Source organism: Agelaius tricolor, unplaced genomic scaffold, assembly GCF_023055355.1.
Source record: "Agelaius tricolor isolate 1412-34295 unplaced genomic scaffold, bAgeTri1.0.p SCAF_92, whole genome shotgun sequence".
NCBI classification, from domain to species: Eukaryota; Metazoa; Chordata; class Aves; order Passeriformes; family Icteridae; genus Agelaius; species Agelaius tricolor.
Window position 1 is genome coordinate 122,569 of NW_027269352.1, and position 72,089 is coordinate 194,657.

Below are 72,089 nucleotides of genomic sequence, written 5' to 3' on the forward strand. Positions count from 1 at the left end.
ACCCAATGCTCTGTGTGCGAAGAAGCCGCTTCTTCGCCTCCGGGAGACGGAGAGAACGGCATCTTCCCAAAAGCGAAGATGCAAGCCGCACCACACAGGAACAGTGTGGGCAGCATTCAGACTTAGAGAAAACAGTATTTTACCAATCTCCTGCCTTTTCCACTGATATTATATTCGAAAGGAACGAGTTTTGGACAACTATCTTTTCCTTCTTGCAAAACTCTTTGCAGACCTCCGTGCACGTTTAGAACATAATTTTGGATGTTTTCTATACTGGCAGAGTTTCTCTTTGCAAGATATGGTGGAAAAGCTTTTTGCTGAGTGTTGAGAGGCAAGACACGCAGAAGACGCAGATACGCAGCTCTCCGAAGCTAAGTGCCGGTCCCCGGCTTCTTTCGGCACAAACCGCTCTCAGGAGCTCCCTGCGCTCGGCACAATGCTCTGTGCGCAAAGAAGCCGCTTCTTCGCCTCCGGGAGACGGAGAGAACGGCATCTTCCCAAAGGCGAAGATGCAAGCCGCACCACACAGGAACAGTGTGGGCAGCATTCAGACTTAGAGAAAACAGTATTTTTACCAATCTCCTGCCTTTTCCACTGATATTATATTCGAAAGGAACGAGTTTTGGACAACTAGCTTTCCTTCTTGCAAAACTCTTTGCAGACCTCCGTGCAAGTTTAGATCATGATTTTTGATGTTTTCTATACTGGCAGAGTTTCTCTTTGCAAGATATGGTGGAAAAGCTTTTTGCTGAGTGTTGAGAGGCAAGACACGCAGAAGACGCAGATACGCAGCTCTCCGAAGCTAAGTGCCGGTCCCCGGCTTCTTTCGGCACAAACCGCTCTTAGGTGCTCACCGCGACCGACCCAATGCTCTGTGTGCGAAGAAGCCGCTTCTTCGCCTCCGGGAGACGGAGAGAACGGCATCTTCCCAAAAGCGAAGATGCAAGCCGCACCACACAGGAACAGTGTGGGCAGCATTCAGACTTAGAGAAAACAGTATTTTACCAATCTCCTGCCTTTTCCACAGATATTATATTCGAAAGGAACGAGTTTTGGACAACTATCTTTTCCTTCTTGCAAAATTCTTTGCAGACCTCCGTGCACGTTTAGAACATGATTTTGGATGTTTTCTATACTGGCAGAGTTTCTCTTTGCAAGATATGGTGGAAAAGCTTTTTGCTAAGTGTTGAGCGGCAAGACACGCAGAAGACGCAGATACGCAGCTCTCCGAAGCTAAGTGCCGGTCCCCGGCTTCTTTCGGCACAAACCGCTCTCAGGAGCTCCCTGCGCTCGGCACAATGCTCAGTGTGCGAAGAAGCCGCTTCTTCGCCTCCGGGAGACGGAGAGAACGGCATCTTCCCAAAGGCGAAGATGCAAGCCGCACCACACAGGAACAGTGTGGGCAGCATTCAGACTTAGAGAAAACAGTACTTTACCAATCTCCTGCCTTTTCCACTGATATTATATTCGAAAGGAACGAGTTTTGGACAACTAGCTTTCCTTCTTGCAAAACTCTTTGCAGACCTCCGTGCACGTTTAGAAAATGATTTTGGATGTTTTCTATACTGGCAGAGTTTCTCTTTGCAAGATATGGTGGAAAAGCTTTTTGCTGAGTGTTGAGCGGCAAGACACGCAGAAGACGCAGATACGCAGCTCTCCGAAGCTAAGTGCCGGTCCCCGGCTTCTTTCGGCACAAACCGCTCTTAGGTGCTCACCGCGACCGACCCAATGCTCTGTGTGCGAAGAAGCCGCTTCTTCGCCTCCGGGAGACGGAGAGAACGGCATCTTCCCAAAAGCGAAGATGCAAGCCGCACCACACAGGAACAGTGTGGGCAGCATTCAGACTTAGAGAAAACAGTATTTTACCAATCTCCTGCCTTTTCCACTGATATTATATTCGAAAGGAACGAGTTTTGGACAACTATCTTTTCCGAATTGCAAAACTCTTTGCTGACCTCCGTGCAAGTTTAGAACATGATTTTGGATGTTTTCTATACTGGCAGAGTTTCTCTTTGCAAGATATGGTGGAAAAGCTTTTTGCTGAGTGTTGAGCGGCAAGACACGCAGAAGACGCAGATAAGCAGCTCTCCGAAGCTAAGTGCCGGTCCCCGGCTTCTTTCGGCACAAACCGCTCTCAGGAGCTCCCTGCGCTCGGCACAATGCTCTGTGCGCAAAGAAGCCGCTTCTTCGCCTCCGGGGGACTCGGCTAGCAGCAGCTTCCGAAACGCGACAAACAAATATTAACACCACCGGCATTGTGTCCCGGGCGTCTTTCGGCACAAGCGCCGCACCGGAGCGTACCGCCACCGGCACAATGCTCTGGGCGCGAAGAACTCGATTCTTCGCCTCCCGGGATCTGAAAGAAGAAGCATACGCTTAAGACGCCCTTGCCTCAGTTGTGTACAGGTTTGGGCACTCCTCTCGATTAATTGTGCCATTCCTGACAGCACGTGTCGCTGTTGGTCAAGCTTTGAGTATGCTTAATAAGTTGCGATGCTGGGTGGTCAACCAACTCAAGGTAAGATCAGCGATTTTAAATCAGCTTCTCACTGGTGTAGATACCATTAGTCATTGCACACTGCAAAATAATGCTGCTCTAGCTTTCTTGTTAGCACATGGGCACGAGTGTGAGGATTTTGAAGGAATGTGTGTTTTGAACCTCTCTAACCCCTCTGCAGTCATTCACTGGAAACTCAAACAAGGACAAGATAACATGAAGAAATTGATTGGGAATGAGAGGGTTACGCATGAATGGTTTGAGAGATGGGAAACAACTCGATGGTTGGAAGATCTTGTCAAGGGAACTTTGTTGTTACTAGTAGTCATTATTATATTGCTTCTTGTTATTCCATGCATCATGAAACTGGTGAGCCTCTTGGAAGTAAATACAGTGAAAAGGGTTTAGCTGGTGCAAGATGAAGAAGGGGGAAATTGTAGCAATGTAGCTGAACCTCTTAGACTACAGGGTGCACCAGCCATCCAGCTGGAATATGTTCTTATCAGAATTTTCTCAGAGCCCTCTGGAATTCATCAAGGTTACTAAGACATAAGCCGTGCTAAAAGAAGAAAGAGAAGTTGAGAAACCAAATTCCAAGACTACAAGAACTCGATAACGGGGGGGCAGCAAAGCGCCTGGACTGTAACCAAACGTATCTTTTGAGAGGTACACACAGAATGTGTGGACATAACAAAGGCACCAAGATAAAAATGCGGGCCTGGCATGTGCAGAGATTTAGAATGTGTAAGTGCATCGTGTCAACAATCAACGGCTTCTGCTTAATCCTCTTGCTCCGTTGTCCTGGAGTCCTGAATTTCCCACAAGGAAAGCCCTTCTAAAAGGGCTCTGATTTTAATGATAGTTGCTGTCTAGACGATGAATAATGGGAATAGTTCTTTCAAATCCTTCCCTTGCTGACATCTGTAAGTTTCATCTTTTCCTGATTGTACTGGTGGCTATACATTAGTTATGACTAGAAAGGAATGAGTTTTAGGGATATGTGGCAAGGAAATTGGTAGCTCTGCTTCCATTTCCATTGTCTAAGAAGAATTCTGATTAGTTTTGGACTTTTCATAGACCTCTGACTAGATTGCATTTGTCTTTGATTGAGCCCGTAAATTTTAGGCTACTAGGCTTGACCAATGAATAGAAAAGGGAAAGTCACACAGCTTAGGTGGTTCTCTTGTCAACAACTTCTCAATAGTAGGGCGATTTCTGTCCTCAAGTTTGCTACTTCAGCTAGCAGATTATGCTCACTCCAAAAGAAGGGGAGAAGTTTGCTACCATAAATGGTCCGATAATTCTTCCTGCTTCTTTGTGACTCTTTTGTATGACTGGATTCTGTATTATTGGCGTTTGTTATAAAAAGTTGGATTAAATTGCATGCGTCCGCTCTTGGGGGAAACAGTATTTAGCCAATAACATCTAGGCTTTTATCGACCTGAGACTGTCTGAACGGACCGGACGCTTTAAACACAGTAATTCCTGCTAGTTCCAATTCCATTTTTAGACTCGACAAACCGAATGGTAAACCTGCACCAGTAGGGAGGGACATTGGACTTTCTCCTTTTTAGAGAGAAACTAATGAAAAAGTTTCAGCAGAATCACAGCAGGCTGTAAAATAAGAAAAGCATCATGAAAAGAGGCCAATCCTATCCTCTTAGATATGGCTAGTTGTGATTGGACATGAATGAAATATGTCAACTCTGTGTTCCTGGGTATCACATCAGTAACAGCTACTTCAGCTGCTGTAGTTGTCTCCTAAAGCTAAGAACAGAATCCAAAGAATTGTGATTCCATGGTCCCAATTCACCCTGTGATGGTGACAGGTGAAAAAGGAGTGGAAGGTGCACGGGTAAATTAACTTGAATGGCCTATCTAAATCAGCAGCCACTGATTTCCTGAAAACTTCAACAGGTTAGTTGACCTGTTGGGATTCTTTTAATCCATGGTCATGTTTTTCTTGGGATTCTTGTAACCTTTCCCCATTCGTTCAGCCTTTGCCCTCAAGCCTTTGCTGACATTTCAAGTATCTCAACAAGCTGGAAATGTGTTGTCTTTCTTTATCATGTCATAATTCCCTTCAAAGGGTTGTTTGCCTCAAGTCTTATTTTTGCTGGTTTTCTGCTAGTTCATTGTCAGAGGGCAGCAGGTGCTTTGTAAGAGCAAGTACACAATCCTATAGCTTGCTTTTCTTTTGATTTGGCCTGTCTAGAAAACTGAATGACTGAACATTTCCGACAGAATTTTCTCTCCCCATTATGTTTCACCGGAAGGGCAGATGCAAATCATCTACTTAAACTCTTGGCACGGAAGAAAATAGTGGTTTGCTGCTGCATATAGGTAGAAGCTTACAAAAGGAAGGCCTTGGGCTGAGGCCCGATACTTTGGCTAAGTAGAAAAGGACTATGGGAAGGTGAGGCCGCTGAATCAGAGGTAGATCAACAAGTTCTAGAATCGTCACGTGTTCACAGCGTGGCGTATGATGGTTGGTTGAATGAATTTTGTTATGGCTTAAAGCTATGGAACTGATAAAGGCCTGAGTGCTTCAAAAGCCTGGTTTTTGCAAAAAAGCAGCTCCCCTCTGCACTTGCCTGGGGACTCTGCATCACTAGGGACCCTCACTCCCAGTTTGCCAAGGAGATGATCAGTAGGAATGTTGCAGAGCTGCTGTGTCCATATGAATGGAATGGCAAAGAGTGAAGCGGTGGGTATTTTTGGGCTTTAATACAATGCTGCTGCATTGGGGCCAGTTTAGTCGGTTTTCCATCAGTGGCCTTTCTGTCTAGAAGTGCACTGCCCAGTCTTTCTAGCATGTGATGCCATTTCCTTCCTGTTGTTTTAATACCTTCCTTCAGTTGAAAGGATGATACAATCTTTACATTTTGAAGATCCCTGTTAGGAAACACTATGCCAGAGGAGTCATTGCTCCCTTTTCTTCTGCCTCCTTTGTAATTTTCAGAGACTCATTTCAAATTTCTGCTAATGTCGAGAAGAATACTGAGACTACTCAGCAGGGTTGAGGCTCTCAGCTGCTTTCCTCTTTCATACTGCTTCATACTGGATGTGACTTAATGGCCTGGTTTTGTCATCCGCATTTTGCTGTGATCTGTGAACACAAAAAGAAGTCTTTGTTTTTTGCAAGAACTACCCCTAGGAGGATTTGTGTTCCTTTTGATTTCTACGGTGTTAGCCCTGTTGCAGAAAAAAAGGAGATTGTACCCTCTTCTTGTGCTCTCATTCCCTCCTCTCTGCTTTGCATGTCCTAGTTAATCTACTGCCATGACTCATTTGGCATCATCTCATCGTGCAAATTCTGCACAGTTGCATGGACTTACAAATGCCAGTTGCCAAGGAGCTAATATAACCATTCAAAGATTAAGGAATTGTAGGGCTGGGCAAGTTCAGCTGCTGAAACTGTAAGTGGTTAAGTCATGCCATATTAAAGAGACAGAGCAAAGCAGTTCATCTAGGACTTTCAACTGGACACCTCTGAGAATAACAGCTTGACAGCAATGACACAGCCATCTTCCTAGCTGTATTCCAGAAAGAGAAAAGGGACACCTTCAATGGTTAAGATGTTTGGCATGAGAAAACAGCAAGAAATGTAGCACAAAATACTTGAGCCAGATCAAGTGCGTTTTTCTCGTGAGAATTTTGCAGTTGTTCTTTCTTGTCTGTGCCTTTTCTTTTCACAGAAGACAGGGAGGGCGTTCAATTATTATTGTTCTTTTGTTTTCTATTCTTGGCCTCCCTCTTTCCACCTGCCATTAACAATTTTGCCTTTCTTGACTGGCTTGTCTTTCTTTACTTCTAGAAGGTTGCATGAGGTCCTCCCACCTTGTCATAAACATTCGCATACAGTGGAAAGGAGTAGAAGGTACATCTAAATGCACAAAACAGACCCAGAAAAATAGAGTTTTTTTACAGTCTTCTGTGAGAACAAGATCTCTTTGAACTGAGTAATGCTTTAACTTTTAGTCCGCTCATTACTATTATTACAAGTGTTTGGCCTTTAGTACATAGCCTTTGAAATCATCCAGCCCAATATTTTTGGCTAATTTTGTTTTAGTTCTCTCGGGGACTTTGTTTCTTAAGGAATAGTCCAGAGCGAGAGCGTCCACGGTAGAGTTATGCTGCCATAATAAAAGCGTCGTAAATTCTGGTACAGTTTGTGCTGGTAATAGGTCTAGGAAAGAAAGGTTTTACATCTTTTTTGACTTTCAAATGTAACCATTATTTGAAACAGTTAAGAGTTGGGCTTTCCCCCCCTCCAAAATACTTCTCTCTGGAATGTTACTCAGGGATTACACATAAAAGCTCACCCCGTAAAATATGTTGCGGATAATCTGCAGTAAGCGCAGCTTAGCAGCTAGAGATGATTATGTGGGTTAAATGACATTCCTTCCTTCTGCGGTGATGGAAACTCTGTCTACGCAGACATACTCAACAAAAGTTACCATGGCTTAGCTCCTCTCCTCAACTTCATGTGCATTTTAAAACTTTCCAAGAAGGTGAATTCAAGCTCCTTCATTGCTCTGTGCTGGAGTCCCAAGAAAATATCAGTGTGCTTTTTGTCATTTACAGCTGTCATTGCTTAGCTCTTGAACATGAGACTCTCTCATGACTGATGAAAGTTGTCTAGTTAAGAGTGGGTCAAAGACACGCTCCTGCTCTAGAAGGAGATGAGAAGGTTTCTGCAGTCTTTGTCATCTCTACTGCTTGTGATTTCTATACAAAACCAGTGGGAAGTTTTCTGAAGGCAGTCCAGAAGCTGGCAATATGGACAGCTTACAACCAAACACTTGCTGCACTGCTACCACGGTGATACCAGGAAGGACTTAAAAAATTTAAACGGGCAAACAAAGCAGTTGGAAGGAAAAGAACATTAACCATTATTCCAGTCTTCTAATATATCCTCCTTTAAGTCATCATTTTCATGCAGTTTAACGGCTTGCCTTGGTATCCCTCAAAAGGAATCTGAGACAGAGTAAGCTTTTTAATGCAGTAGATGTGACACGTGCAGGCCAAGTTGCCTTTGTTGACATCAAATGCCAGTTATGCTTGAGCTACCCTTTGCTTAAGGTACTTCGCTTACACTAAGAATTTTACTCATCATTGAGCAAATTTTGCTGTCATGATTGAGTAAATTTTATTCATGATAGAGTGAATTTTACTGTCACTCAGAATTTTACTGTCATGATTGGCAGTGAAACTTTTCAAGGAAAGCTCTGGATAGCAATGTTTGTGTAAAAATAGTATTTTATCTCCTGTATTTGTGTGAAGCAGGTAAGCCTTTTGCTGTCACCAGTGTTGCTTACCCTTTCATGTCATATCCCTCTTCATATCCATATTCTGCTGAAGGCTTAGTAATCTACTTTAACATTGGCACGTGGAATAAGACTCCTTTTCCTTTTTGAAAGCTAATGTCATTTGACCTAGTGACAGTAAATAATTCATTAATTGTAAGTCCCCAGCTAGCATCTTTTACGCATATTCTAACCTTCTAAAGAAGTAACAAAAACACTCTCCAATACTTGACTTTCTTAAGCACACAAAATGCTTCCCTCCTTTGCAGTTGGCATCTGTAAAATGAACCACATCTCTGCAGTATTTTAACGTGCACCATATTTAGCCAAGTAATTCAAAAGAAATAAAAAGCAGCCCCTTCAATTTGGAAATATTTTTGAATTGTTTTTGAACATACAAAACATACCCTTACCGTACGCATTGCATGCAGATTTAATCGTCGTGAAAGCAAACCCTATGTTTCTGTTGGGATAGCACGGTTTTCCAGTTTCCACAATTGTTCTTGGCACAGTTTTCTACTTATGTGACTGTTAGGACACTCACAGGTACTTCTAAGGTACTGTAGTAAGCGGAGAAGGAGGAGAGGTTGTGCCTTATTTCTGGCTTCCTTTGGTTTTCTTTTTGGTTTTCTTCCTCTTGCTCTTTTTCATGTCACCTTTCTAGATACTGTGATTTAGATTTGCAGTTTACTAAGCTGTGTTTTCTGTCTGGAATTCTTTGAAATTCCGAGAGGAACCCCACCGGTAAATATGCATCTTTTTATGATTTGCTAGCTACATAGAAAATCTTCCTGCTGCTCTAAAATGCTTTTATTTGATACGCATTTTTATCACCATTCCAATGGAAAGAGAACAATTCCTCTATTCACTGCTTTTGTACGGGATTCAGTTCAATGTGCGCTAACGGTGCAAAAAAGTCCCGCTGGAAGAAAGGATCTGCATACCAATTGACCAAGACATGTGCTACAAGGGTCTTGGAAAGGTTCAAAGTTTCTCTACCTTTCTGGCAGTCTGTCTTCACAGCAGGACTTGATGAGGGATTTTGCTGGCGTTTCTTTGACAGAAAGCAATAACAAAGCAAGCAAAATGGAGCAGCAAAAGAAGATAGCAGCAAAAGGTACATTATCCCCTCTGTTATTATCATTGTCGAAAGAGATTTTTTCTCGCCATGTTACAATCAAATACCTTAGTAGAGCTAAAGACTAGAAAAACGCAGCTCTGTTCTGGATTCATTAAAAGCAAAGCCATCTGTGGACAGAAGTGCCCAGCGTGATGCTGGGAACTCCTAGCTGGTTTCAGTAAGCTGTCTGGAGAACGGCATTTTCGGTGGGCTTTACTAGCGTGTCTGTAAGGAGGGGGAGTTTATGTGCAGCTTTGAGCCCTGAGAGTGCCATAGGCAAAGAGACCCATCGTGTAGCTCTCTGAGCAGCCACAGCACACTGAGGCATGATGGATTACTCCCAGAGTTCACGTGGTAGAAAGGTTTTCTGCCCCCGTGAAGGACGACACATCCATTTTCTTGAATAGAGCCATTCTGTATGTTACAATGGTAACTTGAATTCATCAAGTTTGTGCTATTTGTACAATGGCAGTGAGCTTGGATTCTTAAGCTTCTCGTGTTTGACCTGTTTCCTGTTTCAGTAAATAGCAAAACTTCCAAGGACTGCAGCGACAAGAAGATGAAGCTGCTAGTGTATTTCAAATGTTTGCCTAATAAAATGGTGATTTTTGCACACATTCGCAATGGAAATTTACGGTACCGAAACACCAGCTCTGCTCAGGGCAATTCTGAAATTGACTTGAGCTCTTTTCCCTGTTTCTTAGCAGGTGAACTGAGATACTTCTAGCTTCCAAGGCAAGGCGTTTGACAGCAGCTTCAAAAAGGCCCAGGCTGTTGGATGAAAAGGTGAAAAAACTGAGGGAAATGGGGGGAAATTTCACTTCTGGTTTATGTCATAGATTCAGCCAGATGATCAACAAGCATTAGTTTGATGAGGTACCAGCGTAGTCTTTCACTCTTGCAGATCCCCAAAAGCTTAACCATCCAGCAGCTTCTTCCTTGCAACAAGTGCCACAGCCAAAAGCCAGGCCTGGCCGTCACCTTCTCCTCGCAGCCTACAAACTCTGCCAAACGTACCGGTGATTCTCACTTTCCTTCTCAGCTACATGGACAAGCACATCCTCTCCATGTCTCCGAGTCCTTAGTGAAACCAAACAGCGGTTCACCTTCAAACAGCTCAGTGTGCCAGGACAGAAAGATTTCACTGGCCTGTCCCCTTGCTTTTTCCTTGCAGCCTTTTATTTTCAGAGCACACACCGAGGCATTGCACTTTGCTTCTCAGCTGAGTGCATTGCCATATTGCTGGAGTCCCACACGTCCATCTCCTTCTCGCACTAACTGCTTCTGTTGAAACATGCTGATGTGATGTGCCTTCCTGCTCAGCTATTCACACAGTCACATTCTATGTCCTGCTTGCAGTCTGAATCTAAAAGGAGACGTTTCTGACTATGTCTCACACACACAGATGTACCAGGATGAAAAGGTTGCTTGGACCTTGCCACTTACGTTCAAAAACATCCATTCACTCCACAATCAAGAGACACCTTTCTTTGCTTTACATCCTGCAAACTTCACACACACACACACACACACACACACACAGACACGAGAGCTACGCACTTTCTTTCTTTCTTTCTTAGCTGCACACACTCACCTATTTCCCACCTTGACCTCTCTACCACTTCTTCTTCGGCCTTGCTGTGCATGGACATTTCCTGTTAAGATACCCATTGTGTTGCCTATCCCTCCCCCACATTGCCTTGCCTTTCCTACCCAATCTTGCATTTCCTTGTCATTGCTGACAATTCCTTTCTTTTCCCTTGCCTTCCTGACCCATGCATGTCCTTCCCTTGCCCTTCATAGCAACCCAGTGCCTTGTATTGACTTGCTCACCTATCCTTCTTTTCCTTCCCATTTGTCCAGCTCCAATCTTTCATTTCCTTCTCCTTCTCGGACTCTTATTGCCTTGTCTCCCTCTCTTTTGTGTTGCCTGGCAAAGCCACCACTTGTCTGGCCTTGTCCTTGAACCCCTTCCTTGCCTTGCATTACCTTGCTCACCAGTCCCCCACCTGGAATTCACCACCTCTCTTTTTGTGGAATCTCTTCAACATGCATTGCCCTGCCTGCTTCTCCTAGGATTCTCCAGGCTTCCACTGGCTATTTTTTCTCAAGGCCCAGCGTTTCAGGAGCTTGTGAGAAGAAGCCTGGAGGAGGCCACGTGCAAGCACACCTATCTGTCCTGACAGCTTTCTTCTGACATCTATGCTTCCATGTCTTGAATTTTGGACACAAAGTTCATCTTTCACCCTTGGGCTTCAGGGGCAGAATGACAGTTCTTTTGCATACAAAGGAAAGCAGGCAACCCAAGTGTCTTAGGTGCAGATTAGACATGACCCATGCAAGATCAAGGCTGGACAGAGCGGTCCGTCCGGGCCGCTTTTGTGTACCAGCAATCTTTGAATGGACCTGCCTCTTGCCTTACATTGGGCAACCAACCAGTTTCCTTGCCATGCCCTGCTCATTCTCCATTGCTTTGCATTCCCTTGCATACCCATGCCTCACATTTGACCTGCCTGCAGTTTTCCTACAGGGCTTGGCCTTGCCTAGCCCTTCCGGTTACCATTACCTCCTATGCCCAGCCTTGCCTCTAACTTCTGGCACTTGTCTCACCTACCACTCCATTTGCTTTCCCCTCACGGCTTCAGTCTTGCCAACCTGTCCCTTGACTTGCCTACAATTGCCTACACTTGCTTTGCATTGCCTTACCTGCATGGAAGGCAAGGCAAAGAGGGGTAGACAAGGCAAAGCAAAGCCAGGAAGTTATTGGAAGGGCTAGGCAAGGCAGACATAGGCAAGCAAGCAAAGCTAGGGTAGGGTAGGCTAGGAAAACTAGACATGGTACTGGAGGCAAGGCAAAGCCAAGTGACTTGGAGTGCCTTTCCTTGCTTGGGAAGTAAAAGATACGGTGGCAATGTTGGTAGGGCTGATGATAAGGTATCGTGGGAAGGTATAGTACAGCAAGACATTTCTGTCCTGGTCCTTTCTGTGTAGGAGCCATTGTTGGACAGAGTCAGTACCGGACGTGGTATGCAACTTTTGCTCGGTAAGTTCCTGAAGGAGAACAGCAATGCTTTCTCACGGGAAGGAAAGAACTTAGCCCCAGTGTTGGAGGTGCAGATAAGAAGCTGTGTCGTGCAGCTTAAGGGCGGCAGCAACTTTCTATGCTGGCATATTTGGTTTGGAAGCACTGACTCAATTTGTACAATCATGGAGTCGGTATCCATCTTTGGAAGGCAGTCTCCTTCCTGCAAGAATCCATTTGGCATGTGTTTTCCACTTTCTCAAGGCAGCCTTCTTGAAATTCTGCCAGCACACTTCTTTTGGACAAGGTAAAGAGCTGCGCTGGGTCTTGGTGTGCAGCCTAGCTAGTGCCCCGCACGGTTAATGCCCAATAACAGTGGTCTGACACCTTTGTAGAGGATCAGGCCCTGGATGCTTTGGATTTTGGAGGAGGGGATGCCATTTCTTTTGAGATGGGCTTCTAGTTCCTCCTCCCTTTGGCAAAGTTTGGGTGGCCACTTTGGGTGGTCTCAGTGAATTGAAAGGCTTTTCCCAATAGGCAGTTCTCTGGGTTCGAGTTGTTGAACTGTCAGTGGCAATGCAGAGGCCAGGCCAGGCCTCTGCAGGACAGGTTTTTGTCCCTTGTAGCTTTAGGGACTGTGTGAGCAGTCCCTGGTGCCATCCCATTTGGATCCTGACTCTGAGAGATTGAAGGCTTACGGTGGTACCTAGAGCTGAGAAGGAAAGTGGCGATAGCAGGGTGCACGTTTATAGTTTGATGGGTGCAATTGAAATTGTAGGCAGCAAAGAGCTTTCTCCACCAACAGTTTTGCGAGCTCGGCCAACATTTTCAAGTTTGTTACCAGGCTCTGTGAGAGAGAAAAAGTTTGTTAGGGCAGAAGATCTGGTGTCGGCCTTTGAGTGTGGGGCAAAGAAGAGTATCCACTTGGAAGGGGAAGATCAGTGACATCTTTTTGTCCTGACACAGTTGATTGGAGAGCAGGGACGTTTCTGACTTGGCTGGGTCCTGGGGGTAGTTGTGAGCTGGGCTCGGTGCGTGTCCTGGTTTTGTGAGTTGACAATGCTGTGGTGTGGTTATTTAGAAGAGCGCTGACAGTGCCCAGGAAAAAGACAAGCACTTTTCTAGCCCAGCCCCGTTCGTGTGGGAGCAGTGGAGGGACAAGAGCTCCGCTGTGGATCCTGGCTCTCGGGTACTGACAGAATGGGATCCTGCATGTAGCCCAGAAGGAAGAAGAATTGTCGTGAACGGCGGGAGAAATGCGACACACCATATGCGTGAATGGCAAATCCCGAAGTTTATTGAAAACTCACACATATTTATATTGGTGTTAATGAAGCTTATACATATTGCAAAAGCTGAGTTCATTATTGGTTAAAGCACACTTGGATCAACCACACCTACTTCTATCTTCTAATAATTATTTTGCTTCTATGTTTGCATTCTTCCAGCTTCTCTACCTAAGATATCTACATTTTCTGGCAAGCGATTTTCTCCCCCGTCTTCCCGTTTCAGAGAAGGTCACTGTGACCTTTGTCAGTGATTGGACACTGGTTGCTTAGTTCCCAGCTTGTATCCCCTATCCTTAGCCATCGGTATCACATCGAAATGTCCTTTCTCAGCTAACCAATTATCCAAAAAGCTCTCTAAAAAGCATCATTTCATTGTTGGCTGCACAGTTTAGAAGCTTCAAAATAAAAGGCAATTGCAGCATGGCCTCTTCATTTTAGAAAGTTTTCTGGGCCATCAGCTGCTCAACATGTAACTTGCACCCACTGAACTGCATTCAGCTTCCTGGAGATATGCACTTTCCCTCAAGATCTAGGTACCATCTTGCACTCGAACGCTTGAAGATCCCAAACCGCTTCAAAATGTCCAGCGGCTGCTCTCAAAGAAAAAGTCCTACAACAAAAAGGCAGTGCTGGCCATAACGGTCCCTTTGCAGTCTGTCAACCAAACGAAACATACTAGCGATTCTCACGTACTTTCTCAATGATATATATACGTGCATCAGCACATTCTCTCAAAGTGACAGAGACTATCGCTACAGCCAAGCGTTTTCAGCTGCACTTCTGACTGACAGATGTGCCAGGACAGAAGGCATTTGCCAACCTACCCTCTTTCCTGTGCAACCTGACATTGGCAGCGCAAATATTTTCACATTCTTTCATTGTGGCCATGTCCAAAGCAGCTAAAGATCGCACAGGTGGAAGTGTCAAGACAGAAGATGTTCTCAAAGTAACTCCTTTTTTTTCTAAAGAGCTTTTAAACTGCGCACAATGCTTTGTATCTTCTTTCCCACATAGACCTGCCCTCACTTTTTCACACTCACATCTTTGTTGCAAACATCCAGCAGCTGTTTGCGTAGAAAAAGGCTCTAGAAATAAAAGCGAGACTGGGGCTGCACCTTCTGCCTGCCCTGTGTAAGCCACATCAAGCTCACCAGTGCGCTCTGTCCTTCCCTTTTCCGCTGCAACTACCATTGTGTTCTCTGGATCTCGGAACCTAAAGGTAGGCACATTTGTTTCCACAGAAGGGCCATAGGTAGCGGCACAAATAGCTCTCACTGAACTTTAATCCTTACCACTGCCACCATGAGTTTGGTTGGTAGGCCAGTAGGAGTCATGCTCCTTTTACAGCTGGTATGCGGCAGCCACCAGCCCAGTGCTCTTCGACTCTTGTAACCAATCCTGCTTTTACTCTCCCGGAGGGGATTAGGCATCTGTTTCTCACACAGACCATTGTGGCAGCAGCCAACGGCTCTAGTGCACTGCTTCTGCCAAAAGACCCTGGGGCCAGGCACTTACCTTCTCAGCACTACGTAGCCCCGTATTCTGCGTCTCTTGTCGTCCAGATCATACCGCAAAGCGTTTCACAGAGAAAAAATGTGCCAGGACAACAAGCTTGGCTGAAGTGTACCCCTGAAACTGGTGGAAGTTTGTATTTGCACCACATTCAAGGGGCAGTCCTCTTTCCTATACAACCTGCAAACTGCTGTCTGTTCCCAGTGCCCTCTGCCCGCTCCTTCTTACCTTGAAGTACCATGCCAAAGAGGGCTCTGTGCCGAGGTCTCAGAAGAAGAGGGAAGCATATGTGTTTGTAAAGTGGACTGTCTGTTAGTCACTTCCCTCTTCAAAGCAGCGTGTTCCATGCCAAGCAGACAACAAAGCAACAAAAGATGAGTGTGACTCTGCATTCAAATCCTGCAATGTTCCCAGAAGTGAATTTCTCTCTTCTATAGGACTGACTTGTATGAAGTGGCGTGGTTGTTTCCTTCCATTAGAAGGGAAACTCATCTAGCCAGGCTTCATCACCCCCTGCATCTTTTGGGGTAGTTCTTGGAAGAAAATAGATAGCAACTTTTCCACTCCACATGATTCATGTTTCATTCTCTTCCTTCTGTACTTCAGGGAACAAGCTATCAATTCCCTACTCTTTCTATGAAAAGGCATGAAGCTATTAATTAAATTCCCATAGATATAATAAGGAATCAAAGTCTTTTATGCCTGAAGGGCAGGCCCTTATGGTATGAAAAGTATGGATTGTCAAGGGTGGAAGAAGATCTGTATGAAAAGGGAGAAAGCCCAGAAGCATGCAGGGATTTTCAGGTATGAAAGGGAAAACGACATTAAATTGTCAAGGGAAAGAAATTGAAAGAGGCAGGAGGGAGAAGGGAGGCGGAGGAGCCAAATGCTGCCTTTGAGGCAGCTGACACGAGGACCGTCGGCCTCATGAGCAAACAAAAAAAACCAAATGAAACTTCACAGCAATCTCATCCACAACTTAGTGGACAAATGTGCAAACCCATTTCTTCATTTATTATGTGTCTAATATATAGAGAGATGTTCTTCATTCTGACAGAATTTTCAGGGAGCAAGCTAGTGTAAGGCACCTGGAACCAATGGTGTATTGGAAATGGCCAACATGCAGAACACGCTCCATCCTGAACGCTACCACAGCAGAATCACAGCATCATAGAATGGCCGGGGTAGACAAAGACCTTAAAGGCCATCTAGTTCTCTGACATGGGCGGGGACACCTTTTACTTGCTCAGGTTGCTCAGAGCCCCATCCAGCCTGGCCTTGAACACCAGGTTGGGGTGTCCATAACTTCTCCAGGCTCTCTGTGCCAGTGCTTCACCACCCTCACAGGGAAGAATTTCTTCCGAGTATCTAATTTCAACCTGCCCTCTTTCATTTTGAAGCCATTGCCCATTGTCCTGTCTCCAGAGTTGCTAATGAAGAGTCCCTCTCCTGCTTCCCTTCAGATATTGGAAGGTGTTGTGAGGTCTCCATGCAACCTTCTCTTCACCAGGCTAAACAGCCCTCATTCTCTCAGCCTGTGTGTCATGGCTTGACACTGGGACAATGCCAGTGCCCCCATGAGTATACTCTCTCCCTGGTTTCTGCTGGGAGATGTGACCAGGAATAAGCAAAGCAGGCTCCCACTTAGGAAAAAAAAATAATTATTAACTAAACTACAAGGGAAAGGAAAAAAAAAAAAAAGAAACACACAAGGAAAATGAAAACTTCACAAATACATCTCCTCCTCCTCCTCCCCAAATTCCCAATACAATACATCCCCCAAATCATCGACTCTCGGTCCAGCACCACCCTTCAGAATACTCAATCCTCAGTTCATCAAGAGGAGAAGGAGTCCTTCTTGTGCCAATGGTGACCTCTTCCTTTCATGTCCACTGCTCTCACCACTGAACACAGACCAGAGCTGCTTCTAGGGTCGACTTTTAAGGATGCTTCGTCCCACTGCAAAAAGGCACAGTCTCAACTTTGGGACATCTGTCCCCCCCATATTTTTCACCCCCTGGGGCTGAGGGGTACCCACACCGAACCCTCTTGGTCCTGAGGCATTGCCTCCCCCTAGAATGCAGTCCCTGTATCACAAGGAAACATGGCTCTGTCCATGGCTACACACAAAGAGTCCAGCATAAGCTACTCCATCATCTCTTCCACCTGCGTTCTTCTCTATTTCTCTCGTGGCCCATTTCCTCGTATCTCCTCTATATCTCTCTTCTCATTCAACTCCAGGAGGATTAGCATTTTTCCATCATCCAAGAAAAGGGTTAAAAATCTGAGGCTCTGTCTGTCCAGAACTCCCATGGCTGCCCTGCCAGGCACCTTCTTGCACTCCCCTCTTCTCCTTCTCGCCCGGCCAAGAACAGGCACCAGCTCTCTCTCTATCTCTCCTGGGGCGGGGTGGGGATGGCTGCCCGATGCCTCTCAGTGCTCCTCCACCCTTCCATCCTGCAGGGGCCTTCACCTCCCTTCTGGCCAGGGACCCAGCCTACCTCACCGGGCTGGGTGGCTTCCCCTCCCCTGCCCAGCCCGCAGCCAGGCAGGGGAAATCTGAACCTTTCCCTGACCGGAACCCAAGAGAGCCTCCCAGGGGAGAGCCCTGCTTTTAACCCCGTGTTCTCAGAGGCGCATCCAATGTCCCAATGGCCACATTAGGTGCCAATATTAAAATCTGAACATCCATTGGCCTCACCACAGCATCCCAGAAAACACATTTCCTGTCAAACCACCACACTGTGGGATATGCTCTTGTCCTGAATACTGAACTGCAGTATTGTCTGATGATTTTTTGAATCCTTTGAAGGCATTTTGAATTCTTTTTCAGCCTTAAATTAGACTAAATAGCTTTGATTTGTGGGTATTGAGCAACAGAAATCACTGCCCTGGCTTGCCTTTTTTACAGCTCCTTTCCGTGGGAGACTCGCTGCAAACGTCACAGCTGGTGAGACAGTGGGCACACCATCATTCTGAAAGAGCTTTGCACAGTAAACATAGAGGAGGATTAAATATTGAAATGCAGATGACAGGAGCTGCCCAATGGACTCTGCTGGTGGAAATCAAATACTAGTCTAGTCTTTTGAATGCAAATAATTCCTCCCAATGAGGCCAGACAGGCTTGTTTGCCTTTGAATCTGAGCATGTGGACAGTAGTGGATGGTCTACAGGTTGAAAACAGTGTAGATACTTCTCCTTTTTTTCAATAGTGGCTCAGAAACTGAAAAGGCAGCTACAAAATGGTAAATACATCCCTACAGATTCAAAAATGGTTGTTCTTAAGTTGCATCTCCACCATAACAACAAATTGTTAGAACTAAAATACAGATGGGAATTTTATAGCTTCACAGAAATGAAGCAGGAATTGGCCAATGGGCCTTAGCAGTAGCTACAAGTTTTTCAGCATGAGGCATCTCAAAAGTATTTTAACCGTACAGAACTTTTCTGTACTTTTGGCCTTTTATCTCAAGGATGCATCAAAAAAAAAAAAAAGGAAAAAAACCCCAAGAAAAATAAAAAAGGACAAACCCTACCAAATATATATATATATATATATATATATTACATGACTAAGATAATAAGCACAATCAGTAACATATATAGAAACAGAACCCAATGTTTTTAACTTTCAACCATGTCTTCTCAACACACTCTCGAAAATGGAATTGTTTCCCTATCTGCCTTGAAACATTTTGGAGCAAAAAACACTCTAAGGTCCTGATAGGTGTTTTGGTCAAAAATCCCTTCTTCTGGTTTTCTGTCCAGAAGCAGAGTAATGGAGGGGAAAGCTGGTAGCTGGCCAAAGGAGGTAGGAAGAGTAATCATCATCCACAACACTGGGGCTAAAGAAATTTCCACAGAAAATTACCTGCCTTATTACTTGCTCATGTGGTGGGTTGAAAGCTCAGAATCTGTTTCCATGTTTCCCATCCCTTGAATGTTCTATTTCACAGAATTCGAGCCCCTCAAACATCAGTCCTGCCAGAACAGCCCGCCTCCTGCTGTCATAGGGGATCTGCTGATGCCCACTGACTCTTACCAGTCTAGTGCTCGTCACTGTTGCAGATCAAGAACTACTGAATAGTTCTGATTAATGCTCTTAGAGTGGTTGAAAACAAGGAAAGAATGACTAGACATTTGTATGATCAAATCCCCTGATGGAATAAAAACATGCCAGGACAACAAGCTTAATAAATGTATTCATTGTCATAAGAAGGGAGATGAAGGGTCCAAAAGATTACTTGCATACTTACTGTTCTAAATCCCTTGTTATCTGGTAAATTGCAAAGGATGCCCGGCTTTCACCAAAATGCAAATCAGATTAAAATGTGAAGCCTTACACTTTACTGGATATAAAACTTCATCATCCATTTTTAAATCTTAGAGATTGCGATGTTGTCCTGGTTTAGGGCAAATTTGGAGGAGAATTTCCAAATTAGGGCCCCCTCCCCGCAACTGGTTCGGGAAGGATTCCTCAGAGAGAAGTGGAACGAACCTGTTTATTTAATAGGCACAGCACCCCCCAGCACGCAAAAGGAACAATTCCGGATGACACCGCTCTGAAAAAGATGACAAATTCAGAAAGTCTCTCTTGGGGGGGTGCTCACTCTCTTCTCAGTCCCTCCAGAGCTGGGCCAGCTGCTGCAGGCCACAAGGTGCAAACTCTCGGTGTTTCCCAGGTCCCAGTCCGGAGCAGGTTCAAAATGGTCAGTAAAAGGAAAGGAGAAATGGTCCAGGAAGAAATTTGGACAGTTTAGCTAAACTAGCTAATGAGCAAAAGCAAGCAGAAGCAAAGCAAGCAAGAGTGAGAGAGAGCAAAGCGAAAAGCAAAAGCAGGAAAAGCAAAAGCTGCAGTCTCTGTGTCCCGCCAGGCTGATAAGAAAACCAAAACAAAACATTCCCTCTTCAGAGCCAGTCTTAAAGGTACAGAACATAATATCCAACATTCACAGAACACGTGAATGGGGATACATGCATCATAACGTCACCCTAGGACAGATGTATTTCCTATTAATACCTTAATATTAATAAGGTTTAGAGCTGGAATTCAGAGGGAAAAGAAAGCTATTTTGAATTCATTCTATTCAATCATCTTGTCTGGACTGTCTCTTCCTGCTTTTCACTTCTGAAACTCTGTATGAAAGGCATAGAGTTCTGGATTAATTCTTTTCAACAGTTTCCCCTGTTATTCTTCTTTAAAGGCAAACCTGAAAAATCCACACTTTCTTTCCCAACCACTTCTAAAATTCCATTGAGAAGCAAAAAAAAACCCCATCAAACAACTAAATCTCTGCTCCAATTTGTAGGAAAAAACCCCATGCCATTAACTGCTTTCCTAACACTTTCTTTCTCTTGTATTAATATGGCAACCTTTTCTTGCTTTTATAGATTAGAACCAAATTCTTAAAGCTATAAGGAAACACAGGTTTACTGTAGCTGATTCTGAGATACAGTAGTCCAGCAAGGAGTTCAGACCTCAAAAGAAGAGTCTGTACAACAAGATTCAGCACAACGTTGAGACATATTAGCTATTGTTCAAGAAAAGCCGCCAAAATGAAACTGCTTAGACTTCTATACTATCATGGGTGCCTGCTTCCAGAACGTGACCTAAGTTGCTGGAAACTAGCTGCAATATGACTGCAAACAATGCTGCGAATGTAGGACATTGTTATTCTTCTCTTCCATTGAAAACCACAAGTGGAGTTGCGTCATTTTCTTAAAAATTCTCTATTTCCTTCCAAACTGGTAAAATGATGATAAATAAAGTGTTCTGTTCATACAGTTTAAATCTAATAATGTTCAAAATGAAAAACAAAAAAAAATTCATTCAGATATGGTCTGCAATAATACAGCCGAGAGAAGATGAACCAGTCTGGCCTACAAAATAAAGTGAAGCAGAATTTGGGAATTTGGAACACCTTACGATGTAATATTTAAAGAAAAAAAAGAAATAAAATGTAACCTACCCAAACTCAATCAGTGATGCACCGACAGAGAAAAAAGAACTCATTACTACTAATATTTCTTTCATTCTCAGACAAGAAGTTAAATTATCCTCTTGAATGCACGGAAGATTGTTGCGAAAGACAGCAGCCTTCTTCTTTACAACATATTCTTCAGAACTCCAGGAGACAAATCATTAGAGCTATGAGGCTCTTTCTCTCTGTAAAACTTCCAGAGCATAGCCACTATTATATTCCTTTAGAGATCCTCACCGCCCTGGGCGACTGGTGGATAGTCTACAGCTCCAGTACATCAGCCAGACGCTCTGCCTTATTTAGCATGGCTACTGCAGCAAGGACATCATCTCTACTGGCTTTCTATCCAAAATATATGCAAGGCACAACAAAGAATATACCCAAAACACTGAGCACAGCCTATGGCCTTCAAAACAAAAATCTCACGATGGCAATACTGGATCTTCTGATCCAAACCATCGGGAAACATTTCTTTAGAGGCGAAAAAAGCTCCTGTTGATTGTACAAAAAATAGTGATGTAAACCAGAGTTGCATGACCCAGTATTTCTATTGAACTGGAACTATTTTGATCAATATTATGCATCCATTTCTTTTCAGGGCATTTGGTAAAAAATGTAAAGTATGGTTTAAAAGGAATTATTGGATGCGTACTAAGTACTAGGGATTAGTTAAGGTGTTGGTTTTGCATGGCTTGGTTTTTGGTGGGGAGGGAAGAAGCCAGCCACAGAAGTGAATCTTTTGTGAAAAGCTCCTAGAAGCTTCCTCCATGCCTGGCAAAGTGAATCCCTGCTTGGCACTAAGAACAGACATGCTGCTAAGCCAATTAGACAAGCAGTAATATATTTAAGAAGGAAATCAAAACTGCGGCCAGTTAACTTTTAAGTTTGCTAATTTTCTGGTTGGCACCTCTTCTGGTTTGAAAGCAAAACCAGCAAGAGATGCTGTCGCTGTTGCAGTGTGTGTTTTTGATTGTAATGCAGTTTGAGTAGTCAGTTTGATAATACTTCCTGTTTTGTGCTGTTGGAGCATATTTTATTATTAAGGGATTGTTCCTTTCCCCCCCCATGTTGTTAGTTTTTGCCCTAGTTGTCCATCTCCCCAAAGACCTGCCCTTTTCTTCCCTTTTCCTCCTCCCACTGAATGTCAATCCCTCCCCAAGCCTGCCCCTTTCTCTAGAAACTTCCCTATCAATTTTATACTCTTCAAAACCCCATTGGTTTGTTTAAGTTATTCTCCTCCCCTGTAGTCCCCTATTGGTTTAAACATTGTATTCCCCGCCTTGTGGCCCACCCCCAGTTGCTCCCAGTGTGTTCAAGATTGTATCCTCCTCTGGGACCTCTCCCCATTTCTAAGTTGATGTATGCATTTGGGTCAGTGTCTTTGTGTCCCTGACCCTCCAGGGAAGAAACTCCTTTGGAAAACATGCAGAAGACCTCTCCCTGTTCCTTGTCCCCGCCCTCGGCGCAGTCCTATCCCCAATGCAGTCCACCTGTGCCATAGAGCAGCTGTGCCCTACAGCTGCACCCTGGATTTGACAGCTTTCTGGGGGCAGCCCACTCTGGCTGTTGGTGTCAGGAGCTAGTCAGTCTGAAGAAATCCAGCATGGCAGCAAGACTCCAAGTCAGAAATACAATTTATTAGGAAAAGGGGAAAAACCAAATACATGCAATAATACAAAAGAAAAACCACGGACAGAATACAACCTGTCACCCTGCTAGTTAGGGTGGTGGCAGCAGTCCGGATGAAATGGCCTTGTTGAAGTGGTGATCCTGTAGAAACCATCTGGTAGCTCTTGTCCTCTGAAGACCCAGTGGGTGAGGGTGGCCGTTCCTCTAGGAAGCCAGTGGAAAGACTGCTTGTGGTGTCCCAAAACTCAGATTATATCCAGCTGGGGATGCTTAGCTCCTGCCCCCTGGGCAGAGCATCTTGCAATGGGCTCAAATTGTTCTGAGTCATGCGGTGGTTCCTTGATTAGCCTTTAAACAGAAATGGCTCCTGCAGGGAGTCATCTCTGAATCATGTGGCAAGACATGGATGGCCCCGTTAAGAGATAAGGAGATAAGGAAAAAAACGATGCCCCTCCCGGTTTCAGCAGCTCTTGAGGTTGGGAGCAGAAAACATTTTTATATTGTAGCCTAGGACAATACAGGATGAATGCTTTTGCATTTGCAGGAAGTTTGTGTGGATTTGAAAAGCATCCTTATAGCAGAGGCACAAAAGTATTCTCATACCCTTTTAAATCATCTTCAAACCAAGCAATTCTCACAATAAGGTAGCGCATGAATGACTTGCAAGTGAGTTGAAGAAACACGGCAAAGATAAGTAGTGTTCAACTGCAGAGAATCGTTTAGGAGAATAGCTGACTAGTGACAGCTCTGAGCAGAAGAGTCTGTGGCTTATCCTGTGGGACCAATAGTAAGACATTTCAATTGAAAAACCCCATTCATTTCCAAGGAGCAAACATCAGTAAAAATAAAAGGTCAAGTAAAGACACCCTAGTGCTCTTCTTATCAGAAGCATGTTCCTCCATATGAGAGTATTTAGGAAAGGACAGTCCATCCATAAAGAAAGGTGTGCCAGTTAGAAAACCTGTAGAACAATACAAGACAAACTCACACAATATACATCCTCAAATGCAAAATGAAGAAATAATCATTTCAAGCTTCCGTGGAATTAATTGCATTTTATTTGTTCTTTTCATTTCAGCTGCTCTCAAGTTATTTTTTAAGACTGAATTTTATGAATTCAGCAAAGCTCTCTTTCTGAATGTCTGCATACCCCTATAAAACACTGAGGTGACAAAGAGAACGGCAGTGGAAGGAAACCTGGTCCACCTCCCCCTCCTTGAAGCTTTAGGCCAGCGAGTGATTAGAATTTAGTCACTTCATTTGCTTTACCAAGAGAGAATGTTTTCCAGCCTTTATCTTTCCTTTTGGAGCTGATTCACTTTGTAGTCATAAATTCTTGACTCAGTTGGTGAGAAACGATGGCATTACAGCCGTGGATGTTAAAGTGCACTGATGGGAAATGAAGTTTTCATCTTCAGGTCCTTGCTTCAGTAAATATTCCAAATTCATCAGAAAGAAAGTTCCCAGACCAGTAATCCCCACTCAAATGACCTAATTCAAATAGTTTGTAGGCATAAGAGGCATCAAGCAGGTGCTGTCATCTGTTAGGGGAATACGCAGCCAGTACATGATTGTCTAGTTAGGCGGCAACAATTTTGGAAAGAATTTAGTTTTTTTGTATTGCAAGTGAATGGTCAATACATTTTATTAGTGGATACGGGTAAAAGAATGTCTTCTGCATCCTTTCAGAGGGGAAGCTTCCCTAGATCTAAAGCTGCTCAGCTCCACGATAGGATGCTTTGTCTGAAAAGGGAACTCAAGTCTTTGTCCTTTTGGATTGCTTCCATAGTTTTTCACTCACTCTTCAGGTAGCTGTTAATATGTTCTGTTATCCCTTGCAAACTTTTATGGGCATAGTCACTGAATTGGTATGTATTCCATGAAGTCCACAGGCCCTGTTGAGATGCAGCCACAGGTCTCAAGGGTGTTAGCAGATGTTATTCTGAGGCCACTCCTAATGATTTTTGATGGATCATAGTGACTGAGGAAAGTGCCCGAAGACTGGATGAAAGCAAATGTCACCCATCTTGGAAAAAGGCAACTAGGAGGACTTGGAAAAGTACAAGCCAGCCAGCCAGCGTCATTTTTATCCCCAGGAAGTTGATGGAGCAGCTATTGCTGGAAAGCATTGCCAGGCACATGAAGGAGGACAAAATAACATAGTCAGCATGGATTTACCAGGGGAACTTCATGCTGAACAACTTTTTAAACTCCTCTGATGAATCAACTTGCCCGGTAGATGAAGGGAATATTGTCTGCCTGGGCTTCAGGAAGGTTTTGGACATTTATCTACGTGGCAGCACACATACATCCCAGAAGTGTGCAAAGAGGAGGGAACCAGTGTCTTTTCAAGGATGCTCAGTGAAAAGACAAGAGGCAGTAGGCACACACTGAAATACAGGAGATTGCCTCTGCACATCACCAAATGATTTTTTACTGTGAGGGCGACTGAACCACGGCACAGACTGCCCAGAAAGATGGTGGAGCCTGGATCTTTGAAGACATTAAAAGTACACCCAGATATAATCCTGGGCAAGAGGCTCTAGGTATCCTGGTTTAAGCAGGGGGGTTGGACCTGGTGAGCCCCACTGACGCCTTCCACTCTCGTTCATTCTGTGCTAGTGAATTCTCTTAGAGATGCATTTCAAGCAGTGGCATGACAAAGATCTGTGCAGAGAGAGATCCAAATGGACATGGGATCTAAGTTCCTTAAGTAGTGCTCAAGAAGAATGCAAAACTCTGGGATAAGTGTCTCTTCCATAACTGAATCCCTTTCACGGGAAAATTCCCCAGCTATAGAAAGATCTTCTGATAGGCATGCTTAAGACTGACACTGGCTGAGCAAATTTCTCCCTATGTGTGTTTAAGACCAATTAGGATCTTCACCAAGAGTGTTGTCAACATAGTCACAGAATGTATATTGTTAAGAAGGGACAACTTACATCAGAATGGCAAATATTGGTCCACAAAATGTATTAATGTATGGGAACTATCTACTTGGGTTGAAAATAAAAAAGAAAGAGTTAGTCTTTATTTATCAATTCCATCGCAATATTGATGAGGTAAGAAAAAGACCTTAGTCCTTAACCTTCTTAACTCAAGCAAAGATTTTTAAAAATTCCTTGTAAAAAATGTATCCTAATTATCAGACTATGAAACAATTTTAGTTGGGAAAAAAGTTCCAAAATTGTGTAGATAGTGGTAAAGAAGCCAAGAAAATAGGTAAGAAACAAGAAGAGAGCAAAAGAGTCAGCTTCAGTCTGCAAGCTCGTTCTAGAAGTAATCTGGTAGAAAAAGGAACCCCCAGTTGAATTTCCAATGTATTCATGCACTTGATTCAGTAACTAGTCAATGTAAAAACCAATCCTTTTGTACAACTTCTCCCAGCAACAAAAACCCCAACAGCTTGACACCACCATCATGCCTGTCCCAGATGTATTTTAAAAGAATTTTCCTTTCTTGAAACTCTATTTGCATAAAAGTTGCAAGACATTGGAGGGATTCTCCACATTCTCATTTCTCCATGTGGCTTGAAAGTCTATTTGATAAAATATGCAACAAAGCATATGATTTATAAGGTAGGGTAAAATGGATGATTTGGGAATTGATCTCTTGTTGATATTAAACTTCATATCCACTCTCTGTGAAGTTTCTAAAAGAAATGATGGAGCTGAGGCATGAATCTGCCACAACAAGTGTTAAGCAAAGATACACACTCCCCTTCACATGCCCCCCTTCCACACACACCTAGGCCCACACAGAGGTCAGCATAGCAGATGATGAACACCTTCTTTGGCACTTCATGAAATCCTAACATGAGGAAGTGTTGAAATACAGAGATTTTGTCCCGTGTAGAAACCCATCCCATGTATTTTATGCTGTAATTCTTCTCTCTTTTAAAATTTGCTATCTTCTGCATAGTTTTCATTAACCTGTTACAGTAGTGAAAATCACAGATCAAGGTAATGTTGTAACACTTTGATTTTACCCCAAGAGCTGAGGGAAAACTTGCTCCTATACTTCAATCTGAATTTCTTCTAGATTCAAACTTTGTTTCTCTACCATCAAGAGTCTCCTGTGTTGCTGCTCAAAGCCCCATCCAACCTGACCTTGAATACTTTCAGGGATGGGACACCCACAACTTCTCTGGGCAACCTGTTCCAGTGTTCCAGCACCCCCACAGTAAAAAAAGTCTTCCTTTCATCTAATATGTGTCAGAAGTATTAAATCTAGGCATATAAACTTTGAGGAAAGGTTTGAAATTCTTTTGATTTGAATCACATTTTATATGAATACTGACTTACAGATGACTAAAATATGTTGATGGGCATTTGAGCTGACACTTTTTGAAAAGGTGCATGGAATTTAAAATTAAAACCAGTACCATTAAAAGCTTTGTGCCGTTTTCTTTTTCCTCTGGTATTCAAAATTGCATATATCAAATATCTGTGCTTCGTACAAAGCTCTTAGACACTCTCAGAAAAAAGCTTTTCTTTCAGACTAAGTTGCAGTTTACGTAGAACACTGGTACTAGTGAAGGTTTTTCTGGGCATAGGGGGAACACCTTCTCATTGGATTTGTGTGCAGAATGCATTTTATGCAAACTGGAAAATTGATCCCAGCTGTGTTCTAGTCATCATTCTTACTGCATCAGGCCTGAAGATTCTGTGAAAAGTAGCCAGTGGACCTTGAACATAGCTCATGTGAAACAGATGAGAGGCGATGGAGAAGTTGAGGGAGAGAATAAAGAGCATATGGCCCAGTACAGACTAACAATTGTTTGGCACCCTTTAAAGGCTGTGTTTGACAAGCAGGGCTGAAGCAGGTCTGCGAAATATCCGGGAGATCAAAATCCATTGAAGCAAATTGCCCTGGCCAGTCACCTTGCTGCCGATAATTCACTCTCCATAGCAGCTGATCAGGCCTAACAATGCTGCTGCAGAAGTATTGTGAAAAAGGTAGGCATAGTTTCACAGATGCAGGGGAAAATCCCCTTGGATGATGGTTCCAAGGGATTACTTGATGGAGCAAGTTATGTACCCTTATCTACCGTGCAGTATCTAAGTTGGTGAGTTCACTATCTGTCAGCATCACTTTCGAAAATAAATGTTTGATCCACAAAACAATATTTCATATGTCCTGTCTACCTGCTTCATTTCAACCAATGAATAGGCTACGTTCCATCAGCAAAGGGTTTATGATCCTATGTTTCTTTAAACTGTGATAATTCTTTATTTTTTTCTAAATCAGACACTGTCTATTCATAAGATTCAGATGTCCATGGCAGGGGTGTAATTAAATTCACATGTTAAAAAATAACCTTGTTCTTGTTATCTTTTTATTAAATTACTGACATGTAACATCAGTCTGAGAGCTGAAGAAAACCCCTTCATTTGCTGTTTGCCAAGTATCATCTATGTGATACAAATTCTACTTGAGAAATCACACCCGTACATTGCCATGTAGCACTACTAGTAATGCTTCCACAACCTTTTCTTCATCATTAGGTCTTTTGGTGAAGTGAATGATTAGAACATAAGCAAGGGCATTTGTTCAAGATGCTCCAGAAAGAGCTGCGGTCTGTTCTCTTCTTTGCTGCCTATGTTAGCACTGAGCTGCAAAAAAGGAAAGATTACTAGGAAAAGTGTTACTTTCAGTCTAAACTTGTAAATGATGTTTGGAATACCCTGTTAAATGACAAGGTGCTCTTTTAAAATATGGCATCTTAAGGGAAAATGTCAGCTTTAAAAAGGTTTTGAGACAGTTGCTTCTGGAAAAAAAAAAAAAAAAAGAAAAGAATTGGAGGCATCTAAGGTCTTTAGGCATACTATTTTGAAGATTGATTCAAACCACAGTTTCTTCATATAGGAAGAACAGAGGACCATAGATGCAACCCATTTGAAAATGGATTTCTATATGTTTCTGGTTGGGATTACCAGGCATCATTTCTTGTGAAGTCGAGGGACTGCAGTTAGCACTCCAATAATTTCCTTCCCTGAAATTCATCTGCATTTGGTCCTTTTTCCAGAGTCCCCATTTATTAGTGAAGGTATACTCTATCTATGCATTAGAATATTCCATTAGAGTGTGTGACTCATACTTGCTAGTTAAAATTAGCTGGAGCGGAATGGATAGTTACAGTTGCGTGTATACAATAGTCTTATTTTGGCAAGTTTTCTTTAGACAATGTTGAAGCAGCACTAGCAACTAGGAAGTACAGCTTGCAGCAGGGAAGGACACTCTTCTGCTTTCTCAAGTTTCCTGTAGTTAAATAGACGCCAAAAGGCTTTTCCTAGTACTACTACTGTCTTGTAGGAATACTTGATCTAATCCTATCTTTGATCAAATTCCTAATGGGTTACTTTTCTACAAGGCAGAACATTTTTCTTTTAATAATATGTATTTTGTAAGGTGGAGACATGAACTTGTGCACCAGTCACGTGGACTGTACTCCTTATTAAGTTTCACAACCTTCTTTAGAAAATATTGACTGTGTGTAACTTCAAAAGGAGAATTCTGGGCATCTTCATTCTATTGATGTAATTGTTTTTCTGCCATGCTGGTATTGTTTTCTATCATTTTTACCAACAGAAATATTTTTCCCTGACACCTATGGAAAAGACCTATGTTTACTCAACAGTGCAGCGTCAGTACATTGTTTAGAATGATTTCAACATGGTCCCAAACATATCGGACAGCTAGACAGCAGAGGTTAGCAACAGGGAATGGGAGTAACTTCTGAACCGTTTCAGTAGATTTCCCAGGAAGGGCTTGCTTTCTGCCACTGCAAATTTTCCCAGAGATTTTGTCTGGTGAAGAGTTGCATCAAAAGAGTCTTTTTGCCCAAACCTTGGGGCAAGCTCTGTCTCCGATTTACTAGTGAATGCAAAGAGGGTGAAAGTGCTGCTTCAAAGCCCTCTGTGCGCTTTCTGTACCAAGAGGGGGGGTGACCCCAGAAATAAGTTTTGATCTCTCTTCAGAACACAAGGCATGTCATCACCTCATTCATCTTCTTCTGGGACTCATAGCGTCTTAAGACGAAGAAGCTCTCTTGCTTGCTGAAGTGCGTTCAGCAAAAAAACCTTGTCTCATCAGCAGATTTGAACACAACTACAGTCGAGTCAATTCCAATGCTGGCAGGGCAATACTCTACCCCACTAGTAACATGCCACTATTAGAAGACTGTGTAAAACGATTTTTGTACAAAGTAATCGGAGGGAAAAATAGAATTGGGAAGAACGGCACATTGTTCTGGAAAAAGCCTCCTGCCTCAGTCTTACAGACATCATTTGCTGGTATCATTTTTAATAGTTGGGGGTTTTTAAATTTTGTAGAAGAAAAAATATTACTGCACCTTTATGTTTCCTTAATAGAAGTGCAGCCATTTCTTAATAGAATAGAAGTAAGCCATTTGGATATGTACAAATGGTCTTTTCAAATACATATGCTATAGCCCACTGTGAAAGTAATTAGCTATAAAGAGAAATCTAAAGGTTTAAAAAGATTTTGGAAGAAAGTAAGTCTAAGGTGATAGAAGAAGAAGAAAACAGCAGTTTTCTTCTGGTGAAAAAAAAACAAAGGGAGGACCTTGTACAGTGGAGATATATTATTTGACTTATTGACTGAAAAACTGAGTAGGTTTGCTATTGCCAATGGTTTTCATTAGGAAGGAAGAGATTCCTTTGGCAAAAAAAACCCCTTCAAACTGACTTGACAAAAATGTTATGACACTTAACTTCACCAATCCTGAAGAAAAATTCTCATCACTTGATCTGGAAATCATGATGGTAATGGAGACAAGGATGTCTAAGCCATGCCATCAGGAACATAAAAAAGCATTAGAATGCAGGTAAGACTGAGCTCCTGAACTAGTGTGAAGAGAATGCAACAAAGACATTTTCCTTTAAGAGTCTTCAGGATGGAGAGCAGATCAAATTTTTTCATGTGAAGTATTTCTGAATGGAATGAATCTTCAAAATAACATTGTTTTCCAAAACCTGTCTACAGGATCTCTTACCATGATACACAGTTCCTATGAATAGAAAAAGCAAAGCACTTTTTTCCAAACTGTTGTGCACTCTTAAGCAATCTACAATAAAAATAGTATTTTTTCATGCTGGGAATGATGTGAATTACAAAAAAGCCTTGTAGCACACTTGGCACTGTAGTCTCTTGATTAGCATAGCTTTTTATTCATCAAACACATTTCACATTGACTATTTTTCTCTTTTAAATAACGGCGTCTTTGTACTTATGCAGCATCCATGAAGAATTTCTTGGGTGTTATTTTGTACCTGATCCTAAATGGCAGGTTCTGCATTCTGCCATCTGTCTAGCTTTCCCATTTGATGCAGCTTCTGAGAGGTATTTTCAGAATCGAGGACTACTTGCAAGAATGATGCTAAATCCATGCATTTTACTCCTTGGTTAATGCAAAACTATTTTTCCTTTACACTTCAATGAGAACAGGAAAATTATGATGGTGAGTTCAATCCTTAGAGTAATACAAAGAGGACTATTATCATCATTAGAAACCAAGCAAGGTGTATTTATTGCACATGCATTATACTCACTGATGCAAATTACCCTGTAAATTCAAAAGGAATCTGTATCATAGGAGTGGATGGACTGTTTCTATTGATATTTTGCTTAAAGCAGAAAATTAATTCTTTTGACAGCCAACTCATGATTGCAAGCTCACTTTCAACTACAGCTTTCAAACAGATGAAACATGTCTGTTCATAAAACGATACAGTACAGTACACAATAGCAAGTCAGGTCATAGACTTTGAAAAGAAAAAAACAGATCAAAGGACAGATTCATTCACATCTACAAGCCCTCAAGAGTGTACAGGTCAAATGTCCCCAGAAAACTAGGCTGGTGGCGCAAATTCTCTATGTTGGCACCAGCAGAAGCAGCTGCTATCTTTATAGGATGCAATCTTGCTTACATCACCCTTCAGAGCAATCTTCTGTACCCCTGCCCAATACACCTTCTGCTCTATTCCTTGGACTTCACATTTGCATTTCTACAGAGTCCTGTCCTGCAAACTGACTCAAAGTTCAGGTAATAGATTTCCAAGATTTAGAAAGGTTGTGTGAGGTTCATTTATTTCATATTTCATTCCATCTAAGCAAACTGTAACTTTCTGAAGTGAAATATTTTGAGTATGTCACGTGTATTTTAATGTTAGCTCTGCTTCACATTAAAACTTCTCACAGACCCCTGTGATGCCTTGCTGCAAAAATATATAGCTGCCAAGAGTGGTTGTGGGAAGTTAGAATTGCCAGAAAACCATACAAACAATCTAACAATAGAGCCTTGGATTTCTGAATATAATTGCACCATGTAAAGTCAAAATATAATATTTAAATGATTTTGTATAATGATGAGTGTGGGCTAGAGAGAATCCAGATAGAATTTTATTTTTTTAAACAGTTCCAGGAAAAACATGGCCTTGACTTGGAAGTATAGCAGGAAATATTTTTATACAGCATGAGTTCTCATTACCTAATCATATGATTTGTAGACCTGAATTGGAAACCAGGAAAGAAACAAAGAAAAATATTCAAGCTATAAAAGATGGGAGTTTAAAATTTTCTTTGTATTTCTGATTAAAGCTATTAGGTAGCTAAATGGTCACCCATTATTTTAAAAAGCATCTGGACATTAAAAATAGGTAAATTTCTGCGGGACTTGGATGTCAGCTATTCCTGAAAAGCTTTATTTCACTGCTTTCCAACCCTGAATCAAGCCACTTAAACGCAGCTGTATTTCAGATGCTCAGTGGAACTGTCCATGTAATGCAGATAGTTGACAAATAATCTGCAGAAAAAGCTAGATCCATTTGAAGATCTTTTCCTGTAAATGGTATTCACGTTATTTGTACAAACACACAGATGGGATTTCTGCTGTCTTCTTCAGGCCACTTCCTCCAGAGAGCTCTCCATCAAATCTCTCTAGTTCTACTCTTCTGGTGATCCAAAGTCAGCACTGGGATGGTCCAACTGCATGAATTACTGTCTGCTAGAGGTGCACCCTGAGGGCTTCTGTGTGCAGCATCACGTGAGCCCTACTAAAGTCACCCTGTTGGTATAAACTGAGCTAGCTGGACCTTAAGGGACAAGATTGTGCACTGATATTGTAAGAGAAATTAGGTACTAAGAAGGAGGCTGGAAGATTTAAATATTTCTGCCTCCAGCTTAAGCAACACTCAATCTTGGTCTTTATCGGAAAAACTAGGTGAATTAACCTATTTGGCGTTCCTATGCCAAAAATGTCAGTAATACAACAAGAACCGTCAAAAGAGTAACAATTCCAATCCTTACTTTGTAAAAGTAATTCATTGGAAGAAGTCGGGAAGAAGGATGAAACATGCCAATATCCTACCCTGAGAATCATTCTGTTGATTTGCACAGGTTTCTTATTATATACCCATCTAATGCATTGGACATGCATGCTTGTGATGACACAAATACTTGCAAAGCTTACCTGATAAACCATGTTCTCTTCAGACAACACAACATTTCTTGATGGTTGTGTTTGCTAATTACATTTAGACTCAATGTTCTTCAAGGTCTTTTCCAACCAAAGTGATTCCATCATTCTCTAAATCGCAGACCCTGCTTGTCTTGGTTGAGGGCAAATTTGGCAGCAATCCTCAAGAAGGGGTGATTTATTAAAAATATTGATCTAGTACTGATATCCAACTGTGACGGACAAAGGCTCCCTAACAGTTCAAAATTAGAAAGTGTATGTTTATTGCAACGCTGGGCAGCGTGCGGGATAGCTCCCAAACACACACTGTGATTTAGAGGTGATAACAGAGTCTTTTTATCTATACAAGTATTGAATACCCAAAAGACAAATACATGTTCATAATTTAGGTACATCCCATCATTCCTCACTTCGTATGGTAATTAGTTCAAAAGCTATTAAGCACGCGTAGTTTGTTGCTCAAAATGAATCGGTGGTCCCTTTCATGGGGAGGGGTTCCAAAATGAGGAAATAAATGAAGTCTTCCTGGTTCTGAACTTTCTACATTTTCAATGCAAATATGACAAATGAACCCATTGGTAGAACTCCCATTCCCCATCTTCAATTGGTTTCAGAACAGAGGTGGCCACAAAGTGCAAGCTCTCAGTGCTCTCCAGGTCCCAGTCTGGAGCAGGTTTGAACAGTTCCAAGAAAAGGGAAAGAAAAAAAGACAGTCCAGGGAAAACTCTGCCTCAGCCAGCTAAACCAACTGAAAAGCAAACAACACTCTGTTCTGCTCCATCAGTGCCCAGACAACACAGTGCAGCACAGAATGTGGAGCAGTGTTGCTTTTAGAAGAGTGAGTGCAGCCTGTGATAACAAACTCCGTGCTTCTTCTTCTCCCAACCTTTGCTCTCAGAACCAGTCTTGAAGGCAGAGAATAGAATATCCAGCATACACAGAACAGATGGCTGGGGATACAAGCATCATAAAGTCACCCTAGGACACTGCTCTACTGAGATATGTCACCAGACTATGCTAAGACAAAGTTTTGGAACTGCTAATTAAAATTCTACTATCACAGTGAAGCTGAGGAGGAAAGACAGCTCACTCCAGTTACCTTGTGGCATGCCAATACTTCCTTTCAATCACAATGGTTTTCGTCTTTAAGTCCGTGACATCACAGGCATAATTCAACATCTTTTGGGCAGGAAGGAAGATATTCTTCTTCTCATTATACTGATGGGTAAGCTGAAATGCAAAGCAGTTAATTCAAAGTGAAACAGCGATCAAGTCAATAGTAAAACTCACCACAGTTTTCTTTACCAACCCAAGTCCTTACGATCCCAAAATACAAGAACAGCTGTAAAAGCCTTGTGGTTTCTTAATTTTTTCCTATACCTACATGGGAGGGTAAGGGATAAATGATCCCAAACAATGGTAATCCACAACAAAGCATTCTTGACATCATATTCAGCTTTTGCATAGTGAGCTCTTCACCTGATCAAGTTATTCCATTGCAATAGTTTGGGGAGTATCTTAGAGGGCTGGCTGTTGTTTGGTTTAAACCATCTTGATCATTCAGGAACCCAGTAGCAATGAGAAAGTTCAAAATAACATAGTGCTACGCAGTGATTTTCCTATATGACAGATGTATTTCTACAAGACAGAAGGCTGACCTAATGCTTCCCTACAACATGGCTGAAGTGGCATCCTGTTCCCCATAGGTTTTTCCGTTTAATTTTAGCAGCTTTCTTACTAGATTAATGAGCTGAACTAACTCAAAAAGGAATCAGATAAGTGCCAGAGCTTTAAAACAAACAACAACAACAACAAAAAAGATGCAAAATGGTGATTTGTGGCTGCGTTTGAAAACAGAAATTTTTTTGTATTTTTCATAGAGACATGGCATTCTCTAGAATGATATTGCTCCAACGGTTTGAGTTTGGTTTTCTTTTTCCCCCTCAATTGTAAATGTTATGCATTCTTTTTGGCTATTTCAGTAAATAGATTTTCTGATACGTGTGAAAGACAGTCTAAAGTTCCCCTCATTTGCCTCACGACCATTCCCAGGACAGACACTTGGACCCTAAAGACACCGATGGGAATTCTGGCCTGCCAGTAATGGATGAACACCAAAAATCCTGAGGCCCCTGAGCAGAATTCTGGCCTGCCAAGGGATTGTTCACAGCTGTGTCTTCAGTGACTGCTTCTAGCAGGGCCTGCCAAAGGGCGACCCAGCCTATATGCTTGCACCTGCTTCACGACAATAGACCAGGAATTTTCCCACCTCTTGGCCAGATGAACTTGCTGGGGCAACTTGGTAGCCCCCCCATGGAAAATCCTTCCTCTGCTCCACTACCACCGTGAGGCACCGAGGTTGAAGCCCCCCTCCCAAGGACTGAGACTGAGACACCTGTAATTCTGATGCAGGGGTGCTGGCCTGACTGAAGCAGGATGCCTGCTGAGTGTTGCCTAGAGATGTGCCTACAGGACCTAGACTGGTTTCCCCCAGAAAGCAGTCCTGAAACAGTGGGTCCCACTCACTGCTGCTACTGACTTATCCTGCTGAGAACATGGACTGTCTGTACCCGTCTTCAATACCTTTTTCCCCCTCAGCAATTTCAATAGACTTCTTCTTCTTGATTGTATCTGTTCCCCCTCAGCCATTTCAAGATTCTGTTTCCCCCCTCAGCAATGGACTATAATGGAACCTTGAGTTCACCAGGACTTAACCTTGAGTTAACCAGGCAGGGCCATTATCTTCCCAACGCGACTAGGCAAACTCTGTTGGCTGGACTATGAGGACTTAGTCTCTCCACATTTGGTAGCTATACTCCTGTCTTGGTTCAGGGCAAATTTTGAGGAGAACCCCCAAAGGGGCTCCTCTAGGAAAGCAGATTCATTTGGCCCCTCCCCTATGAAATATTAATCCCAATATTACCGGGTGGGATGTGCCTGGGCTCGTCTGACCCTTGCTGCTGGGCCAAAGGCGGCAGCTGTGATGTTTCACCTCAGAGATACATTTGGCCGGCTGCATCCTGCAGCTAGGCACTCGCAACAAATCCAGGCATAGTAGAAATTCAGTTGACCTCTGGTGGAAAAGGTTCAAGGGACGGTGAAGAGAAAAAGGAGAGGATTCTGCTGTAGAGTTTTAATCCAGAGTTTATTCCAGGATGACAGACCTCTGAATCTTGTAACAGCTCCCAACAGAATCCAGACCGCATGGTCCCGTCTCCTTTTAAGCCCGGGGACAGGGGCAGGGGAAGGCACAGGTGAGCCACCAACCAGGTGGGAGGAGGGGAAGGCTCAAAGGATAAAGACACTTGGACAGGCCAATGAGCCCGGACCTGAGGGGCATCTTTTGAACTTCTGCCAACCACACCATGACCCTGCTGGAATGTTAACATTGATGGACAGCACTTAGCAGGAGGGCAAAGGGGGAGGGGAAAGGACAGGTTTCACCTATCCCAACACCTGAGGGATTTTCCTGTTTCCTGAAACAGGAAATGGCGTCACACTGCAACACTCCCCCCAACCGGTCCAGGAGAAAATAGCTCCTTGGAAAGAGGTGGAAAAAACCTGTTTATTAAACAATAAAACCTAAACAATATTGAACAATAAAACCCCTTGTTGCTCCAAAAGAGATGACAAACTGAGAAAGTCCCCTCCCTGGGTTGCAGTTCAGCTCACACAGGCTCTTATCAGTCCCTCCGGCGCTGGAAATGTTGCGGGCCGGGCCCGGCCTGGTGGGCCACAGGTGCTAGCTGCCGGTGCTCTTCTGGGTGTTCAGTCCAGAGCAGGTTTCAAGAGGTCCAAAGAAAAGGGAAAAAAGAAAAGAAACCACAGTCCAGGGAACTTCCTTGCCTCAGCAAGCTAAAACTAACTAAAAGCAAAGGAGAGCTCTGTCCCACTGTCTGTTCATCCCCAGACAACACAGTCCAGGAGCAGGAATGTGGAGGAGTGAGTGCAGTGTCTGAAAACAAACTGCTGCTTCTTCTCTCCCCCCTTCACTCTCTGCAACAAGTCTTAAAGGTGCAAAACTTATGATGCAGCATAAACAGAACAAGATGATTGGGGTTAAAAGCATCATATAATCAGCTTAGGACAACTCCCTCTCTCTTTCTCCCCCTCTTTTCTATTCTTTTCCTCTCCCTAATTCCTTTCATGCATTTGCTGTGGTCATTCTATAAATTTGTTTTGATACTGCAATCCCCTTTCCGTGTTGTCTGTTGCACTCCCAGATCAGTTAACCAACCATCACCACCCCCATTGGTATGAGCGGATCGTGACATTAAATTGGCATCATGGACAGGATTCTGATAGACAGAAGGGTCTGCAAGGCTGTTTGTAGTCTGGAACAGGGGAAGGACGATTTGCTTCAGCCACACCTAGCCCCTCATCGCGAAAGGGTTGAACGAAGCTGGAAAGCAAGGAAAGCTCTTTGAATTTCCCACAAACTGCGCACGCCCAGGTGAAATACGCCCCCATACTCTATTGAGGGTTCTGTCTTTAGAATTTCCCAAAAAATCTCTTAGCGCAAAAGGGGAAACTGTTTTTGTTTATGTGTGAATTTGGACTGTCTGGGAAGGAAGGGACAACTTGAAGGAACTAAGCAGGGCCTCCCAGGGAGATTTGGTCTCTTCACCCAGCCAGGGAAGCAAAGGGGAGCACAGCAAAGGCTGTGAGATTGTCTAACTTAAGTTTGCACCTCCCTGTCATGGTTTTGGTCCCTTCATAAAATGACTGAAAACTCTAGCACAAAAGTTACAGCTGAATTTTCTGCTCTGCTTGCTAAATAGAATGCCAAGCCTTCTCCAAGGGGGGAGGTTTGGGCAGAGAACAGCTGGTTTAATTTAGAAAATGTCATAGATAGAATTTGTTCTTTACAACATGAAACAGAAGTTAAACTGGGCAAAAATAAGACCATCCTCTGCTCAGTTTTGGCAGCTTGTCTCACAGCAGCCATAGAAACCCTTTTTAAGCAAAGAAACGAGGAAATAGCAAGAATAGATTCCCTTCAAAACCTAGTTGAAATTTTGCAGAAAGAATTAAAGGAAGATAGAAATGAGATCTATATGTTGCGAGCTGCCCTTAGAGAGGAACTTGCTAAGAATTCACATCATACTGATTCCTCTACAGAGCCAGAGGAAAAGGAAACTCCTGACGTTAAACAAATCTATCCCCGTCAGGAACTTGAGGCAGTAAAAAATTGGAGAGAATACTGCTGTCCTCGCTTGAGACCCTTGGTTCAAACAGAATAGAACTATCTTAATGATGAGGATTGTTGGAATGTTGGGGGACATAAGACAGATGATGCACTTTGGACCTGGTTAACATAAGAGATTTGAAAACAGGATGCCTTGGCATAAACAAACGGAACTTTGAAAATTCGACCTGGATTGCAAGAAGATTAAATCAAACGGGTTTACTGGAAAAAGAAAATCCCATGAAACTCTGCAAGCAAGAGATGTTGTTATATGCGTAAGTTTGTGTATGTGATTTTAACCTAATCATTGTAGTACACATTACTAGTCTCCCTGCAATGGTATGTAAGTGCTTGTATCCCACAATCAAATTGGATTCTGATTACCGAGTGGGTCTCCCTGTCTCTCTGCATTGCCGAAAGAGGATCTTGACCCACCTATCACAACTAAACAAATACCGTTCAGTGCTACCGAATTAGCTAAGCTGTAAAAAGAATTTGGGCGCCTCCCACAAGAATCAGAGACAAATATGTCCTCCGAGTGTCCCTCGATGGTGGAGATCAAATTAAATTAACCGGAGGCCAGTGGGTACTGGGGACATGGAGCCTTCTTCACAACAGGAGATAAGGAGGTAAGCGTGATGCATGGTCCCTGACACAGGGTGCGTCTTTCTGGGCCGGGAGAATGAATCCTTTGGAAAGGGGTGACCCCCTGGCAATCGTTGACACCACCGACCAGCTCTTAGAAAGTGTCCACAAAGCCGCCTGCCTGCAAAAGATTCATGAAAAGAAATTAGTTCCTGGTTTTGAATGCCCAATGCAATTACCTGTGAAGCCAGAACTAATGACCGATTGAACTCGTGGGCTTCCAGAAACACTTAAACATACAGCAATGACTCTACAGAAAACCATAATGGCTTTGAATCCTGTAGAAAGACTAGATAAGATTCCTCAGGAATTCCCCTGACCAAAGTGGACCTAGAGATCCTGGCTTCACTCCCTACTCTTCCCCCTCACAGCCCTCAGCTTCTCAATCTGATTCACCTGCCAGTAGCCATAAAGTTTGGACATGAGCTGAAGTTGCAGTAGATCTGATTAATTATTGTAGACAATATGGACCTATAAAAACCCCGGCATAGAAATCAGAAAATAACAAAGGTGTTTGATTTATTGGGGCTCCTCACAGTGAAAATATAGAGAAAGGAAAACAGATCTCTAACTGCCACCATTGGTGGTTGCTGGGAATTCAAAAGTGGGTCCCCAAAGAGGTGATGGATGGTTTGCCCCTTGATAAATTGCAGAAAATAATAAATAATTGGCACCAGCGAAAACCGAATCCATTGGCTCAACCCAGTGCACCCCTCCCTTCTCAGGGACAAAAACTAACCCTCCCCCAGCCTCTCCCACAGAACACAGGCAGTGAACCAAAACCAACAGGGTTTTCGGGAAACAAATCTCTCTGCCGCTTACAGGTGGGCAAAGGGGCGGAGCGTGGGTTTATTTAAGAATGCTCACTAAAAATAAATCAGGATATATATTAAGCCCAGCTATCACGGGCCTCCACAGGCTACTAGTAACCTTTTTGATTGACATTGGGGCTCAAATCTCTGCACTAACAAAAAAGGATGCCCAGAGGTGTGGAATTGTTCCAACTAAGAGACAATGCTGTGTTCTTAATGCTCTGGGAACTACAGAATCTATGAATGTTGCCTTAGCCAAACTGACACTCCCTGGAAATGAGCATCAACTAGTCATCAAAATGGTAATTGGGAACATTCCAAATAATTGATTAGGAATGGGTGTCCTTGCTGGGAGGCAGTGGGAAGACTCTGAGGGATTTCTGTGGTCTTTTGGCACACTGCCACTTAACATTAGGCTGCTTCAAACCGCACCCTCCCTACCCTATAATCAAACAACTCATGTAAAACAATACCCTCTACCTTCTGGTGCCAGAGAAGGTATCAAAGCGGTTCTACAGGACTTGAGAAACCAAGGGGTAATAATTCACACACATTCTCCTTTTAATTCACCGGTATGGCCAGTCTGAAAAGCCAGTGGAAAGTGGAGATTAACAGTAGATTTTCGCAGGCTTAATGCCAACACAGACCCTCTTACAGCACTGGTCCCAAACTTAGCTGAATTAATAACATCAATTCAAGAAAAGGCTCACTCAATCATGGCAATGGCAACTATGGATGTCAAAGACATCTTCCTTATGATACCTATACAGCCAGAAGATATAGGGACCATTTTGCCTTCACATGGGAAAGGACGGCAATACACTTGCACTAGGCTTCCCCAAGGCTACAAACACTCCTCCACTTTGGCCCACCATGCTTTAGTTGAGGAATTAGAAAAAATACCCAAACCTGATCCTGCTGATCCTGTAGCTGATAATCAATACATTTAAGACACTCTGGGGGGGGGGGGGGGCGGGGGGGGGGGCGGGGAGGGGGGGTGGTGGGGAGGGGGGGAAGGATGAAATAGAGGTAGTAGGGAAACATCAGCAGAAAATAATCTCTCACTTAAAAAGTCTTGATTTGCAGATACCCGCAGAGAAAATTCAGAAACCTTCTCAGGAAGTGAAGATTTTGAGAATTTGGTGGAAAGGAGGCATGACATGTATTCCACCCGATACCCTAACCTCTTTAGATCAGTTTCAAAGGCCTGAATTGAGGAAAGATCTCCAGCAAGCTCTAGGACTATTAGTGTTCTGGAGAAAACACTTCCCAGATTTCTCAATAATTGCTAGGCCGCTTTTTGACTTGCTGAGGAAAAGGATGAAATGGGATTGGACTCCTTCTCAGGAAGAAGCATTGCAATTACTGATTTTTGAGGCAACAGCTCACCAAGCACTAGGCCCTATCCATCCCACAGATCCCTTTCAGGTGGAATGGGGATTTGCCTCCTCAGGGCTATCAGTACACATTTGGCAGTGGGGTCCCGAGGGTCCAACGGGGCCTCTTGGTTTTTATTCCTGTGGTTTCAAAGATGCTGAGAAAAGATACACTACCTGGGAAAAGGGGTTGTTTGTAGTTAGCTTAGCTCTCCTAGAAGAGGAAAAAATTGCATGACAAGAGCTTTCTGTATTAAGAGGGCCTTTCAAAGTTATCAAAATCGTCACTAATGGGAGCCCCACCCCTCCCCCCCACCTGATGGGGTAGCCCAAAGGGCCTCAGTTAGGAAATGGTATGCTCAGATGGAAGGCTATTGTAATACCGTCTCAATAACGGAAGATGCTGCTAAAAATCTAACAATCCAAGGCACTGAGAGCCTGGTTAGCAGCCAAGATAAATGTGCCTCTGTAATCAAAGCTGCCCTTCCTTTCTCCCCCGAACAAGCAGCAAGTTCTTGGTTCACAGATGCCTCTGCAAAACGGGAAGGGAAGGTATGGAGATCTAGAACAGCTGTCTTACACAATTCATTTGGTGAAAGAATCATTACTGAAGGGGAAGGCAGCGCTCAGGCTGGGGAACTCATAGCTGTTTGGAGTGTTTTCCGATGTGAGGCACAGAACATTTCTCTTGCCTGCATTTACACTGACTCTTACACAGTGTACAAAGGTTGTACCGAGTGGCTTCCTTTCTGGCAGCAAAATGATTGGGAAGTTCACAGAATTCCAGTGTGGCAAAAGGAAAAGGGGCAAGAAATTTTAGATGTTGCAAGCCAAGGAAATATTGCTATTGGTTGGGTAGCTTCTCAGCAAACAGATGGAAATCCAGCAGGAGAGTGGAAGAATAGAGCTGATGAACTAGCAAGGCTCAGCCCCCTGAAAAAGGAACTCATTCCTGAGGACTGGGATCAACTATTAGAATGGCTGCATGGAAAAAGACAGCACACGGGTGCGAAAGATTTGTACAAAGAAGCTCATGCTTGTGGTTGGCTGGTTACCAGGGAAATGTGTAAAACATGCGTATCAGCCTGCGAGCAATGTCACAGGTGACTGGAGAGACATCCTTGAGAAGATGACCCTCTGCATTTAAGAAAGGGTAAAGGCTTATGGGACGCGTGGCAGGTAGACTATATTGGCCCCTTTAAGAAGTCAGGAGGTAAACACTTTGTGCTAGTAGGAGGAGAAATTGTATCTGGGTTGGTTCAAGCTGATGCTTTGAAAAGAGCTACAGGTGATAATGCGGTTAAAGCTTTGCAGGGGTGGTTTGGAACTTTCCCAAAGCCACAGGAAATTCAATCTGATCACAGGTCCCACTTCACTGCTAGAGGTGTACAGCATTGGGCAAAAGGTGAAGGAATTAAGCGGTCTTTCCACACCCCTTTCCACTACCCTCAAGCTAAGGGGATCTTAGAAAGGACCAAGGGTTTTTTGAAAGGACTTCTGAAGCCCCGGGAGGGAAATTGGGACGTTCGGTTATGGGAAGCTGTTAAAAGAATGAACAGTAGATGGGGGGGGAATGGATGTCCCAAAATCACTGCCTTTTGCCCAACAGCTCCAAGCATCGTTCCCTTACTACGGCGACCTGACGATTCAAAAAGTCCAGCACATTACCCTGGACAACCTGTTCTGGTGGACCTCCCTACTGTAGGGGAAGTAGCACTAGTGCTGAAAACCCCTCTGAAGAAATATGCATGCCTAGCCTCTGATGCTCTAGGGAAAGAGCATTGGATAAATACATGCTGGATAATCCTATCCATTTTAACTCTTTTCTGGCCTCAGTGGAAGGATTTCTGTTGTTTTTACTTTTACAGAAGAACCCTGAGGAACATGAAAATCATCTGAACCATGATAACACTGGTGATGCTTTTCTGCATCCTACCACAATTCCATGGACAGGATCCTGCTGAGTGGTTGTGGTCTGAAGCTACCCTCCATCCCACTAATGTTCTAGGAGCGTAGCCCAAGGGTGGCCACCCAAACCTAGAGCCTGTAGTGCTGCATGACCCCCAGGTATATGGTCCAAGTGAGTGGGGATGGGATCAGAAGGACTGGACTAGAGCCCTAACTGGAACAATTGGTGAGTCGATTGTGGAAGCATGCAGAAAAATGGAAGGATCTCTCTATGAGAAATCCACCTCCATCACAGTTGCCGGAAATTTTATGGAACCAGATGGGAAAAATGATCTGGATATCCCTTCAGCGAGACTGTGTCCTACAAACAAGTGGGAGTGTGCCAAACAAATTCCCCTTACTCTGTGTTGCTGCCAGGAGTATGTTGGTAATTACACTCTAGGTCGCAAAACGAACAATGTTGCAAGTACAAAGGATTGTAAAAATGAACCAATTGATTGCTGGCATAATTTGACGTTAACTAAACCGACTTAAGTGACATGCCGCTGGCAAAATAACTTGACCAACCTGTTAGGTTGAAAAGGCTTAGCTCATAAATTTAAGATAGACGCTATAACAAAACCCACGCTGAGTACCGTAGTTACATCCCAGTGGAATAGACGGGACTGAGAGCATGAAGCCCACACTGAGCACCATAGTTACACCCCAATGGGTAGAAGGGACTGAGAGCACAAAGCTGACATTGAGTACAGTAGTTACATCCGAGTGGGCAGAAGGGACTGAGAGTCCCCTTAGTCAATGTGGCCTTGGTCCCAAGCTTTTGTTCACTTGGCAGGTATGGGAAAAACAAAAAGCCTGGCAGCTTCAAGGGGGAGTGGGAGAAGGAATTAGCCGAAGGATTTGTGGAACTGCTTATAGCAAAGCAATCTCCATCGGTGTTTTGACAGATCAGACAAATAAGCGTGAACAGGTTTGTACGCCCCCAAGCGTACAAGACTGTTGGCACAATTTTACATTAACACAAACTGCAGAAGTAGTTTGTCTTTGGTCCAAAACTAGTGAAGGCTTTTCTTTTAAGTTGATAATAAATGGGATGAACCAACCTTCTACTACCACCACTCCAGCCCAAGCACCGCTTATGCTTAGCCTGAGAAGTTTTGAAATTGGACCATATATAATCAGGAAAACTGGTCAACAACACATATTGTTCAATCTGGCACGGTCTCTTAAACAAGTCAAATTGCTGATGATGCAAAACAATGTCTCAGAAATTCAGCCGGCCTGTTTGCCTTTTTTGCGGACTTCCTTTGAGGGTTGGACCACCTGGCTGCAAAAACAGAAAGTCCGTTTTTTCTTTAAAAACAGACACTAAGAGACATAACCGGTGTTTTGGGAACAGGTTTTGGAATTCTAAATAGTATTGATTCTGAAGTACACTAATGGATAAATTGGCTGCCACAAAATGGTTAGAGATTTGACCAAATTAAAACAACCACTGCAATCATCCTTATTGGCTTTGGGAACACAGCAGTGCTTGCTATCAAACATATTACCAGCTTGGGAAAAGGTCAATGTAAGTGATCGCAAATTGGTAGACTGATGCACTCGGTGCTACACAAAACAACCTTTCTTTGGCTCTTAGCTGTATCCAGGCACAATTGTCGATGCAGTCAGTTGCTGCCTCAATGATAAGAGAAGGTGAAGGCAATTTTCCTGCTGAAATTCAGAAAAGAATTTGGGACAGTGCCACTGATTTTGAAAGAGAATTCCAGTCCTGGTGGAACTTGGTGAATTTTACTTTCCACCCCATTACAAACACAGCCACAGCTCTTGTGTTAACCGTACGCAATGCCTCAGTGCATTTGAGATTTCCTATTATTGCATTAGGGCTAAATCATGATGGAGCTATTCCCAATCTTTCTGAACATAGACAATGGGCCCATCAAACTGGTAAAAAATGGCAACATGTTAATTTGGAATCTTCTATTGTCCGAGAACTAGGCTTCATCTGTGAAAGTAATGCAATTACAGCTCAGGATGTTTGTTTGGACACAGAACAAAATATCTGTCATTTTGAAATTCATCCTAACGAGACTTTCGAAACAGTCCTTAAATATATAGGCAATGGGTGTGGGTGCTTTAGAACTGCTTGTGATACGGTATTTGTAGAAAATGCAGTAGTGGATAGTAAAAATCATTCAAATTGTTGCGCTTGTAACTTTACAAAATTGAGGGATGTGATTTTTCTTCAGAAGCTCCAGTTACCTCCCATTACCTTTTTCAATCCAATTAAAGACTGATTCACAAACTATTACTGTCCTAGGGTGACGTTATGATGCTTGTATCCCCATCCGTGTGTTCTGTTGATGCTGGCTATCATGTTCTGTGCCTTCAAGACTGGCTGTGAAGAGCGAATGTTTTGTTTTGGTTTTGCTATCAGCCGCTCCCCCACAGCTGGCGCGACACAGAGACAGGGCAGTACATGGGTGCTGCTTTTGCTTTTTGCTTTGCTTTTCGCTTTGCTCTTGCTTCGGCTTTGCTCCTGCTTTGCTCTTGCTGTTTTGCTCCTGCTCATTAGTTAGTTTAGCTAAGCAGTCCAAATTTTCCCTGGACTGTTTCTCCTTTCCCTTCTTTGGACCTACTCGGACCTGCTCCGGACTGGGACCTGGGAAACACCGAGAGTTTGCACCTTGTGGCCAAGGTGCAGCAGCTACCCCAGCACAGGACAGACTGATAACAGAGCGAGCACTCCCAAGAGAGACTTTCTGAAGTTGTCTACTTTTTCAGAGCGGTGAAAGAGTGGTGCCATCTGGTATTGATCCTTTTGTGTGCTGCGGGGTGCTTTGCCTGTTACAGAAACAGGTTCTTTCCACTTGTTTCCAAGGAATCCTTCCCGACCTGGTTGGGGGGAGGGGCCGTGTGGGTTTGTTTTCTGGAGGGTCCACCTTTTGGAGGTTTTCTCCCAAATTTGCCCTAAACCAGGACATTTACCTACTCCCATTGGGATGAACATTACTTTGGTAAAGCAATCTTTGCTTCATCAGGACTTCATTGAAATATTGGAGAAGATCAAGAAGAATAGACAGAAAGCACTGGTAACTGTTCATCACAATGTGAAAGAAATACACCATGTCATAGAGAGAGTAAGAAAAGATGCTGAACACAGGTGGTAGGATACTCTTTTTGGGTGGTCACCTAACTGCCACAAGAGTCCTGAACAGTATGTGTCATCCCATCATTGCCCTTTTGCGTTTCGTTTTGATTGGGGTTTTTTAATCAGCAATCTTACTCATTATGAATTGGAGAATGATGAAAGAGTTAACAAAATTGATGTCTGTAATTAATGCACACAACTGGGCTGATGTCCTTTTCACTGTGGACATCTCCAAGACTATTGACACAAGGCGACTACAAATGAGAGGATGTGTTTTGAAATCGTCTTCAATTTTCTTTGACGATTATAAGAAAATTACTTTTGATTTTTGGTGAATTGTTTTGAAAAAAAAATATTTTAAATGAACTGTTGTTGATTTGTTTATTGCTTTATTGCCTTTGATTATTTGTGATTAGTTTCAGATATTTGAAAAAAATGTTTCAAAATAATATGGTTTAAATTACTGTTATTATAGTTGTTTCTTGTTTCCTTACCCCCGCCTTTTTTTATCTTTTCTTGTCCTTCCCTTCTCTCTCTCTGTCTGACGTATTGTCTCTGCTTTCCAGGATATGCTACCAATGTGCGACAAGTATACAACAATAGTACAGAACACTGCTGATGAAGACCCTTTGAAGCCTGTCGTGAGTCACCAGGTGCTGTGAAAGACGGTCTGAGGTTCCCCCCATTTGCCTCACGACCGTCCACAGGACCGATATCAGGACCCTGAGGACCCCGATGGGACCTCTGGCCTGCCAGTAATGGATGAACACCAAAAATCCTGAGGCCCCTGAGCAGAATTCTGGCCTGCCAAGGGATTGTTCACAGCTGTGTCTTCAGTGACTGCTTCTAGCAGGGCCTGCCAAAGGGCGACCCAGCCTATATGCTTGCACCTGCTTCACGACAATAGACCAGGAATTTTCCCACCTCTTGGCCAGATGAACTTGCTGGGGCAACTTGGTAGCCCCCCCATGGAAAATCCTTCCTCTGCTCCACTACCACCGTGAGGCACCGAGGTTGAAGCCCCCCTCCCAAGGACTGAGACTGAGACACCTGTAATTCTGATGCAGGGGTGCTGGCCTGACTGAAGCAGGATGCCTGCTGAGTGTTGCCTAGAGATGTGCCTACAGGACCTAGACTGGTTTCCCCCAGAAAGCAGTCCTGAAACAGTGGGTCCCACTCACTGCTGCTACTGACTTATCCTGCTGAGAACATGGACTGTCTGTACCCGTCTTCAATACCTTTTTCCCCCTCAGCAATTTCAATAGACTTCTTCTTCTTGATTGTATCTGTTCCCCCTCAGCCATTTCAAGATTCTGTTTCCCCCCTCAGCAATGGACTATAATGGAACCTTGAGTTCACCAGGACTTTGAGACCTTCCCAACGTGACTAGGCAAACTCTATCGGCTGGACTAAGAGGACTTAGTCTCTCCATGTTTGGTAGCTATACTCCTCTCTCTTTCTCCCCCTCTTTTTTATTCTTTTCCTCTCCCTGATTCCTTTCAGGCATTTGCTGTGGTCATTCTATAAAGGTGCATTTGTTTGGATTGATACTGCAATCCCCTTTCCAGGTTGTCTGTTGCACTCCCAGATCAGTTAACCAACCAACCAGTTAACCAATCCGTTGGTATGAGTGGATCATGACAATACCTTCTTTCAAGCTGAAATTGGTTCTAGTCCATATAAGCACACTGGTAGGTAAAAGTAGACTCTAAAAGATAACATTCAAAATGTATTTCCCTTGTCTTCCCATTAAAGCAAGTGAAGAAAGCAGACAGGAGATCTTCACATAACATGCTATGCAAATTGAAAAGATTCTGTCCTTATTTGAAGCAACTGAGGAACTCACACAATGAAATACAGTTCAGACAGATGGAAGGGTCACAGATGATGTCAAATCTGTACTTCCAATGTTTGAATGAAGCAAGATTTCTTGAAGTACAATCCTATACAATGAAGGTGAGTTTGCAGAAGCAATTGAACTGGCTCTGTTTTATAAACACAATGTTTTCTAAGTAACTGAGGATTCAGGAAGGCAACCTTGGACTTTAAAGGATTTAGAAAGATACAAATACCAAGACTGGCAGTTCATTAGCTTTAACAGTCTCTTCAAATAAGATCTATTTTTAACTTCTTCTTGTAGTAGGTCTGAAGACATTAGGAATGATGCAATAAAGCAAAACAAGCAACAAACCAAAACAAAACCAAAACAGCTTTCTCAAAAAGCTTGGAGAAACCAGAGAAATTATGATTTTTAGGGGTTAAGTAGTCCTTTAAAAGTTGTCTCTGGGAAAAGAGATAAAAAACCACTAATTGACTGGGGAGTATATTCCAAACCTGTACTGAAGCATGTAAGGGACAAGAGCCGGTAATAAAACTACTATGCTGGGTTCATCTGTTAAAAGCATTCCAGAATGGTTGAAATTATCAATCACATAATGTGGGATTAAAAAAAAAAAAAAGAAAAAAAGAAAAAAGAAGAAAACATAGAGAAAAAAATATTTTGAAGATGTTTTCCCATTCCCAGATGGCATAACAACTTTATTTCATTTTGTTCCTAAGACTGATTAATAGCTAATGAAGTGTTTTACAATTGAGAGTGAGAGTGTTCTCACTAACCGTACAATTTGGATGGATCTCTTTTACTTTGCACAGCAGCAGATACGGTTTAGCACTCCACAGTTCAATCCCCAAAAGTGAATGGGTGTGGCAGATTTAACCTAACTGGCCAGTCCACCAGAATGCTTAATTATCTTGGAAAATGCTTTGCTCTATCTCATTATCTGGACATGTCTCTCTAGCTCCGCTTTGAGCTCCTTGATCTTTCATCTACAGGATGAGATCCAATTTAGCTTAGCAAGGACATAGCCTTTCAAAACCACATCTTTTATCTTCTGCATTCATCCAAGTACATTTCTACTGCAGGGAACCCTGTGGAAGATCCTAGTTGTTTTGTTTCTCAGATAGTTGTTGCATAAAAGAGCTCTTCTTTTAATTTTTTCCCTGCTAAAGGATAGGCTCTGTACTTAACTGATTGTGATGCTAACTCATTATCATCTATTCTTCAGTCGTACAGAGTAGGCAGCAAAGTTTTCTTCTGAAGACATTCATTTAATGAGAAATGCTGAAGGTCTGACTTTAGTTGCAAAGGCCACTGATTGACCGGTTGCAAAATTGTTAAGTCTAGTAAGAGCAGGAAAAGTGTGCTGTTGCTGTGCCTGTAAATGTCGTGTCAGCTGCTGTTGGGATAAAAAGCATGAGCATAAGAAAACATGGATAGAAAAGAAATTTGTTGTGATTTCTGCACAAGAGGAAGTATGAAGCACTTATTTCAGTGGCTAAGACAGTATCATCATTGGGCCAGTTCTCTTCAACATCTTTTGAACAACCTGGACACAGCACTTGAAGGAATATTAAGAAAGTTTGCCAAAGACACTAAATTGGGAGGAGCTGTGAACTAACTCCCTTGAGGGCACAGAGACCTTGCAGAGAGATCTTGCCAAATAGGAGAGATGGGCAATTCTTGCTGGCCGGGAGTCTATGCACAAATCACAAAAGGGGCGGGACTGCTGGGGACGGCATCTCAAGCTGGGTTTTTTCCAGCATCAGTCTCATTACATGGTGATGACAATGGGAAGCTGCCAGCAGCTCACGTCCCCAGCAGCAGACAAAGAACTTAATGTTACAACTGACTTGAAAAGTTTTTTGACCAATCACACAAAGCAAAAGCATATTGACAGTACTTCTATCCAATCACTATAAAGACATGTACCTGGGCTTAGAACAATGCTCGCTTCTTTCGAATAAAAGACCTGCTTGTAAGCCTTAAGATACAGTGCACAGAGCTCCGTTATTAAGCTCAGAACTACCTAACATCGCCCTAGATATACTTTGCTGTAGCTTAGGGAGTTATTCTAGACAAGCATTAATACACAGACCATTGTTCCATTTGTCCTTACTTTTCTACTTCTCATCTAATTTTTCTGCTGACAAACCTTATGACTACTGCTTAGCTCCAATGACAGTTCTGCTGTCTCTGAGGCCTTCCTTTTGCAGCTTTCCCAAACCCCTCTGTTTTTGAGGATTCCCACAGGCAATCACCAACCAGATGGAGTGGAACAAGGGCAAGTGCTGGATTCAGCACCTGCAACTGGGCAATCCTGGTGGGTGTATAGACTGGGGAGGGAGCAAGAGGCTGGGAGAAGCACTGCAGAAAGGGACCCAGGCTCCTGGCCAATGGCAAGCTGAATGTGCATCAGCAGTGCCCTGGCAGCCAGGAGGGCCAAGCCTGTCCTGGGGTGCATCAGGCACAGCATCACCAGCTGGGCAAGGGAGGGGATTGTCTTGCTCTGCTCTGCTCTGCTCTGCTCTGCTCTGCTCTGCTCTGCTCTTCTCTGCTCTGCTCTGCTCTGGGGTGGAATCACCTTGGTATTAGAAAGTCCTCAAATGAGGTCTACAAAGACAGGACTCAATGAAATGGCATGCAGCTGAGTCAGGGGAGGTTTAGGTCGGGTATCAAGAAAAAGTTTTTAACCCGAGAATGGCTGGGCACTGGAAGAGTCTCTCCAGGGAGTGGTCACACCATCACAACTGTCTGAGTTTGGGAGTTCAAGGATGGCCCCAGGCAGGGCCAGGAGTTGGACTGATGATGATCCTGATGGGGTCCTTCCAATTCAACAGATTTGACGACTTGATGGTTCTGTCCTGGCCACTCAAGGTATATTGCTTGGTCTCATCAGATTTTGATCTGCTCTTGTTGTTGGTCAGACTTTGTCCCTAGTGGCTAATGATATTTATCACAAAAGACAAAGTGCCTTTTCTCAATTTTCTCAAGCAATTGGAACATGCGCCTTAGAAGCCTAAAAAAGTCTTTTCTTTGAAACAACACTGTAGTGTTTTTCACTGCCCAGTAGTCTTTCCAGATCTTAAGGAGAAAGAAGGCAAAATGAGGGGACGTATTACAATGAATGATTGTCAGTTTTCTGGTTCTTTGACAGTATATTTGTACTTCTACTATTCTTTTCTGTAAAATCATGGTTTTCTATAGTATCCAATTTTCTAGCAAGACACATTTCTGCAACTGAGCCCATCAGTCTTTGTGAAAAGATATTGTCAAAAGTACAAAACATATGAATAGGCAGTGACAAGTGAGGGAAAAAAGGAGTGTGAGAAGCAGCTGCATGATACTAAAGTGAGACAAGAAGAAGGAGAAGGTGCTCCAGTTGACAGAGCAAAGAATCCCCCACAGTCCCTGGAGGACATCATCATGAAGCAGGTTGTCTCCCAGCAGTCCCTGGAGAACCGTGGAGGAACACAATGGAGCTCGTGGGGAGCTCCATGCCACAGCAGGTGACTGTGCCTTGAAGGAAGCTGCAGCTTGTGGAGGGAGAGAGGGCCAGAAAAGCATCCTTGACCTCTTGGAAGAGTGGAAGAGTACGTGCAAATCTTCAACAGCTGCTAACTCTAATCTATTCTCTTTCCACTTCTTGTCTTAGGTAAGTAAGAAGACAAGCCAAGAATTAGAAGCCTAAATTCTTTTGCTTGAGGCTCCCATTCTTTCTGCCATTCTCTTCCAATTTAGTTTGAAGTAAAACTGATGATAAAGTTCTTAAGGCTTGATGTTCAGGCTTTTCAGAAAATAGGGAGTGCAAATAACTCTTGTCACTGTCATTTTTTTCAGAGGAGGAAAAAAGGGAAATTACTGGTTTTCAAGGACTTACGGAAATCCATGGGTAACGGTGGTGAGACTGAAGAGTTTACTTAATCTGAAAAGAGAATGTCGTGGAGCTACCTCAGCTCTGTACAAGTTTTTTTACCAGGAAGTCTAGACTTTTAAACAGACTAAGGACACAATAGTTATCTCTGGGAATATTTTAGTATGTATAGTACATTCATCTTTAAATAGTTCTATCTGTTTGACAGTTATGACTTGGGCTTTAATTTTGATGTGAAAAGAAATATTTGTGATTCAGATCATTTCCATTTCTGAAGCATTTCAGTTGTTGACTGTTTTTGCTGTCTCCTGAGGGCGGGGAAATAGTCTTTGTACCAATACTGAAACAAACTAGATGGAAAAATTTGTTTTCCTCATTCTTTTCTGTCTATTTCAACAGGCACAGCAGCAAGACCACTGCTATGAGTCTGAGTGGCCCTTCCACTCCAGGATGACAAACTTGTATGGGCTAGTATGTTATTTGCACCCATTTCTGATGCCGGCTGTTAACTGTTGTGCAGAAAGATCTGTCAACCTTTTTCACAGGAAGACACTTCTGAATTGCTTCACTTGTCTCTGAAGCAGAGACCTAAGCTGGCACTCCATTTCTGAGATCTTGCTGTGTTAGCCCCCAAACCCATTTCTTTCAAATGCCTTTTACTTTCAACCCAAGCACTTCATTACTTCATGATGTAATCTCTTCTTCTTCATGTTCGGGGGATTGTTTTAGACTGATAAGAACATATTGCTGTAAGCAGGTAGAACATCTATCTTAAGCAGTATCCATCACTTGGCTTTGGTTCATGTATCATAACATCTGCAAGGCATGTCATTTACAATCAATGGATGGGCTGGGGTAACGGGCCACAGGTTTAGGAATCTTTCTCCAATTAATTTTGCGTTAAAATTTAGCTCTTATCATTTCAATTGGGTCTTTATTAAAACAATCATCTATTTATTACCTGTACCACAATGACCAGTGTACCTGTACCACAGTCAACAGTGGCTGAGCATCCTACAACAATTCCAAGAAGAAGAATGGTCTGAGCCCCCAGTGCAGCACAAGAAGTCTGTCATCAAGCCAGAGTCCCGCAGGCGTTTTCTCAGCCTGGAGAAGAGCAGACTCCGGGCAAATTGTTAGAGCAGCTCTCCAGTAGCTGAAGACAGCCTACCAGAAGGAGGCAGGTGAGCTACACAAGGGCACGGAGCGATAGGAAAAGTGTGGATGGCTTTAAAACCTGAAGAGGATAGGTTTCCTTTGGCTATTGGGAAGAAATTCCTTGCCAAGATGGTTGTGAGACACTAGAACATGTTGTGGGTGACCAATTCCTGGAAGTGATCAAGGCCAGCTTGAATGGGTCTTTGAGCTTAAGGCGGTCTAGTGGAAGGTGTCCCTGACAATGACATGCTGGGGAGGACGTAGGTGAATTTAAGGTCCCTTCCAAACCCAACCATTCCATTATTCTATGGTAATCATTCTGTACAGTAGCAGTAAGAAGTTGAAGCTAGAAATAACATATTCATGCTGAGAAACTGCTATCCAAGGAGTTGAACTGTTTGGGTCTCACATTTATGGGCCATTTAACAATACTATATCTAATATCTACTCCTCACTCTTTATCATACACACAAGTATTTTATCATCTTTAACGTTTCTGATATTTGGGAATTTTCTTCCCTTCTCTCTCTTTCTTTCTTTCTTTCTTTCTTTCTTTCTTTCTTTCTCTTTCTCTCGTTCCTTCTTTCGTTTCTTTCCCCCACTTCCTTCCTTCACTGCCTTCCTTCCACTATGTCCTTCTTTCTGCCACGTCCTTCTGCCACTTCCTTCCCTCCCTCCATCCACTTTGATGTTAATTTGCAAACTGTCAAATAGTTACAGGAAATTACTCACAAGTATTTTATCATCTTTAACGTTTCTGACATTTGGGAATTTTCTTTCCTTCTCTTTCTTTCTTTCTCTTTCTTTCTTTCTTTCTTTCTTTCTTTCTTTCTTTCTCTTTCTTTCTTTCTTTCTTTCTTTCTTTCTTTCTTTCTTTCTTTCTTTCTTTTTTTTCTCTTTCTCTCTTTCCTTCTTTCTTTTCTTTCCTTCCCCCACTTCCTTCCTTCACTGCCTTCCTCCCACTATGTCCTTCTTTCTGCCAAGTCCTTCTGCCACTTCCTTCCCTCCCTCCCTCCACTTTGATGTTAATTTGCAAACTGTCAAGTAGTTACAGGAAATTACTCTTCTTTAAATATCATTTTGAAGCTTAGAAATGAATAACAAAATTGTGTCAAAACATGGCATTTAAAAGCTATCTGAAAGTGAGAACTAGCTATTGAAAAGACAAAAATACAAAAATGAAATGATGGAGTGGATGGTTTTAAGGGATATTCTTTGTATGGCTTTGATACAAATGAGGATCTCAATTTTTACACCTTCTAAAAACACATCTTGAAACTTACTACTTTCCGTGACAAAAATATTTCCAAAACAAGCAGATGAAAATATCATCTCCCAAATAGTCATCATCAAGTCCAAAAGATTACCCTGCTTTTACGTAGTAAGCTTTATGGAGATTTCTATTCTCACACAAACAAAGAAGAATCTCTCAAATGACTAGAAAATTTTTAAAAGCAAAATAACCTTGAAGAAAAAAGATCCAAAAAAGAGCAGGGAATTATATACGTCCACACTTGTTACATGTTGGTTACTAATATTGGCTCTAGTTTGTTGGCGAGTACACTTCCCATTCACGCACGCACGCACCCCTCTTCCTCCTGCACACAGATGAGTGATATTGGGTCTCAAAGAATGGACTATTTTCTCTTAAATAAGTTGTGGCTCTCAAAGTCAAAGCGTAGTCTTCCTGGCTCTATTACAAGGATTTTGTTCCGGGAAGGGAATGTGCTTGTGCCTGTTAGAAATGGGGAGGAGGGGACAGAAAGCAAAGCCATTTGAAGACAACCTGCAGCAGAACTAAGAACGAAGGGTGCTTCTTGACTGCACAGCAAAAGAAATATCGGGAGTAAAATGGAGGAAAACTTGAGGTGCTGATAGAGTTTCTCCTTGTGACAGCTTTCAAACGTACAGAAAACAGCACTTCCTCATTCTCCTGCCTTTTCAATTCACATTAACATTGGAAGAAAAGGGGTTTTGGACAACTTTCTTTTGCTTCTTGCTAAACACTCTGCTGACACTCCGTGCAACTTCCAGAAAAAGATCAAGGATGCTTTTTGTACTGGGACAGTTTCTCCTTGCGAGACATAGTAGGAAAGCTTTTTGCTAAGATGTAGGCGACAAGAGACGCAGATTCAGAGATACGGAGCTCTCCGAAGGTAGGGGCCGCTCCCGGGCGTCTTTCGGCAGAAGCCGTGCTCCGGATCGCACCGCGACCGGCACAATGCTCTGTGTGCAAAGAAGCGGCTTCTTCGCCTCCGGGAGACGGAGACCGCGGATGCGTCTTTAAAAGCCAAGAAAATGTCGCACAACATGGGGAGTGTGTGTGCAGTTGTCAAACCTAAAGAAAACAGTACCTTAGCACTCTCCTGCCTTTTCTATTCACATTACCCTTCAAAAAGAAGGAGTTTTGGACAACTTTCTTTTGCTTCTTGCTAAACACTCTGCAGACCTCCGTGCAACTTCTAGAACAAGAGCGGAGATGCTTTCCGTACGGGCACAGTTTGTCCTGGCAAGACATAGTAAAAAAGCTTTTTGCTCAGTTTTATGCGACGAGAGAGACAGAAGGCAGAGTAAAGAACTCTCCGAAACGAAGCCCCCTGCCAGGGCGTCTTTGGTCAGAAGCCGCTCTCTGGAGAACACCGCCACCGGCACAATGCTCTCTGCGCGAAGAAGCCGCTTCTTCGCCTCCGGGAGATGGAGAGAACGGCAGCTTCCCAAAGGCGAAGATGCAAGCCGCAGCACACCGATATAGCGTGTGCAGCTTTCAAATTGATAGAAACGAGTATTTTAGCATTCTCCTGCCCTTTCATTCACATTATATTCGAATAAAAGGAGTTTTGGGACACGATGTTTTTCTTCTTGATAAACACTCTGCAGTCCTCTGTACAACTTTTAGAAGAAGATCGGGGATGTTTTGTGTACTGGCACAGTTTCTCCTTGCAAGATATGGTGGAAAAGCTTTTTGCTGAGTGTTGAGCGGCAAGACACGCAGAAGACGCAGATACGCAGCTCTCCGAAGCTAAGTGCCGGTCCCCGGCTTCTTTCGGCACAAACCGCTCTCAGGAGCTCCCTGCGCTCGGCACAATGCTCTGTGCGCAAAGAAGCCGCTTCTTCGCCTCCGGGAGACGGAGAGAACGGCATCTTCCCAAAGGCGAAGATGCAAGCCGCACCACACAGGAACAGTGTGGGCAGCATTCAGACTTAGAGAAAACAGTATTTTACCAATCTCCTGCCTTTTCCACTGATATTATATTCGAAAGGAACGAGTTTTGGACAACTAGCTTTTCCTTCTTGCAAAACTCTTTGCAGACCTCCGTGCACGTTTAGAAAATGATTTTGGATGTTTTCTATACTGGCAGAGTTTCTCTTTGCAAGATATGGTGGAAAAGCTTTTTGCTGAGTGTTGAGCGGCAAGACACGCAGAAGTCGCAGATACGCAGCTCTACGAAGCTAAGTGCCGGTCCCCGGCTTCTTTCGGCACAAACCGCTCTTAGGTGCTCACCGCGACCGACCCAATGCTCTGTGCGCAAAGAAGCCGCTTCTTCGCCTCCGGGAGACGGAGAGAACGGCATCTTCCCAAAAGCGAAGATGCAAGCCGCACCACACAGGAACAGTGTGGGCAGCATTCAGACTTAGAGAAAACAGTATTTTACCACTCTCGTGCCTTTTCCACTGATATTATATTCGAAAGGAACGAGTTTTGGACAACTATCTTTCCCTTCTTGCAAAACTCTTTGCAGACCTCCGTGCACGTTTAGAACATGATTTTGGATGTTTTCTATACTGGCAGAGTTTCTCTTTGCAAGATATGGTGGAAAAGCTTTTTGCTGAGTGTTGAGCGGCAAGACACGCAGAAGACGCAGATACGCAGCTCTCCGATTCTAAGTGCCGGTCCCCGGCTTCTTTCGGCACAAACCGTTCTCAGGAGCTCCCTGCGCTCGGCACAATGCTCTGTGAGCAAAGAAGCCGCTTCTTCGCCTCCGGGAGACGGAGAGAACGGCATCTTCCCAAAGGCGAAGATGCAAGCCGCACCACACAGGAACAGTGTGGGCAGCATTCAGACTTAGAGAAAACAGTATTTTACCACTCTCGTGCCTTTTCCAATGATATTATATTCGAAAGGAACGAGTTTTGGACAACTAGCTTTCCTTCTTGCAAAACTCTTTGCAGACCTCCGTGTACGTTTAGAAAATGATTTTGGATGTTTTCTATACTGGCAGAGTTTCTCTTTGCAAGATATGGTGGAAAAGCTTTTTGCCGAGTGTTGAGCGGCAAGACACGCAGAAGTCGCAGATACGCAGCTCTCCGAAGCTAAGTGCCGGTCCCCGGCTTCTTTCGGCACAGAGCGCTCTTAGGTGCTCACCGCGACCGACCCAATGCTCTGTGTGCGAAGAAGCCGCTTCTTCGCCTCCGGGAGACGGAGAGAACGGCATCTTCCCAAAGGCGAAGATGCAAGCCGCACCACACAGGAACAGTGTGGGCAGCATTCAGACTTAGAGAAAACAGTATTTTTACCAATCTCCTGCCTTTTCCAATGATATTATATTCAAAAAGAACGAGTTTTGGACAACTATCTTTTCCTTCCTGCAAAACTCTTTGCAGACCTCCGTGCACGTTCAGAACATGATTTTGGATGTTTTCTATACTGGCAGAGTTTCTCTTTGCAAGATATGGTGGAAAAGCTTTTTGCTGAGTGTTGAGCGGCAAGACACGCAGAAGACGCAGATACGCAGCTCTACGAAGCTAAGTGCCGGTCCCCGGCTTCTTTCGGCACAGAGCGCTCTTAGGTGCTCACCGCGACCGACCCAATGCTCTGTGTGCGAAGAAGCCGCTTCTTCGCCTCCGGGAGACGGAGAGAACGGCATCTTCCCAAAGGCGAAGATGCAAGCCGCACCACACAGGAACAGTGTGGGCAGCATTCAGACTTAGAGAAAACAGTATTTTTACCAATCTCCTGTCTTTTCCAATGATATTATATTCAAAAAGAACGAGTTTTGGACAACTATCTTTTCCTTCCTGCAAAACTCTTTGCAGACCTCCGTGCACGTTTAGAACATGATTTTGGATGTTTTCTATACTGGCAGAGTTTCTCTTTGCAAGATATGGTGGAAAAGCTTTTTGCTGAGTGTTGAGCGGCAAGACACGCAGAAGACGCAGATACGCAGCTCTCCGAAGCTAAGTGCCGGTCCCCGGCTTCTTTCGGCACAAAGCGCTCTTAGGTGCTCACCGCGACCGACCCAATGCTCTGTGTGCGAAGAAGCCGCTTCTTCGCCTCCGGGAGACGGAGAGAACGGCATCTTCCCAAAGGCGAAGATGCAAGCCGCACCACACAGGAACAGTGTGGGCAGCATTCAGACATAGAGAAAACAGTATTTTACCACTCTCGTGCCTTTTCCACTCATATTATATTCGAAAGGAACGAGTTTTGGACAACTATCTTTTCCTTCTTGCAAAACTCTTTGCAGACCTCCGTGCACGTTTAGAACATGATTTTGGATGTTTTCTATACTGGCAGAGTTTCTCTTTGCAAGATATGGTGGAAAAGCTTTTTGCTGAGTGTTGAGCGGCAAGACACGCAGAAGACGCAGATACGCAGCTCTCCGAAGCTAAGTGCCGGTCCCCGGCTTCTTTCGGCACAAACCGCTCTTAGGTGCTCACCGCGACCGACCCAATGCTCTGTGTGCGAAGAAGCCGCTTCTTCGCCTCCGGGAGACGGAGAGAACGGCATCTTCCCAAAAGCGAAGATGCAAGCCGCACCACACAGGAACAGTGTGGGCAGCATTCAGACTTAGAGAAAACAGTATTTTACCACTCTCGTGCCTTTTGACTCATATTATATTCGAAAGGAACGAGTTTTGGACAACTAGCTTTCCTTCTTGCAAAACTCTTTGCAGACCTCCGTGCACGTTTAGAACATGATTTTGGATGTTTTCTATACTGGCAGAGTTTCTCTTTGCAAGATATGGTGGAAAAGCTTTTTGCTGAGTGTTGAGCGGCAAGACACGCAGAAGTCGCAGATACGCAGCTCTCCGAAGCTAAGTGCCGGTCCCCGGCTTCTTTCGGCACAAAGCGCTCTTAGGTGCTCACCGCGACCGACCCAATGCTCTGTGTGCGAAGAAGCCGCTTCTTCGCCTCCGGGAGACGGAGAGAACGGCATCTTCCCAAAGGCGAAGATGCAAGCCGCACCACACAGGAACAGTGTGGGCAGCATTCAGACTTAGAGAAAACAGTATTTTACCACTCTCGTGCCTTTTCCACTCATATTATATTCGAAAGGAACGAGTTTTGGACAACTATCTTTTCCTTCTTGCAAAACTCTTTGCAGACCTCCGTGCACGTTTAGAACATGATTTTGGATGTTTTCTATACTGGCAGAGTTTCTCTTTGCAAGATATGGTGGAAAAGCTTTTTGCTGAGTGTTGAGCGGCAAGACACGCAGAAGACGCAGATAAGCAGCTCTCCGAAGCTAAGTGCCGGTCCCCGGCTTCTTTCGGCACAAACCGCTCTCAGGAGCTCCCTGCGCTCGGCACAATGCTCTGTGCGCTAAGAAGCCGCTTCTTCGCCTCCGGGAGACGGAGAGAACGGCATCTTCCCAAAGGCGAAGATGCAAGCCGCACCACACAGGAACAGTGTGGGCAGCATTCAGACTTAGAGAAAACAGTATTTTACCACTCTCCTGCCTTTTCCACTGATATTATATTCGAAAGGAACGAGTTTTGGACAACTAGCTTTCCTTCTTGCAAAACTCTTTGCAGACCTCCGTGCAAGTTTAGATCATGATTTTGGATGTTTTCTATACTGGCAGAGTTTCTCTTTGCAAGATATGGTGGAAAAGCTTTTTGCTGAGTGTTGAGCGGCAAGACACGCAGAAGACGCAGATACGCAGCTCTCCGAAGCTAAGTGCCGGTCCCCGGCTTCTTTCGGCACAAACCGCTCTTAGGTGCTCACTGCGACCGGCCCAATGCTCTGTGTGCGAAGAAGCCGCTTCTTCGCCTCCGGGAGACGGAGAGAACGGCATCTTCCCAAAGGCGAAGATGCAAACCGCACCACGCAGGCACAGTGTGGGCAGCATCCAGACTTAGAGAAACCAGTACTTTACCACTCTCCTGCCTTTTCCATTGTTATTATATTCGGAAAGAACGAGTTCTGCACAACTATCTTTTCCGTATTGCAAAACTCTTTTCAGACCTCTGTGCAAGCTTTAGAACAGGATTTTGGATGTTGTATTTACTGGCAGTGTTTCTCTTTGCAAGATATGGTGAAAAAGCTTTTTGCTGAATGTTGAGCGGCAAGACACGCAGAAGACAGAGATACGGAGCTCTCCGAAGCTAAGTGCCGGTCCCCGGCGTCTTTCGGCACAAGCCGCTCTTAGGTGCTCACCGCGGCCGGCCCAATGCTCTGTGTGCGAAGAAGCCGCTTCTTCGCCTCCGGGGGACTCGGCTAGCAGCAGCTTCCGAAACGCGAAAAACAAATATTAACACCACCGGCATTGTGTCCCGGGCGTCTTTCGGCACAAGCGCCGCACCGGAGCGTACCGCCACCGGCACAATGCTCTGTGCGCGAAGAACTCGATTCTTCGCCTCCCGGGATCTGAAAGAAGAAGCATACGCTTAAGACGCCCTTGCCTCAGTTGTGTACAGGTTTGGGCACTCCTCTCGATTAATTGTGCCATTCCTGACAGCAGGTGTCGCTGTTGGTCAAGCTTTGAGTATGCTTAATAAGTTGCGATGCTGGGTGGTCAACCAACTCAAGGTAAGATCAGCGATTTTAAATCAGCTTCTCACTGGTGTAGATACCATTAGTCATTGCACACTGCAAAATAATGCTGCTCTAGCTTTCTTGTTAGCACATGGGCACGAGTGTGAGGATTTTGAAGGAATGTGTTTTTTGAACCTCTCTAACCCTTCTGCAGTCATTCACTGGAAACTCAAACAAGGACAAGATAACATGAAGAAATTGATTGGGAATGAGAGGGTTACGCATGAATGGTTTGAGAGATGGGAAACAACTCGATGGTTGGAAGATCTTGTCAAGGGAACTTTGTTGTTACTAGTAATCATTATTATATTGCTTCTTGTTATTCCATGCATCATGAAACTGGTGAGCCTCTTGGAAGTAAATACAGTGAAAAGGGTTTAGCTGGTGCAAGATGAAGAAGGGGGAAATTGTAGCAATGTAGCTGAACCTCTTAGACTACAGGGTGCACCAGCCATCCAGCTGGAATATGTTCTTCTCAGAATTTTCTCAGAGCCCTCTGGAATTCATCAAGGTTACTAAGGCATAAGCCGTGCTAAAAGAAGAAAGAGAAGTTGAGAAACCAAATTCCAAGACTACAAGAACTCGATAACGGGGGGCAGCAAAGCGCCTGGACTGTAACCAAACGTATCTTCTGAGAGGTACACACAGAATGTGTGGACATAACAAAGGCACCAAGATAAAAATGCGGGCCTGGCATGTGCAGAGATTTAGAATGTGTAAGTGCATCATGTCAACAATCAACGGCTTCTGCTTAATCCTCTTGCTCCGTTGTCCTGGAGTCCTGAATTTCCCACAAGGAAAGCCCTTCTAAAAGGGCTCTGATTTTAATGATAGTTGCTGTCTAGACGATGAATAATGGGAATAGTTCTTTCAAATCCTTCCCTTGCTGACATCTGTAAGTTTCATCTTTTCCTGATTGTACTGGTGGCTATACATTAGTTAGGACTAGAAAGGAATGAGTTTTAGGGATATGTGGCAAGGAAATTGGTAGCTCTGCTTCCATTTCCATTGTCTAAGAAGAATTCTGATTAGTTTTGGACTTTTCATAGACCTCTGACTAGATTGCATTTGTCTTTGATTGAGCCCGTAAATTTTAGGCTACTAGGCTTGACCAATGAATAGAAAAGGGAAAGTCACACAGCTTAGGTGGTTCTCTTGTCAACAACTTCTCAATAGTAGGGCGATTTCTGTCCTCAAGTTTGCTACTTCAGCTAGCAGATTATGCTCACTCCAAAAGAAGGGGAGAAGTTTGCTACCATAAATGGTCCGATAATTCTTCCTGCTTCTTTGTGACTCTTTTGTATGACTGGATTCTGTATTATTGGCGTTTGTTATAAAAAGTTGGATTAAATTGCATGCGTCCGCTCTTGGGGGAAACAGTATTTAGCCAATAACATCTAGGCTTTTATCGACCTGAGACTGTCTGAACGGACCGGACGCTTTAAACACAGTAATTCCTGCTAGTTCCAATTCCATTTTTAGACTCGACAAACCGAATGGTAAACCTGCACCAGTAGGGAGGGACATTGGACTTTCTCCTTTTTAGAGAGAAACTAATGAAAAAGTTTCAGCAGAATCACAGCAGGCTGTAAAATAAGAAAAGCATCATGAAAAGAGGCCAATCCTATCCTCTTAGATATGGCTAGTTGTGATTGGACATGAATGAAATATGTCAACTCTGTGTTCCTGGGTATCACATCAGTAACAGCTACTTCAGCTGCTGTAGTTGTCTCCTAAAGCTAAGAACAGAATCCAAAGAATTGTGATTCCATGGTCCCAATTCACCCTGTGATGGTGACAGGTGAAAAAGGAGTGGAAGGTGCACGGGTAAATTAACTTGAATGGCCTATCTAAATCAGCAGCCACTGATTTCCTGAAAACTTCAACAGGTCAGTTGACCTGTTGGGATTCTTTTAATCCATGGTCATGTTTTTCTTGGGATTCTTGTAACCTTTCCCCATTCGTTCAGCCTTTGCCCTCAAGCCTTTGCTGACATTTCAAGTATCTCAACAAGCTGGAAATGTGTTGTCTTTCTTTATCATGTCATAATTCCCTTCAAAGGGTTGTTTGCCTCAAGTCTTATTTTTGCTGGTTTTCTGCTAGTTCATTGGCAGAGGGCAGCAGGTGCTTTGTAAGAGCAAGTACACAATCCTATAGCTTGCTTTTCTTTTGATTTGGCCTGTCTAGAAAACTGAATGACTGAACATTTCCGACAGAATTTTCTCTCCCCATTATGTTTCACCGGAAGGGCAGATGCAAATCATCTACTTAAACTCTTGGCACGGAAGAAAATAGTGGTTTGCTGCTGCATATAGGTAGAAGCTTACAAAAGGAAGGCCTTGGGCTGAGGCCCGATACTTTGGCTAAGTAGAAAAGGACTATGGGAAGGTGAGGCCGCTGAATCAGAGGTAGCTCAACAAGTTCTAGAATCGTCACGTGTTCACAGCGTGGCGTATGATGGTTGGTTGAATGAATTTTGTTATGGCTTAAAGCTATGGAACTGATAAAGGCCTGAGTGCTTCAAAAGCCTGGTTTTTGCAAAAAAGCAGCTCCCCTCTGCACTTGCCTGGGGACTCTGCATCACTAGGGACCCTCACTCCCAGTTTGCCAAGGAGATGATCAGTAGGAATGTTGCAGAGCTGCTGTGTCCATATGAATGGAATGGCAAAGAGTGAAGCGGTGGGTATTTTTGGGCTTTAATACAATGCTGCTGCATTGGGGCCAGTTTAGTCGGTTTTCCATCAGTGGCCTTTCTGTCTAGAAGTGCACTGCCCAGTCTTTCTAGCATGTGATGCCATTTCCTTCCTGTTGTTTTAATACCTTCCTTCAGTTGAAAGGATGATACAATCTTTACATTTTGAAGATCCCTGTTAGGAAACACTATGCCAGAGGAGTCATTGCTCCCTTTTCTTCTGCCTCCTTTGTAATTTTCAGAGACTCATTTCAAATTTCTGCTAATGTCGAGAAGAATACTGAGACTACTCAGCAGGGTTGACGCTCTCAGCTGCTTTCCTCTTTCATACTGCTTCATACTGGATGTGACTTAATGGCCTGGTTTTGTCATCCGCATTTTGCTGTGATCTGTGAACACAAAAAGAAGTCTTTGTTTTTTGCAAGAACTACCCCTAGGAGGATTTGTGTTCCTTTTGATTTCTACGGTGTTAGCCCTGTTGCAGAAAAAAAGGAGATTGTACCCTCTTCTTGTGCTCTCATTCCCTCCTCTCTGCTTTGCATGTCCTAGTTAATCTACTGCCATGACTCATTTGGCATCATCTCATCGTGCAAATTCTGCACAGTTGCATGGACTTACAAATGCCAGTTGCCAAGGAGCTAATATAACCATTCAAAGATTAAGGAATTGTAGGGCTGGGCAAGTTCAGCTGCTGAAACTGTAAGTGGTTAAGTCATGCCATATTAAAGAGACAGAGCAAAGCAGTTCATCTAGGACTTTCAACTGGACACCTCTGAGAATAACAGCTTGACAGCAATGACACAGCCATCTTCCTAGCTGTATTCCAGAAAGAGAAAAGGGACACCTTCAATGGTTAAGATGTTTGGCATGAGAAAACAGCAAGAAATGTAGCACAAAATACTTGAGCCAGATCAAGTGCGTTTTTCTCGTGAGAATTTTGCAGTTGTTCTTTCTTGTCTGTGCCTTTTCTTTTCACAGAAGACAGGGAGGGCGTTCAATTATTATTGTTCTTTTGTTTTCTATTCTTGGCCTCCCTCTTTCCACCTGCCATTAACAATTTTGCCTTTCTTGACTGGCTTGTCTTTCTTTACTTCTAGAAGGTTGCATGAGGTCCTCCCACCTTGTCATAAACATTCGCATACAGTGGAAAGGAGTAGAAGGTACATCTAAATGCACAAAACAGACCCAGAAAAATAGAGTTTTTTTACAGTCTTCTGTGAGAACAAGATCTCTTTGAACTGAGTAATGCTTTAACTTTTAGTCCGCTCATTACTATTATTACAAGTGTTTGGCCTTTAGTACATAGCCTTTGAAATCATCCAGCCCAATATTTTTGGCTAATTTTGTTTTAGTTCTCTCGGGGACTTTGTTTCTTAAGGAATAGTCCAGAGCGAGAGCGTCCACGGTAGAGTTATGCTGCCATAATAAAAGCGTCGTAAATTCTGGTACAGTTTGTGCTGGTAATAGGTCTAGGAAAGAAAGGTTTTACATCTTTTTTGACTTTCAAATGTAACCATTATTTGAAACAGTTAAGAGTTGGGCTTTCCCCCCCTCCAAAATACTTCTCTCTGGAATGTTACTCAGGGATTACACATAAAAGCTCACCCCGTAAAATATGTTGCGGATAATCTGCAGTAAGCGCAGCTTAGCAGCTAGAGATGATTATGTGGGTTAAATGACATTCCTTCCTTCTGCGGTGATGGAAACTCTGTCTACGCAGACATACTCAACAAAAGTTACCATGGCTTAGCTCCTCTCCTCAACTTCATGTGCATTTTAAAACTTTCCAAGAAGGTGAATTCAAGCTCCTTCATTGCTCTGTGCTGGAGTCCCAAGAAAATATCAGTGTGCTTTTTGTCATTTACAGCTGTCATTGCTTAGCTCTTGAACATGAGACTCTCTCATGACTGATGAAAGTTGTCTAGTTAAGAGTGGGTCAAAGACACGCTCCTGCTCTAGAAGGAGATGAGAAGGTTTCTGCAGTCTTTGTCATCTCTACTGCTTGTGATTTCTATACAAAACCAGTGGGAAGTTTTCTGAAGGCAGTCCAGAAGCTGGCAATATGGACAGCTTACAACCAAACACTTGCTGCACTGCTACCACGGTGATACCAGGAAGGACTTAAAAAATTTAAACGGGCAAACAAAGCAGTTGGAAGGAAAAGAACATTAACCATTATTCCAGTCTTCTAATATATCCTCCTTTAAGTCATCATTTTCATGCAGTTTAACGGCTTGCCTTGGTATCCCTCAAAAGGAATCTGAGACAGAGTAAGCTTTTTAATGCAGTAGATGTGACACGTGCAGGCCAAGTTGCCTTTGTTGACATCAAATGCCAGTTATGCTTGAGCTACCCTTTGCTTAAGGTACTTCGCTTACACTAAGAATTTTACTCATCATTGAGCAAATTTTGCTGTCATGATTGAGTAAATTTTATTCATGATAGAGTGAATTTTACTGTCACTCAGAATTTTACTGTCATGATTGGCAGTGAAACTTTTCAAGGAAAGCTCTGGATAGCAATGTTTGTGTAAAAATAGTATTTTATCTCCTGTATTTGTGTGAAGCAGGTAAGCCTTTTGCTGTCACCAGTGTTGCTTACCCTTTCATGTCATATCCCTCTTCATATCCATATTCTGCTGAAGGCTTAGTAATCTACTTTAACATTGGCACGTGGAATAAGACTCCTTTTCCTTTTTGAAAGCTAATGTCATTTGACCTAGTGACAGTAAATAATTCATTAATTGTAAGTCCCCAGCTAGCATCTTTTACGCATATTCTAACCTTCTAAAGAAGTAACAAAAACACTCTCCAATACTTGACTTTCTTAAGCACACAAAATGCTTCCCTCCTTTGCAGTTGGCATCTGTAAAATGAACCACATCTCTGCAGTATTTTAACGTGCACCATATTTAGCCAAGTAATTCAAAAGAAATAAAAAGCAGCCCCTTCAATTTGGAAATATTTTTGAATTGTTTTTGAACATACAAAACATACCCTTACCGTACGCATTGCATGCAGATTTAATCGTCGTGAAAGCAAACCCTATGTTTCTGTTGGGATAGCACGGTTTTCCAGTTTCCACAATTGTTCTTGGCACAGTTTTCTACTTATGTGACTGTTAGGACACTCACAGGTACTTCTAAGGTACTGTAGTAAGCGGAGAAGGAGGAGAGGTTGTGCCTTATTTCTGGCTTCCTTTGGTTTTCTTTTTGGTTTTCTTCCTCTTGCTCTTTTTCATGTCACCTTTCTAGATACTGTGATTTAGATTTGCAGTTTACTAAGCTGTGTTTTCTGTCTGGAATTCTTTGAAATTCCGAGAGGAACCCCACCGGTAAATATGCATCTTTTTATGATTTGCTAGCTACATAGAAAATCTTCCTGCTGCTCTAAAATGCTTTTATTTGATACGCATTTTTATCACCATTCCAATGGAAAGAGAACAATTCCTCTATTCACTGCTTTTGTACGGGATTCAGTTCAATGTGCGCTAACGGTGCAAAAAAGTCCCGCTGGAAGAAAGGATCTGCATACCAATTGACCAAGACATGTGCTACAAGGGTCTTGGAAAGGTTCAAAGTTTCTCTACCTTTCTGGCAGTCTGTCTTCACAGCAGGACTTGATGAGGGATTTTGCTGGCGTTTCTTTGACAGAAAGCAATAACAAAGCAAGCAAAATGGAGCAGCAAAAGAAGATAGCAGCAAAAGGTACATTATCCCCTCTGTTATTATCATTGTCGAAAGAGATTTTTTCTCGCCATGTTACAATCAAATACCTTAGTAGAGCTAAAGACTAGAAAAACGCAGCTCTGTTCTGGTTCATTAAAAGCAAAGCCATCTGTGGACAGAAGTGCCCAGCGTGATGCTGGGAACTCCTAGCTGGTTTCAGTAAGCTGTCTGGAGAACGGCATTTTCGGTGGGCTTTACTAGCGTGTCTGTAAGGAGGGGGAGTTTATGTGCAGCTTTGAGCCCTGAGAGTGCCATAGGCAAAGAGACCCATCGTGTAGCTCTCTGAGCAGCCACAGCACACTGAGGCATGATGGATTACTCCCAGAGTTCACGTGGTAGAAAGGTTTTCTGCCCCCGTGAAGGACGACACATCCATTTTCTTGAATAGAGCCATTCTGTATGTTACAATGGTAACTTGAATTCATCAAGTTTGTGCTATTTGTACAATGGCAGTGAGCTTGGATTCTTAAGCTTCTCGTGTTTGACCTGTTTCCTGTTTCAGTAAATAGCAAAACTTCCAAGGACTGCAGCGACAAGAAGATGAAGCTGCTAGTGTATTTCAACTGTTTGCCTAATAAAATGGTGATTTTTGCACACATTCGCAATGGAAATTTACGGTACCGAAACACCAGCTCTGCTCAGGGCAATTCTGAAATTGACTTGAGCTCTTTTCCCTGTTTCTTAGCAGGTGAACTGAGATACTTCTAGCTTCCAAGGCAAGGCGTTTGACAGCAGCTTCAAAAAGGCCCAGGCTGTTGGATGAAAAGGTGAAAAAACTGAGGGAAATGGGGGGAAATTTCACTTCTGGTTTATGTCATAGATTCAGCCAGATGATCAACAAGCATTAGTTTGATGAGGTACCAGCGTAGTCTTTCACTCTTGCAGATCCCCAAAAGCTTAACCATCCAGCAGCTTCTTCCTTGCAACAAGTGCCACAGCCAAAAGCCAGGCCTGGCCGTCACCTTCTCCTCGCAGCCTACAAACTCTGCCAAACGTACCGGTGATTCTCACTTTCCTTCTCAGCTACATGGACAAGCACATCCTCTCCATGTCTCCGAGTCCTTAGTGAAACCAAACAGCGGTTCACCTTCAAACAGCTCAGTGTGCCAGGACAGAAAGATTTCACTGGCCTGTCCCCTTGCTTTTTCCTTGCAGCCTTTTATTTTCAGAGCACACACCGAGGCATTGCACTTTGCTTCTCAGCTGAGTGCATTGCCATATTGCTGGAGTCCCACACGCCCATCTCCTTCTCGCACTAACTGCTTCTGTTGAAACATGCTGATGTGATGTGCCTTCCTGCTCAGCTATTCACACAGTCACATTCTATGTCCTGCTTGCAGTCTGAATCTAAAAGGAGACGTTTCTGACTATGTCTCACACACACAGATGTACCAGGATGAAAAGGTTGCTTGGACCTTGCCACTTACGTTCAAAAACATCCATTCACTCCACAATCAAGAGACACCTTTCTTTGCTTTACATCCTGCAAACTTCACACACACACACACACACACACACACAGACACGAGAGCTACGCACTTTCTTTCTTTCTTTCTTAGCTGCACACACTCACCTATTTCCCACCTTGACCTCTCTACCACTTCTTCTTCGGCCTTGCTGTGCATGGACATTTCCTGTTAAGATACCCATTGTGTTGCCTATCCCTCCCCCACATTGCCTTGCCTTTCCTACCCAATCTTGCATTTCCTTGTCATTGCTGACAATTCCTTTCTTTTCCCTTGCCTTCCTGACCCATGCATGTCCTTCCCTTGCCCTTCATAGCAACCCAGTGCCTTGTATTGACTTGCTCACCTATCCTTCTTTTCCTTCCCATTTGTCCAGCTCCAATCTTTCATTTCCTTCTCCTTCTCGGACTCTTATTGCCTTGTCTCCCTCTCTTTTGTGTTGCCTGGCAAAGCCACCACTTGTCTGGCCTTGTCCTTGAACCCCTTCCTTGCCTTGCATTACCTTGCTCACCAGTCCCCCACCTGGAATTCACCACCTCTCTTTTTGTGGAATCTCTTCAACATGCATTGCCCTGCCTGCTTCTCCTAGGATTCTCCAGGCTTCCACTGGCTATTTTTTCTCAAGGCCCAGCGTTTCAGGAGCTTGTGAGAAGAAGCCTGGAGGAGGCCACGTGCAAGCACACCTATCTGTCCTGACAGCTTTCTTCTGACATCTATGCTTCCATGTCTTGAATTTTGGACACAAAGTTCATCTTTCACCCTTGGGCTTCAGGGGCAGAATGACAGTTCTTTTGCATACAAAGGAAAGCAGGCAACCCAAGTGTCTTAGGTGCAGATTAGACATGACCCATGCAAGATCAAGGCTGGACAGAGCGGTCCGTCCGGGCCGCTTTTGTGTACCAGCAATCTTTGAATGGACCTGCCTCTTGCCTTGCATTGGGCAACCAACCAGTTTCCTTGCCATGCCCTGCTCATTCTCCATTGCTTTGCATTCCCTTGCATACCCATGCCTCACATTTGACCTGCCTGCAGTTTTCCTACAGGGCTTGGCCTTGCCTAGCCCTTCCGGTTACCATTACCTCCTATGCCCAGCCTTGCCTCTAACTTCTGGCACTTGTCTCACCTACCACTCCATTTGCTTTCCCCTCACGGCTTCAGTCTTGCCAACCTGTCCCTTGACTTGCCTACAATTGCCTACACTTGCTTTGCATTGCCTTACCTGCATGGAAGGCAAGGCAAAGAGGGGTAGACAAGGCAAAGCAAAGCCAGGAAGTTATTGGAAGGGCTAGGCAAGGCAGACATAGGCAAGCAAGCAAAGCTAGGGTAGGGTAGGCTAGGAAAACTAGACATGGTACTGGAGGCAAGGCAAAGCCAAGTGACTTGGAGTGCCTTTCCTTGCTTGGGAAGTAAAAGATACGGTGGCAATGTTGGTAGGGCTGATGATAAGGTATCGTGGGAAGGTATAGTACAGCAAGACATTTCTGTCCTGGTCCTTTCTGTGTAGGAGCCATTGTTGGACAGAGTCAGTACCGGACGTGGTATGCAACTTTTGCTCGGTAAGTTCCTGAAGGAGAACAGCAATGCTTTCTCACGGGAAGGAAAGAACTTAGCCCCAGTGTTGGAGGTGCAGATAAGAAGCTGTGTCGTGCAGCTTAAGGGCGGCAGCAACTTTCTATGCTGGCATATTTGGTTTGGAAGCCCTGACTCAATTTGTACAATCATGGAGTCGGTATCCATCTTTGGAAGGCAGTCTCCTTCCTGCAAGAATCCATTTGGTATGTGTTTTCCACTTTCTCAAGGCAGCCTTCTTGAAATTCTGCCAGCACACTTCTTTTGGACAAGGTAAAGAGCTGCGCTGGGTCTTGGTGTGCAGCCTAGCTAGTGCCCCGCACGGGTAATGCCCAATAACAGTGGTCTGACACCTTTGTAGAGGATCAGGCCCTGGATGCTTTGGATTTTGGAGGAGGGGATGCCATTTCTTTTGAGATGGGCTTCTAGTTCCTCCTCCCTTTGGCAAAGTTTGGGTGGCCACTTTGGGTGGTCTCAGTGAATTGAAAGGCTTTTCCCAATAGGCAGTTCTCTGGGTTCGAGTTGTTGAACTGTCAGTGGCAATGCAGAGGCCAGGCCAGGCCTCTGCAGGACAGGTTTTTGTCCCTTGTAGCTTTAGGGACTGTGTGAGCAGTCCCTGGTGCCATCCCATTTGGATCCTGACTCTGAGAGATTGAAGGCTTACCGTGGTACCTAGAGCTGAGAAGGAAAGTGGCGATAGCAGGGTGCACGTTTATAGTTTGATGGGTGCAATTGAAATTGTAGGCAGCAAAGAGCTTTCTCCACCAACAGTTTTGCGAGCTCGGCCAACATTTTCAAGTTTGTTACCAGGCTCTGTGAGAGAGAAAAAGTTTGTTAGGGCAGAAGATCTGGTGTCGGCCTTTGAGTGTGGGGCAAAGAAGAGTATCCACTTGGAAGGGGAAGATCAGTGACATCTTTTTGTCCTGACACAGTTGATTGGAGAGCAGGGACGTTTCTGACTTGGCTGGGTCCTGGGGGTAGTTGTGAGCTGGGCTCGGTGCGTGTCCTGGTTTTGTGAGTTGACAATGCTGTGGTGTGGTTATTTAGAAGAGCGCTGACAGTGCCCAGGAAAAAGACAAGCACTTTTCTAGCCCAGCCCCGTTCGTGTGGGAGCAGTGGAGGGACAAGAGCTCCGCTGTGGATCCTGGCTCTCGGGTACTGACAGAATGGGATCCTGCATGTAGCCCAGAAGGAAGAAGAATTGTCGTGAACGGCGGGAGAAATGCGACACACCATATGCGTGAATGGCAAATCCCGAAGTTTATTGAAAACTCACACATATTTATATTGGTGTTAATGAAGCTTATACATATTGCAAAAGCTGAGTTCATTATTGGTTAAAGCACACTTGGATCAACCACACCTACTTCTATCTTCTAATAATTATTTTGCTTCTATGTTTGCATTCTTCCAGCTTCTCTACCTAAGATATCTACATTTTCTGGCAAGCGATTTTCTCCCCCGTCTTCCCGTTTCAGAGAAGGTCACTGTGACCTTTGTCAGTGATCGGACACTGGTTGCTTAGTTCCCAGCTTGTATCCCCTATCCTTAGCCATCGGTATCACATCGAAATGTCCTTTCTCAGCTAACCAATTATCCAAAAAGCTCTCTACAAAGCATCATTTCATTGTTGGCTGCACAGTTTAGAAGCTTCAAAATAAAAGGCAATTGCAGCATGGCCTCTTCATTTTAGAAAGTTTTCTGGGCCATCAGCTGCTCAACATGTAACTTGCACCCACTGAACTGCATTCAGCTTCCTGGAGATATGCACTTTCCCTCAAGATCTAGGTACCATCTTGCACTCGAACGCTTGAAGATCCCAAACCGCTTCAAAATGTCCAGCGGCTGCTCTCAAAGAAAAAGTCCTACAACAAAAAGGCAGTGCTGGCCATAACGGTCCCTTTGCAGTCTGTCAACCAAACGAAACATACTAGCGATTCTCACGTACTTTCTCAATGATATATATACGTGCATCAGCACATTCTCTCAAAGTGACAGAGACTATCGCTACAGCCAAGCGTTTTCAGCTGCACTTCTGACTGACAGATGTGCCAGGACAGAAGGCATT